This window comes from Trichechus manatus, unplaced genomic scaffold (assembly GCF_000243295.1).
Source record: "Trichechus manatus latirostris isolate Lorelei unplaced genomic scaffold, TriManLat1.0 scaffold00015, whole genome shotgun sequence".
Lineage (NCBI taxonomy): Eukaryota > Metazoa > Chordata > Mammalia > Sirenia > Trichechidae > Trichechus > Trichechus manatus.
In genome coordinates, this window is record NW_004443951.1 from 13,093,685 (window position 1) to 13,161,147 (window position 67,463).

Consider the following 67,463-nt stretch of genomic DNA (forward strand, 5'->3'; position numbering starts at 1 on the left):
GAAGGAGATTAGACAGAATGCTGGGAGATCAATGAGGCGGCCATTGCAGTGGTCTAGGAGAAGAAGGATGAGGCTGAGGGGAGGGGACAGATGTGAATGATATTCTGAGGTAAAACTAATAGCTCTTGGTGACTAGGTGATTAAGATGAAAGATTGTAGCAGGCTTTTCAAATTTCTGAGTAGGTTCTGCCATTCGCAAGCAATATAAGAGGAGGAGGAGGAACATATTTCAGGGAGGCAAGGAGAAGTGGTAAATTCATTTTGGGATATCTTGAGGTGGTGGTGTGCCCCAGTAGGGATAGGGTTGGAGATATCTCACAGATCATTGGAAATGTGGGTCTGGAGCTCATGCGGGAAAGCTGAGTTAGAAGTTTGGGAAACATCTGATGTAGAGTTGGTGAAGCCATTGGAGTGGTTACCCAGTTGGACTATACAGAATAAGAACACATCTGGAAGACTGGAATAGGTAAAACGCTACCTGAGAATGGGCATCCACAGCACTCAGACAGGCCCCAGAGCAGACGTTCCAGGTGCGAATGTGTCGATCACTGGTGCCCCCTCCTGTTGCCAGGACATTGGATTGCCAGGGACACCAAGCTACAGCCTAGGTGAGATAATGATGGGATCAGCAGGTACTAGAGCTAGACAGCAAGTTATAGGGGTCACAGATTAACCCAGCCCAATCCCACTACCCCATGTCCCCTTGACACAGTCCCCAGGTTCTGGGTAAGCTTCTACAGAGACCCTAGCCCTGCCCCACTCTCACCTTGACAGCCCCTTGATGCTGGGTGAATGTCTGCAGGGGAACCCAGCCACCCTCTCCAGGAGCACTAGGCCACACATTGACCAAGTTATCGTTGCCACCACTGGCCAAATGTCGTCCATCTGGGGCCCAGCGCAGTCCACACACTTCCTGGCTGTGGCCACTCAGTGTGGCTACATGGTGTTCTGCTACCCGAACATCATGGTGGTGGATATGGCCAGAGCGTGAGCCACTGGGGAAGCGAAAAAGGAAATCACAGAGGTTCTTTGGCAGAGCCAAACACGAGCAAGCCTGAGCTGCTTCAGTCCAGGGATGCACAGTTGGAGAGGGTGGGCAAGAATCATAGCGGTCTGGGTCCACCACTGACCTGGACAGGATGTAGCTGTTCCAACAGAGGGATCCTACTCTGGCAGAGTGACTGGTCATGTTCCGAAGCCGTTTCTGCTGTTGTACATCCCATAGCTAGAGGTAGAGAAGATCACTAGGATCAGACATCAGGACTTGGCATTAACATCTCCAGCTGGGCAAGCCCCCTGGGTCTGGGTGGCAATAGAGCTGCAGTGTAGGGACAAGTCTCACCTGCACCTCAGCACTGCTGGTGCCCACAGCCAGGTAGTTGCCCTCTTTAATCCAGGCCACAGAGGATACATATTCCCCAGGCTGCTCCATTTGCAGCAGCTGCAAGATGTCACCGGAGCTAGCGCTCCACAAGTATACACTATTGTCCAGTGCCACAGCCAGTACATTCCCAGAGCTCCAGTCCACGAGGTTCAGGTCTGCCAGAGGAGGAAAGGGATGAGCATGAACTTCCTTGTTTGCCTGGTCCCCAGGCCCTCTTTCTCCATCCATAACGCAAGGCTAAGGCTGCACTTACAGTAGTCATTCCGGATTTCAGGGGCATCCAGAATACGGTCTGGCAGGGAAGGAATGTAACGGCAGGTCTTATGGCTAGAACCAGGCGTGGCCTTTTGGCTATAAAGTACCTTCAGTCGATTCTGGTAACCTGTGGCAACAGAAATGGGTCTAGAACACTGGGAGAATTGACACCTCTCCTCCTAACCTAGAAGGCCAAAGCAAACTGCTATCCACCTCAGCCCTGGCAATGGACTGACACTTCCCTCCAAGGGCCACTCTTTTAGGTCTTACCTTCTGGAGCATTCTGGGGTTTTCCACTGAGCCGAAGGATCTTGGCTTCCTCCACATCAAAACCGTTCAGGTTCAAGGCCCAGGCTTTCTGATGTTCCTGGCATATAAGGTTGGTGGTAAGGCAGATGATATTATCAAAGGACAGAGACGGGTCACCTGCCTGGAACCCCTCTGGGCACATACCTTCTTGGTGGGCGTCTGGCTGTTTTCAGGCTGGTTCTCCTTGCTCAGGAGGAAGCTGGCCACCTCCATCTGGGAAGCACTGCGATGGGGGATATAACGATCACCGCCAGCTTTGCTGGGAGTGGTCTGAGCTTTGGAGCTGGATTTGCCTGGAGCAGGGGGGAAAGAGGGCGGACCTTCTGACCAGGCTCCCGGGGTTGGAAGAATGAAGGCTGCTCTCAGCCTTTCCCTCTCCCTCCGTGTCCCGCCATACCCCACTCACCAGGAGTTCGGCCTGGGGTCCTGCCAGCGCTGTGGGATCGGTTCGCCGCCCGCATGGGTGAGGGGGCCGGCCCCGCCGCTTCCTTAGCTTTGCGCTGCCAGCGTGCGGGGGGTGCATTGGGGATGGGTGCGTCCAGCTGGAGCAGCGAGTGCAGGTCACTCTCGAACACGAAATGCGCCATGGGAGTGTCTGGAAGAGGGGTCCTTGGAATTGGTACCCGCCAAGTCCTGGAGTAAGAGAGCCGACCGTGCTCAGGGAATGGCGAGGAGCTCCTTCATTCCCAGGCAGCCATACCCGGCTGCAGCCCCTCCCGGCCTAGCACCCCCTGGCCGCAGTCCGCCTCGGCTCTGCCCAGCTGCCTCTCACCGTCGGCTCCCGATCAGCTTCCAGTCCGGGACAGGCCTTGGCAATTCTAGCCTCTTAAACTCTCCGCTCCGGGTAGTCATTGGCTCCTTCAAAACCCAACCGTCGCAACCGTCGCCATCGCCCATTGGCTTTTATGGCACAGGGGGCGGGTCTTCCGGCTTAAGTCAGAGATCTCACGATAGTCCAAACGTGGAATGTGATTTGAAGGGTGAGAGACGCTTAAAGCCCATCCTTTTTTTTTTTTTTTTAAAAAAAACATCCCAGCGAAACAGTGCTTAAAAGCTTGGAGGAGTGGGGCGGGGCGGGGCGGGGTGCATCTGGGGGCGGAGCCTGCCCTTACCATTAGTTACGGAGTCTCTTCCATTCATTCTTCAGCTTCCTCTCACCCACTGGGAGCCGAGAGTGTCAGGCTTGGGGTGCCTGAGGGTCGGTGAGCCTAAGAAACTTCACATGTGAATCACATGTGTGATACATAAGTGCAGAACTCGGTGGAGTGACCTGAAGCACTTGAGCCATGAAGAGAAGAAAAAGGAAAGCCGGCTAGCGGCAGGCGGGGAGGGGTGGGGTAAGGGGAAGAGGTTGGGAAGCGTTTCCTTAGGCCGCAAATGAGAAGGTAGGAAGTGAAGTAGGAAGGTCAGAGCTAGTTAGAGAGCTTGTTTACAAACGAAAAATGAGAGGAAAGAGAGAAAATGAATTTCTTAAGATCAAGAAAAAGGTTCAGCCTCACACCATACACAAAAACATTAAAAACAGATTAAAGACTTACATCTAAATGTGAAAGCTAAAACCATAAAATTCTTAGAAGAAAATGCAGGGGCAAGCTGTTGAGCCTAGCTTTTTACAATGGATTATCTAATAACAAAAACACAAAATATAAATGGAACTGCATAAAAATTAAAAAACTTTTGTTCGTCAAAAGACTTCACCAAAAAAGTGAAAAGACAAGCTACTGACTGAAAGAATATCTTCAGAAACCATATATCCGATAAGAAACTAATAACCAAAATATATATATAATTTCGACAACTTAACAACAAAAAAACAAATAACCCAATCATAAAATGGAGAAAAGACTTGAATAGACATTTCACTAAAGAGGACATTCAAATAGCCACCAAACACATGAAAAGATGCTCAGCAAATCAAAACCACTATGAGATACCATTTCATTCCCTCTAGGAATGCTAGACTAGAAAAACAGAAAATAACAAATGCTGGCGAGGTTGTGGGGAAATTGGAACCTTTATCCATTGCTGGTGGGGTTGCAAAATGGTGTAGCTGTTATGGAAAATAGTGTGGGGTTCCTCAAAAAACTAAAAATAGAACTACCATAAATCCAAACCAAAACGCCCAAACCCATTGCAGATGAATTGATTCCGACTCATAGCAACCCTACGGGATAGAATAGAACTGCCCCAAGGGTTTCCAAGGAACAGCTGGTGGATTTGAACTGCCAACCTTCTGGTTAGCAGCTGAGCTCTTAACCACTGCGTCACCAGGGCTCCAGAACTATGCTATGACCCAGCAATTCCAGTCCGAGGCATATACCCAAAAACCTTGAAAGCAGAGACTCAAAAAGAGACTTGTACACCAATGTTCACTGAAGCACTATTCACAATGGCCAAAAGGTGGAAACAACCTAAATGCCCATCAGTAGATGAACGGATAAACAAAAAGTCGTACATACAATGGAATACTACTCAGGCAGTAGGAGAAATGAAATCTTGATACACGCTACAGTATAGATGGCGCTTGAAGACATTATGCTAAGCAAAATAAGCCAATCACAGAAGGACAAATATTGTATGACCTCACTTATATAAAAAGACAAGAAAAGGCAAATACATAGAGACTAAAGTTTATTAGTGGTTACCAGGGATGGAACGGAGAGGGAAAGGGAACATCAATGGTGATGGAAAAATTGCATTGATTAAGGGTAGGGTTGCACGCCGATTATTGTAATTGCTGTCAATAAATTGTACACCTGTGAAAAGTTGAATAGGCAAAAAAAAAAAAAAAAACAGTAACTGCTGCGGCTGCTTACGTACAACCAAATACCTCATGGGATTTTGTTCCTTGATTTGGAGGTTTAGGGTCATAGTTTCTTGGGACCTCTCAGTTAATTGGCCTAATAAAGCGTTTAGTGCATTTGTTCTAATTCCTAGTCCCCTTGCTTAGTGCCCGGGGTCTTAAAAGCTTGCAAGCAGCCCTCCAAGGTACAACAATTGGTCTCTATTTGCCTAGATCAACAGAGGAAGAAGGAGAGTCAGGAATAGGAGGAGGAAATGGAGTGTGTGGCTGATTGCCTCCATGAACAACTGCCTCCTTTTGCCATGAGACCAGAAGAACTGGATGGTGCCTGGCTACCATTACTGAATATTTTGATCAAAGATTCTATAAAAGAATCCTGATTAAAAGGGGGAAAATGCAAAAGAGAATTTCAAATTCTCATGGACTCCAGACTTTCTGGAGCCATGGAAACTGGATGAATCCCTGAAACTATTGCCCTGAGATAATCTTTAAACCTTAGACCAAAAATATCCCCTGAAGTCTTCTTAAAATCAAACAGTAGTTTAGCTTAACCAGTAAAGAATGTCTGCCTTGAGCATTATGCTCTTTTAAGATCTATCTATGTGGGATCAAACTGACAAAAGCAACTCAAAAGATTAGATAGTAAACTTAGGGGACAGTGAGTTTATGTTAATGGGGGAAGAACAACTCAGAAAAGGAGGGTGAGAATGGTTGCACAACTCAAAGAGTGTAATCAATGTCACTGAACTGTACATGTAAAAATTGTTGAACTGGTGTATGTTCTACTGTGTATATTCTTAGCAAAAACAACAAAAATAAATTATAAAAAAAGAAAAAGGTTCAGGATTCAAACCAGCTTAGTTGGAAAATAAGGTGGGCTGTCCTGTGGGAGACACTATGGCTTACTCCCCTGGGGCTTCAGAGGTGTCAGGTAGTCTAACCTGTGCCTGGTGCACCTCCCCATCCTGGCAACAGAGATACACTTTACAAATGAAGAAACCTAAACCTAGAGAAGGGATTTGCCTGAGGTCATATAAAGAAGTTGGTAGTGAATACAGGTCAGGAGTCTCATTCAATCCAGTGCTCTAATAATGATTTGAATGAATTGTGTGAATATGCTCAGAGGTGAGGCAGCAATAATAAAAATAATAACGGGTACCATTTATTGGCCATCTGCTAACTACTGTGTTAAAACAATTTATGTGTATTATTGAATTCCAACCTATCCTCATTTTACAGAAAAAGGAACTGGGTCACAAAGAGGTTAAGAAATTTTCCCAAAGACACACAACTAATAATAAGTAGTGGGGCCAGGATGCAAGCTGTCTGAAACACTTGCACTCCTAACCAATATGCTAGCCTATCCCAGAAAAAGGCTGGAAAAATCAGGTTTTTAATCATTAGTCTGAGATCAATCCTGGTGATGAGACAGAAAAGCTGGGGTTCTGTGGGGCAAAGAACTCAATTTGGCCTTTTGTCTCTGGTTCCTGAAAATAACCCTTGCGGTTTACCAGCAACTGAGGTGCCTCTGTTTTCCAAAATAGCCAGGCAACATGTGCAAATCAGTTGTGAGTCTACCTGGCAACTGACCTCAGGAAGGGAGGGAGGCATGATGTAATCAGTCTTGCATATTCATTGATTCCATCGATCATGACTATGCACTGAAGTCCCAGTCATGCATATGCATTGTTATCAGAGGTCCTGAACAGGGAAGCTGTTGGCTTCCTGGGTTGGGGAGAACATCCATGCTTGGGAGAGAGCGGTACATCCCTGGGAACAATGGAAGTCTTGTGCCGAGACCTCTCCCAGACCTTGCCTGATGTGTCTCTTCGTTTGTATCCTTTCTGCTTATAATAAATATGTCTCTTTATTTGTATCCTTTCTGGTTGTAATAAATGGGTAACTGTAAGTATAGGTAGTCTCCGTGAATTTTGTGAGACATTCTAGAGAATTAATGAACCCACAAGAGGCAATGAGACTTTGACTTAGCTCAGGATGGCTAATTCAGAGGAGGGCTGCACAAGCAGTAGTAAGGACAGAGTTCTAACTTGTGAAGACTCAGCTGTGGGTAGCTGAGTGACAGAGAAAGGCTGCATAGGCAGTCGATTTGTAAGACTCAGCTCTGGGTAGCTGGGTGACAGAGGAAGGCTGCACAGGCAGTCAATGATGAAGGACAGAGTCCTTCTAACTTGTGTGTTTTGTCCTGGCTCAGGGTGGCCAGGGATGAGTTGACCTGGCTCTGAATCGCCAGGGAAGAGGAAGTGCCATGTGGGTGGCTGGTGATGAGGAATGGAGGCAGTGGGGACGTGAAGTCTGGATCCACTTCCAGGTGGGAACTGGATTCATACTGATCCGTACCATGCAGTTAGCAATAAAGATGGGATTAGCCCACCCTGCCCCTTGCTTATTAACACAGGTTCTTAGCCCAAACTTAATATTTTTATTATCTTTGACTCTGAAACATTCATGTTCTCTATTTCCAATTACCTTGGAAAACAAGGAATTGAATATTCTGGGATTGGAAGTGAGGAATCCCTGAAACCCAGAGAACATAGAAAAGGCTGGTTAGGGCCTTAAATATTATGCTAAGGAGTTTGGACTTTATCTGCTAGACTTTGTGGAACCAGTGAGGATTTCTGTGTAGAGAAGGGCAAAACAAAATATATATGAGTGCTGGACATAGTCAGCAATCTGGAACTTCTAGACTAAGGGTAACTGTAGAGAAAAAGAAGGATAGTGTCTTAGTCATCTAGTACTGCTATAGCAGAGATACCACAAGTGGATGGGTTTTAACAAAGAGAAATTTATTCTCTCAGAGTCTAGTAGGCTACAAGTCCAAATTCAAGGCATCAGCTCCAGAGGAAGGCTTTCTCTCTCTGTTGGCTCTGGAGAAACGTCCTTGGGATGCATCCATCTTGCCTTGGTCTGGGGGCATCTCAGCACAGGAACCTCAGCTCCAAAGGACATGCTTTGCTCCCGGCACTGCTTTCTTGGTGGTATGAGGTCCCCCTGTCTCTCTGCTCACTTCTCTCTTTTATATCTCAAAAGAGATTGGCTTAAGACACTACCTAATCTTGTAGACCTCATCAACATAACTGCTTATAATCCGTCTTATTACATCATAGTGATAGAGTTTACAACACATAGGGAAATCACATCAGATGATAAAATGGTAGAAAATCATACAATACCGGGAATCATGACCCAGCCAAGCTGACAGATATTTTGGGGGGACACAATTTAATCCATGACAGATAAGGGTAAGTAAAGGGTACAGCCTGAGGGAATGTGTACATTTAAAGATAAAGCGAATGAAAGAAGCCAATGGAGATTATACTGACATGAACTTTGAGGTGAGAAGAATTCTAATATGATGCAAAGTGGTCAAGTAGAATGATGACAGAAATGGTCAGGTTTGACCTTTAGGAAGCAAATCATTGGTGACCTCGGAGACAGCAGGATCAGGAAAGTGGATGCTCCAATTCCATTTGGAAGGGTTGCAGAAAGAGTAGGGGGTGGGGAGAATGTGGAGGCAGCAAGTTCAGGCCACTAGTGTGGGAATTTGGAAGTGAAAAAAGAAACATGGGATCTTAAATGAACAATTTCTTTTATAAGGATTAGCACAAAGCTAGTTCCTATGAAGCGGAGGTTAAAGATGTCCTAACTGTGCAACTTTTCCAAACTTCTGTACCACTCCATCATCTCTAACATCAACTACTCCCCCTCCTCTCAGTACTCTCCCTCTCGTCTGTGGGTTCAGTAATTGTTAATCCGATGTAATGTTTCAAAGAACTCATGAACCATACTTACAGTTAAGTGGTTTATAAGGAAGTAACAGGGTACAACTCAGGATTGGGATCAACTTGGAAGTAACAGGAACAACAACTCAAGACGAAGTTCCTCGATTAGGACAATTTCTTGCCCTCTGCTGCTGGGCCCTGCTGGGGGCCTTCTTGGGCAAGTGTTACATTTCTTATCTCCGTGGGTCAGCACTGTCTCATGTCGGTCTCCTGATTCCTGCTACCTCTCGCCACCATCTCTTGTTGTCTTCCTTGTTACAGTGATTCCCTTTAAGCCTAGCAGGATGGCAAAACTGACCAATCCCCTCGTTACAGTTCCATACACCTTATTTGCATGGTCCCACCCCCACAAGGGTGCCATGCACCTTATTTACATTATTAGCAAGCTATCCAATCCCCTTGGTGGGCCACAAGCACCTCCTTTGCATAGTCCCACCAGTCATTTGGTGGTAGTTACAAAACCATGATGAGAAAGGCCATATAATAGCTATCCACTGCACTGCACCTATCCATGATGAAACTTCTTTTTAAATGCAACAATAATATTAGCGATTGAAAGCAAAAATGGCATATGCCATTTTAGCAGAATGAGATGAACTGGATTATAAAATTTTTAGTGTATGCGGGGTACTAAGATTTTTACTATGTATCATATTTTCTACAAAAAGAATATTCCACATATTCTACAACAAAGAAAATGAGTCATTGAACTTATTGTTTCAACAATCAATGTAAAATTCTGTTGATCTCCCACAACAAAAAATTGACTTTCACCAATTTTGCTTTAAATGGCTCATACTTCAATTTTGATGCTTGTTTCATAATAAATGCTATAATTATAAGTAAATGAAAAGATGTCATAAAAGAAAATTTAATGATCAAAAACAAATACTACAACAAATTACTATATTTTATTTTCAGCTAGATTTTTTTCATCTCTAACATGTTATAATTAAAAACATTTCTTTCCATTCTTTGCTCTTACAAATTCTTCAATGATTTTGTCACAATTAAGCTGCCGAACAATATCTACTTCCATACATAATAAGGATAATGAATCGAGTCTTTCTTGAATCATTGTTGTATGCTGAGGTTTTTGAGTCTCTTTAGGAATAAAAATGAGTGTTGCGTTGTTTAGTTTGTGATCATTAAAGTTAAGAATATGTGTAAAGCAATTTCAACATTGGGAAATATGCATTGTACTTTATCTTCTATTATGGAATCATATATAATTAAACCATCCAAAACCCGTTGCCACAGGATTGATTTCGACTCATAGCTACCATATAGGACAGAGTAGAACTGCCCCATAACATTTCCGAGGAGAGGCCAGTGGATTCAAACTGCCGACCTTTTGGTTAGCAGCCAAGCTGTTTAACCATTGCAACACCAGGGCTCTGATATATAAGCCTACATGAGTAAAATTTGTCTTTCCTGAATCTGTAAACTTAATTTTCATGTAAGAATGAAATTGCCGCACTTCTCCGTAAAGGTTTGTATTTAAGTTATCTGGATAAGCCTGCATTAATTTCTTGGATGCCTTCATGCATTCTGCATCAGGTATAGCCACATTATTTAAGAAGGAAAATCCATCTGAAAGAACTTCATACACTTTTGCCCTTCTTTTCATGCAAGATTCAAGTACATCAATGACAGTGTAGTATGTGGTTACACGAGATTGATCTCTGGCACTCAATACTTCTGGAGAACTTCCATCATTTACCTGTTTCTTTCTAATGCTTCTGCAATGGTGAACTGCTTGATAATCAGTATTTGGCAGTATTTGTTGTTTTCAAAATCCTCTTTTAAATTATTTAAATCCCCTGTTAATGACTCGTAGAGATCTGTGCCTGTCTTTAAATTTACTTCTGAATCTTGGATAGCTTGACTCATCCGATGAAAATACTGCAATATATTATTCCACATAACCAACATAAATACTCTAGTGTTTGCATTTTGTTGGCAATGTTCTCAGCTCCTCTTTTGGTATCTCCTTTTTGTGTCTGGTCTTCAGCAATATTTTCGAAGTGTACAATTCCAGGATTGCACTCATTGCTACAGCATATGCTTCGCAATGTGTATTAGAAAGACATTTTAATACTGGATTATTGTCTAAATGTGTTTTAAGAACTGCCCATCAGTTAGTAGAGGCAGCAAAAAATGCGTAGAGTCACTGAACAGTAGGAAAAAATCAACTGCTTCTGGACAACAATCGCTACATCCTACAAGGTTAAGTGAATGCGCAGCACATTGTATGAAAACGGCATATTTAGCACATTCTAAAATTTTCTGTTGCATGCCTTTATAACACCCTGACATATGGGCAGCATTGTCATAGGACTGGCCTCTGCACTTAAAAAAATCAATTTTGAAAATTTCACTTAAATAGTGAGATACTTGATTTGCAGTTTCTTCACTGGTATGACTTTTTAAGCTAGTAAATGTGATATATCACTCTACAGGTTTTCCATCGTTGGAGATATATATCTTAAAACAATACTTGGTTGATCTGTATGAGAAAGATCAGGAGTGGAATCTACAGACAAACTGAAATATCGAGCTATACTTATTTCACTGAAAATAGTTGATTGAACTTTATCACTTATTAAGTTTATTAATTCTTCACATGTTGTTTTAGACATATACAATGGGTTGCCCTTTTCTGTGTTACTATATTTTGGGATGTGACCTGCTAAAAATGGATCAAACTGAGCAACAAGTTCAAGCAAACACAAAAAATTTCCATTTTGTGGGGACCTAAACACTTCATTTCTTTCTCAAAAAGATAGTCCTCGTTCAGTGATTGCCATGACAGGAACAACGCGTAGTGAAACAGCTTTTCGATACTGATGTTCTTCATTAATTTGTATTTCCAGTTCATTAGTTAAGCCAAAACCATGTCTCTGGTTTAAATATGACAACATACAAAATCTTTGAATTGAACTGTTTTCATGTTTATCAGTAATATTTGAGTTGCGCCAATCGCTAAATCCATCTGTAGCAAATGGAGAATTAAATGATTTAGCACTGAATAGTTTGCAAATGAAACAATATACAGAGCCAACTGAGGGAGAATACAGTAACCACTCCTTAAAATTGTCACTGTTGGCTTTGCAGCCTAGAAATATATTTTGGCTATAGAACCTTGTTTGTTTACCATCCAGAAATTTTTGACATGAATTTACATACGGTCCACGTGATGTTGACAATCACTTGGCCTTCCTTCAATCCAACAATTTACATCATTAAAAGAAAAATTATTCAACAAAGCAGGATCTGTATTTCTGTTACTTATAGGGTCTGCAGATGCAACAATTTCAGATTCTAAAATAGTTTCACTGTCTACACTGTCAAGAATTTTTTTACTACTGTAGGGAATGGATGCAGAATTTGGAACAAATTCTGTTATATTCGTATTGCTATTAGTAATTTTAGCACTAGTGGTTTAATTTGCACCCATTAAACAGAAGAAGTATCTTCTGATTCATTACATTTTAAAAAGGAAGTTAATTTTGTAAGCGTCTTTAGGGATTCACAAATCCTTTACTTTTTATCTTCTGCAAGTTTTTGTTTTTGCGCTCCACTTGGTTGTTTCTGTTTCATTTTACCTGGATATAAAATTATGTCATTTTAAAAATGGTTCTACTGTAGCAAATGAACCTGAAAAATTGAAAATAAATAAAATTTATAAAATAAAATTTACATTCGAATTTGGATGTTAACACAAAAAAATTTGTATTTGAAAATAAATGTTAAAAAAATGAAAAATGTAATTTTGTTCTTCAGTTCTGAGATAGTCAAAAGAAAGAGGACTTATAAGGCAGCTGGAAATAATTTCATTCGTTTGTCTTATAATTTTGGCGGGCCCATGGCAGATCTCCATGAGTGTTTTTCATCTTGAAATAACATTTAAAAACTTGCGCACTCATTTCTGTCCTTTGATGCTGGGTTGTCACAGTTCATTTGACTACTGCTGATACCCATCGGGGGCGAGAGCGATCGCAAAGAGCAGAATACAAATATACGGCTATGCTCAATCTGAAGACATGTTTTGGTTCACTTTGTGCAGGACCAGATACGTCATGAGTCACGTGATTATAGTGCCGCTGGTGTGTTCTTATGTGGTCGACCAGAGAGAACTGAATGTGAAGTTATACACAATCGGTCCGAAATGAAAAGGAAAATATAATTGTTATCGTACACAAAATTTATAAAATCTTATCAATGTCATTTAGTGCCCTGTCAGTTTCCTTCCACTGCGGGGCTAACTTTTCCCTTTGTCCTGTCTGCTTAGCATCTATGGATCTTTGCTTTGGACAACTGGTCCCCCTGTTTTGTTGATGCCCTATGCATGTGCTTACCTTACTTATTGGCTAATCTGTCCCTACTTCTGCCCTTCGAGGCTGACCCATATGGCCTGCATCAATGAATTCTCTTGGTCTCCGGTTTCTGTTTGGGTCCCACCAGTGGGAGATCACAGGGTAGGAGGAGAGTGAGTTTGAGCTGTTTATTCCCCTCGCTCTCTCCTCACTAGGTCCCCAAAGGGTGACTGCTTCCCTCTACCTAAGACCGCAACTCCTGCCAGGCAGCCCTCTCTTACAGCTGCTCTCTCCAGAATCTGGTTACCACTTCCTCCTCTTGCCCCTTCATGTCTAGGGGTGGTACCATCTCCTTGCTGTTGTTAGCTCTGGGTACTGCACTGTTTCCTGATGGTTTTCCTAAATCTTGCCTTCATCTTTTAAATGCACCATTCATTAAAGTCTCCTTAAATTACCCAGTTTGAGTGTGCCATCTATTTCTGCCAAGACTCTACTCTGACTGATATAGTATGTTTGAAGCCAGTAAAAAAAAAAAAAAAAAAAAAATTTATTTGAGAATTTGAATGAGTTAGCGGAATCCATAACCAGAATGGCCTAAGCACATTTGCTGATGCATATGAAAGGATTAGAGAGGATGAGGGAAGTTGGCATGGGGGTAAGGTGGCATTGTCCAGAAAGATTTCAATCATTTAGAAACATTTAGTGAAGGGCTACTACCAAGTACCTCTCTAAGTGCTGGGGGAAAAAAAACAAATCATGGCCCTTGTCCTCAAGGAGCTCACAATCTAGTAGCAGGAGAAAGACATGTAAACAATTAGTTGCATAAAGTATCTAGGTGCTGTAGTAGAAGTCTGGGCTGGAAATAAGAACTTTGGAATGGTCAGCATATATTAAAGGCCCAGGAATAGATGGGATTGGAGAATATGTTAGGATAGAATCTTGAGGGACTATAATAATTAAAGAGTGGGAAGAGATGCCAGGATAAGAGATTAGGAAGAAACAATCACAATAGTAGTTTAGATATTGTTATGGATTGAATTTTGTCCCCCTGAAATATGTGTTATAAATCCTAACCTATGCCTGTGGTTACAATCCCATTTGGGAATGGCCTGTCTTTGTTATGTTAATAAGGCATAACTAGCGTAAGGTGTACCTTGAGTCAATCTCTTTTGAAATATAAAAAAGATTGAACAAGCAAGATAAGAAGCAGAGACGGGGTAAGATAAACGCCAAGACACATGGAGATCTCCAAGGAACCAGGAAGCAGAAGGTGAAGAGACAAGGAACTTCTTCCAGAGCCAACAGAAAGAGAAAACCTTCCCCTAGAGCCAGTGCTCTGAATTCGGACATCTAGTCTCCTAAACTGTGAGAGAATAAATTTGTTTGTTAAAGCCATCTACTTGTGGTATTTCTGTTATATCAGCACTAGATAACTAAGACAGATATATTAAGCATTATGGGTCCTCAGCACTGCGCTAAGTGCTTTACTTAGATTATCTCATTTAATCCTTATGACTACTCTGGGAGTACTATTATTATTCCTTTTTTATAGATGAGAAAACTAAGGCTCAAAGACATTATTTGCCCACCTTCACACAGCTAGCAAGCGGCAAAGACAGGAATTAAACCCAGCTCTGACTCCAGAGCTTATCCTTCTAACCACTAGTGCACTCAGAGAGGCAGGAGGGGAGCCAGGAGAGCCAGTGTTATGGAAGCCAAGGTAGAAGAGAATTTAAAGGAGAAATGAGTAGTCAACCATGACAAATGACACAGAGAGATCAAGTACACTGACGATTAACAAGATCCTATTGGATCTTGAAATTGGTTTGAGGTGAAACTGCCTGAGCAGTTTCATTAGCAAAGTGGTGGTAGGGGAACTAATTGAAGAATAAGTGGAAGTGGGAAGAAAAGATGCTCCTTCTTTTCAAGGAGCTTGGCATTAAAAAGGAGAGAGAAAGAAGGTAAAAGTTAGAAGGGCTTAGTTAAATGAACTTTGCCTGTGGAGAAAGGGTTCTGGATTTATGTCAGCAGCAGTACAGTAAGATCAGTATTATGAAGCCCAACTATGAGTGTAGAGAGAGAGAGATGGAGGTGAGGTCAGAGGCGTTTGTGATTGGGGATGGAGTGGGGAGGTTCTCAGAGGGCACTGAAGGGTTTGGGTCTTTCCAGGGTACCGGGGGTGAGGTTGCCCTCAGGGCTGCTGCCAACAGCTTAGTGGTAAGTAGGAATGATTGGCAATGTGTGTGGTACAGCAAGACCCCGACTCAGCCATGGGTGGGGACACAAACAGGGGAATGGTGCCCAGACAAGAAGGCTGCAGCCCTCGGTAGTCCATCTGGGCCTGGGAGGAACACAGTGGCAAGGGAGTCCTCTCCGAAGGCTTAGGTAGAATTTCAAGGAGGCTGGGTTCCACTTCTTCATAGGCATCTGAGACTTCAGCCTTGGGCTGGGAAAGATGGGAAGAAAGGGGACTGTGTTAGAGTGGGTCCTGTGGGAGAGGGGGCTGGATTGTGTAGGAAGGAGGGTTTGGCTAGGGATAGGTCCTGGGGATGGTACCTTGTGGTCAAGAGCCTTGGAAAAGTTGTCATGGGGGCAAGGTAGGGCTGGTCGTGAGGGTGGGGAGGACAGTGCACTCACTGGACTCAGGGCTGCAGTCTCCCTAAGGTACTGGCCTAGGACTCGGTGCAGGTCTGGAAGTGAGGGCCACAGGGCATGCCTCAGGCTCCTTGGGGAGACGGAAGAGAAGAAGACTGAGTCACAGGAGTGAGTTGGGAGGGATGAGGAGGGGACCGAGGAGGTGAAGGCAGTTAGGTAGGGGGGTAAGTCTTGGAGAGGTAAAAGTATAATCAAAGTACTAATGTAGAGAAGTACTAAGTGAAAAGAAAACCTCTGGGGGGGATGGGAGACAGTGCTAGGGAGGGTCATAAAAGGGTGGTGTGGGGTTTCCTCAAACATTCCTACTTCAGGGCTTTTGCACTTTGTTCCCCCTGCCTGAACAATCAATTTGTTCCCTCACTTCATTTAGGCCTCTGCTCAAGTGTCATCCTGACCGAGAGGCCTTCCCTGACTCCTCTGTCTAAAACAGTACCACCTCCCATTCCCATAACTCTCTTTTTGCCCTGCTTTAGTTTTCTTTATAGTATTTGACTTTTTGTATGTTTATTGTTATATACATTTGTTTTGTCTGTTTTACCCCACTAGAATCTAAGCGCTACAGAGCAAAGATTTGGTCTATTTGTTCACTGCTGCGTCTCTAGGGTGTAGAACAGTGTCTGGCCCATAACAGGTGCTCAAGTAATAAGTTCAATGAATGAATTGAGGGAACCAGTGGGGCTAATTAATAAATTACTGGCGAGGGTGGTCTATCTGGGAAGAGTATGGGTTAAAGTGTATTGCGGGAACCTTCAATTCTTTAGTCTTATATTTCTACATGGAGGGACTTTAGGTGAACAACATTTCAGGCCTCTTTTGTGACCTTACTCATACCTTTCCAAAGTTAGGAGGAGAGACTTATCTGATTGGTAAACTAGGGAGAAGGAACTTCCTGTCCCATTTTCTCCCCCAACTTTTTTTTTGTTCGATCTACAATTGAAGGACTGAGGTGGGATGGCTCTATCCTTCATGTTTATAACCTCCAGTAACATTTCTCCTCAGCCGTAATCTTCCCACATAAAAGAATCATTCATTAATAACATTTATTTAAAGGACTGTTATTTGGCAAGCACGATGCTAAAGATTTAAAGATGACCAAGTAAGGTATAACAGGGTAAATGTACAGAAATAAGTGCAGGAAAATGCTACTGGTACTATGATAGAAGTCTGTATTGGGCCTCAAAGGGAGTGGTCAATGGGGAGGGTCAGGAAAGTTTTCTTAAGAGTTGGTGAAGAGTCATTTAAAATGAACAGGTATTAGTTAGCCAAGAAGGGTATTCCAGGCACAGGGGATATTATGTGCAAAGACACTGAGAAGTAAAACCACCTTACTTGTGGAGGAAATCACCAACAGTTTGGCAAGGCTGATGCACAGGGTGGGAGAGAGTGGAGATGCTGGCAGGGGCCAGATTTTGCAAAGCTTTGCTTGTCATTTTACAGAGTCTGGACTCTGCCCTGGGGAGCTATTCAAGAGATTTAAGCATGGGAGTGATAGGTCCATGTGTGTTTTTTTTAAAAAAATTATGCCAGTGGCTGTGTGAGGCTGGGTTGGAGGGAGGAGAGGATTGAGACATATGCTAAACTGGAACACTGCTGTTTCATTGAGTCAGGTGAGAAATGAAGAGGATCTGCAGGGCTTGAGAAAGGGGGCCATTGTTCGAGCGAGGTTTAGAAGTGAAATGACCAGACCCGATGGCTAACTGGATGAGGGGGATGGAGGCGCCTTCATGTTCTGGCCTGGACGGTGGACAGTGGCCCTGTTACTGAGATGAGGAGCCAGGAGGAGGTCCGTTTGAGGTATCTAGTATAGTGCGTATGTTGGAATGTAAGGAGCCAGGGCGACATGCAGGAAGCGGCTGAGGCCATAGGTGTGGGCGTGCGGTTATCCGGAGAGAAGGCATCATAGATTGACCCTGGGATACTTGTTTAAAGGTCTCCCGCCTGGCAGGGGCAGTACCTGTAATGCGCAGGAAACTGCCACCTCAGCAGAAGCAGGCCTAGGAGAGCGCTGAGGCCGAGCACCAGGAGCAGAGCTGTCACCAAGGAGATCCAGGCTAAAGGGCAAAAACAGTCAGACCTTGGCCGACCCTGGCCTGAGCCCCACCCCTAGGACCTTCACACTCTAGCCCGGCCTCGCCCCTCGTCGCCACCGGGCACCACGGACATCAGCGCAGCCGCAGATCGGTCCGGTCAGAGCCCCACCCCCTCTGCGTTGAGGTGGGGGGGGGGTGGCCCCTCCACCCGCGCAGCCGCAGACCGGGTCTGCTGGCCGCCCTCACCGGTCTCGGAGGCAGTCTCCACTGTCACAGGCTCGGTCCAGGAGCTCCAGGGGCCTTGGTAGGTGGGGCCGTTGAGCCTGGCGCGCAGCTGTAACCGGTAGCGAGATCGCGGGCGTAGCTCCAAGGTTTCTCCCCGGGCCCCGAGAGGGGATTCCAGTACCTGCGCAGAGGAGAAGCGTGCTGAGTGGTCGGATGCCGGTGGGCGGGCGTCGGGGCCTCTGAGAGCCTGATATTGTTTGACCAAAATCCTACCCCTTTTGAACTCCAGAGATATTGGGGATCCCTACAAAGAAAAGTTGTCACGGATTTCATTTTACTTGGATCCACAGTCAATGCCCATGGAAGCAGCAGTAAAGAAATCAAATGACGTATTGCATTGGGCAGATCTACTGCAAAAAACCTCTTTAAAGTGTTAAAAAGCAAAGATGTCACTTTGAGGACTAAGGTGGGCCTTACCCAAGCCATGGTATTTTCAATCGCCTAGTATGCATGTGAAAGCTGGTTAATGAATAAGGAAGCACGAAGAAGAATTGATGCCTTTGAATTACGGTGTTGGCGAAGAATATTGAATATACCATGGACTGCCAGAAGAACGAACAAATCTGTCTTGGAAGAAGTACAGCCAGAATGCTCCTTAGAAGCAAGGTTGGGGAGACTTCGCCTCACATACTTTGGACATGTTATCAGAGGGACCAGTCCCTGGAGAAGGACATCATGGTTGGTAAAGTAGAGGGCCAGCCAAAAAGAGGAAGACCCTCAGCGAGATGGATTGATGCCAGTGGTTGCAACAGTGGGCTCAAATATAGCAACGATTGGGAGAATGGTGCAGGACTGGGCAGTGTTTTGTTCTGTTGTACATAGGAACACTAGGAGTGGGGACCGACTCGACGACGACACCGAACAACAACACAAAGAGCCTCACTGACAGAAAATGCACATATGGCAGAAACGGGCCTCGCCTTTCCCAGAGCACTCCCTACCTGCGAGAAACACGCTTAGCCTGACTGAAACACCGCAGGATACACACCCTGACACACAGACCTCATCTTCACAGAGAACTACTTACTCATCCTGGCACACATTCATATAGTACACCCTCAACAGAGATCCTAGTACAGATATACTCTGACCGAGAGACGCAAAAGTCCTGGCAGAGATACTCTCACCAGAACTCCAGGTACTCAGAGCCATGTAGACCATGCCACCAGTAATTCTCATTCAACTGAGAATACTAGAAATGTACTAGGTGCGGGAGGCACAAAGACACATTCCAAGCAGAGGGAGCAATCATCATATGTATAAACAGGGAGACTTGATTTCTTAACTTAATCATGGCAGACATGAACTGCATACGTATGCCAAACATTGAAGTAGGCACTGGGAAAAAAGATGATCTTTCAGTGTCTAATGAGGGAGACAGCCAACCAAGTAAATAACGGAAACAGCTAATTAGTGATATAACGTTATAAGCCAGACACCATGGGAGCACAAAGAAGAGAGCATTTAATGCTGCTTGAGTTGCTTGGTTGGGGGTTCCAGTTAGTAGTTCTGTGCTAAGAGCATAGAATGAGCAGGCTGGATGGTGAATTATGAGGCTAAAGCAGTGGTAGTAGGGATTTGAGGACTGTTAGTACAATATACTCAACTTACTTTTTGATAAGTAGGAGGAAAGGATAAAGAAAATGGAAGAGGAGTCAAGTATAATTCCAGACTTGGGTAACTGGATAAGTGGCCGTACCATTGTCAGCAACAGGGAACAGAAGTAAGTTTGGGGAAGAAACAGTGTATGGTTCTATTTATATGCAGTTCAACTATAGTCAAAACTAATCGATGATAATAGATGTCAGACTAGTGGTTACCTTTAGAGAGTGATGATTGTTGGGAACATAAGGGAGCCTCTGAGGTGCTGGAAATCTATATCTTGATCTGCATAGTGGTTACATGAATGTATACACATGTACAAATTAACTGTGCATTTATATCTCAATAAAAAAGTAAAATAAGTTGGAGGGGAGGAAGATGAGTTCAGTTTTAGATACGCTGGGTCTGAAATGCCTAGGGGACTTTTAGGTAGAGCTGTCTGATAAGAAGTTGGATATATATGTGGCAAATGAGAATAGAAGAAGAGAAAAATATTTAGTTTGTGTTGAGCACCTTCTATATGTCAGCCAGTATGCTAGGTATTTATGAATTTAATTTTTACTATAATTCTGTAAAGTAGATAGCTTTATGCTCGTTTCACCAATGCGGAAACAGACTTCAAAAGTTTAGGTAATTTGCCTATAGTATGTAAGTTACTTTCCATAAGGGGATTGGAATGGTAAATTTAAGATCATTCATGTATAGTCATTAAAACCATGAAACCTGAAGCACTTACCCAGGAAGAACATGTAAATTTATCTAGAGGATAAGAGAGCCCAGGATGGGACTCTAGGAAGCATAACATATTAAAGAAGGATGGAAAAGGAGGAGCCAGGAACGGAGAATGAGAAAGCAGCCAAAGAGGCAGAAAGAGAATCAGGAGAGACTGATGTCCCAAAGGCAAAAAAGGGAAGAGAAAATATTAAATGAGAGTAGCCAGCAGTGTCAGATGCCAAAGAGAGATCAAGATATTGGTTGAATTAGATAAACATATATATATATAAGCCTAGACATAGATACATAGGCACCTTCACTCCTGATAACAGACATGGTGAAACTCAGGAATACCCTGTGTAGTAAGGCCTGTGGGCATGTGACCCTTGACCATACCTTCCAGTCCTGATGGCTTTCTCCAGTGTATCGGAGCTGATAGCAGGTCTCTTGGGCTGCCCAGGATGAAGGGTGCTGCCACTCCAGTTCCAGATGCCCACTGGAGACCTCCCTCCAGTGCAAGTTTGGGGTGGGGATGAGCACTACAGGGACATCAGCAGGGACTGCCTTAAGCCCTTCTGTGCATGAGGCATCATGCCACCAGGGCCATGGGTCAGAAGTGTCAGAGTTGGGGATCCTGGGCATGGGGACAGATTTGGTGGGGATGAGAACTGTGTGAGAGGATGGGAAAGAAAGTTCTTACCAGCCTGGTGGATCCGGAAAGGGGAGCCCAGGTAGCTATGAACAGCACCCTGGGCTGTGGTCACCTCCACAAGGATGTGAATAACACTGCCATTTTGTGACTTGAAGTGGCAGCTGGAGAACTGGGGAGGCTGCGATCCTGGATTTGTTTTCTCCTCTTCACACTTCTCCCAGATGGGGTCCCTAAGAACAATTCCCATAGTCATTGAATCAGGCATGCCCCAGAACCTAATCCCAATAATCCCCTATCGCATGGGCACTATGGCCTTCATAGATTATAATCCACCTCCTCCTTTGGATGAGAATCAACCCCGTGAATTGGATGATGGGAAGTCTTTCCCTCTGTCTTCATGCCATGCTGTTTTGTCTTCTGAAGCCTGTTTTGGTGTCCAGCCTCTTCCTCTTGAGGAAGGAGCTAGCATGATACATGAAAATAGCATGGGCTATAGAGTTCAGATCTTGGCTCACTGGTGTATAACTTTGGGCAAATTACTTTATCTCTACCCTAGTTTCCTCATTTGTAAAATGGGTTAATAATACCTACCTCACAGGACTGTTTCAAGGATTAAAAATCCTTCATCTTTCTGAACAAAATCATCCCTATGTTTTTAATTTGTTCTCATACAGTAGCCCTCTCACTCACTCTTATATGCTACTTCTCTATCAGGTTATTATGACAGTCTCCTGACTTGCTTTTCTGCTTCCATTTTTGTCACTTCCTTCAATTTGTTCTCCACGCTGCTACCAGAATTTGCTTCCAAATGTGTTGATCAGATAATGTCCAGAATATATCATGAATCTGTGCATTTTTTTTGATCTTTATCACTGCCACATTAGATAAAACCACCATTATCTCTTGCCTGGATTAAGGCAAATTCCTAACAGTACAATTTTTTTGTACTCTTACTTCTTTATAATTTTTCAGAGAAACATAACTTTAAAAAATGTAAATCATGCCACTTTTCTGCTTAAAATCCTTCAGTGGCTAAACTCTCATCCCAGTTGGAATAAAAATCCAAACTCCTTCTCAAAGCCTGTAGAGCTCTATAATGTTTGGCTCCTCCCTACCTTGCTGTTCTCATCTCCTACAATTCTCATGCCAATTTACCACCCTTCATCCACATGGGCCTTCTTTCTGTGCCACAAATACGCCAAATGCACTTTGTCTTTGCTTTGGACTGTTTTGACCCTAGATCTTCGCATGTTGGTTCCTTCTTGCCATTTAGGTGTCAGCTCACTGTCATGTCTCTGGTGAGGCTTTCCTGACAACTTGCTCTAAATTAGCCCGCCCCCCCCCCGCCACTAGGAGCCCTGGTGGCACAGTGGTTAAGCCCTTGGCTGCTAACTGAAAGGTCAGCAGTTCAAACCCACCAGCTGCTCTGCAGGAGAAAGATGTGGCAATCTGCTTTTGTAAAGATGACAGCCTTGGAAACCTTATGGGGCAGTTCTACTCTGTCCTATAGGGTCATTATGAGTCGGAATCAACTCGACAGCAATGAGTGTTTTTGGGTTTGGTCACCCTCCCGCTAGTCTCTATCATATAACGTCATTCCTTTATTTCCTTACTTGTTTCTCTCTCCCATCCCCACTAAAACATAAGCCCAACAGTGCTGGAATCTTTTCTGTTTTATTTGTCAATCTAGCCCCAGAGCACAGAGTCATCCTCAATAATTGTTAATTGAATAAATGAATCATGACTCCCTCCTGATTATAGTCCCTAAGTGGTTCCTCATCACTAAAATGATCGATCACTTCATGTATTCGTGTGTTTACTCATGTATTCAACCAATAATTGCTACTATGTGCCAGGCACTGTGCTAGGCCCTATGAGTACATAGACGAATAATCTTCAAGGAGCTGTCACTTCGGTAGAAGAGACAGAAAAGGATGATGACATTCTACCGTGATGTGTACAGGCTGGTTTGGGAGCATCAAGGAGGAGTAACCCAGACCAGGAGGGTCAGTGCGTGCTTCCTGGACAAGACAGTGCCTAGACTGAGTCTTGGATTAGCAATAGGATAGGCAAAAGGAAGTAACAGGCATCCCAGGCACATACTTGTGCACAGATAAGAGAGAATGGTGCTTTGGGGAAAGTCTAAGTGGTGCGGAATAGTGGCTAATGATAAATGTAAGACTACTATTTCATGGATGCCTTGTGGCTTTTCCAAGGAGCCTAACTTAATTTTGCAGTAATTATGGATACATTTAAGGATTTTAAGTAGGGAAGTGTCATAATTCACTTTGCACTTTAGGAAGATCACTCTAGTTGCACTTTATAGAAAGAATTTGTGAGGAGAGACTACAGGCAGAGAAATCCATTAAGACACTGTTGTGGTTTTCCATGTGTAAAGTGAGGAGGGTCTGAAAATAAGGTAGTGGCAGTGGGAATAGAGGGAAATGGATGGATTCAAAAGATATTGAAGCGGAAGGAAATGACGAGTGTTTCTGACTGGGCCTGGAGGGTTTAAGAATGGGAGAAGTTTAGGGTGATTTCCATGTTTCAGGAAAATGGACTTGATGGTAGGATGGAGGACAGTAAGAGCAGGGGCAGGTTTCGGTAGGGGAAAGGATGACTTTAGTTTTGCCACCCTTTAATCTATTCATGGCACCTCTATACTATGGGAATCTATGCAGTTATTAAAAAGAATGAATTACGTCTTTTTGTAATGATCTTCAAAACATTTTAAAGTAAAAAAAAGTATGTTAACAAACCCATACATATAACATGAGTCAATTGTTATTAAAAAACTAAATATTGTATATGTTGTTAGGTACCGTCGAGTTGATTTCAACTCATAGTGACCCCGTGTGACAGAGTAGAACTGCCCCATAGAGTTTTCTTGGCTGTAAACTTTACGGAAGCAGATTGCCACATCTTTCTCCTTCAGAGCCACTGGATGGGTTCAAACCTCCAACCTTTTGGTTAGCAGCCAAGCGCTTAACTGTTGCGCCACCAGGGCTCCTTAAATATTGTGTATAAAAAGCAAAACAAAGCCCCTTGTCGTTGAGTTGATTCCGACTCATAACAATCCTATAGGACAGAGTAGAACTGCCCCATAGGGTTTCCAAGGAGTGGGTGGTGGATTCAAACTGCTGATCTTTGGGTTAGCAGCTGAATGCTTAACCACTATGCCACCAGGTCTCCAGGGCTCCAATAGATGTATATAAATGCACAGAAAAAATGGAAGAATACATTAAAACTGCTAATAGTGTTTGTTTCGTTATTTGTTAATTCGACAATTTTTTACTGAGCACCTACTATGTTCCAGGCACTGTGGTAAGTAGGAATACATTGGTGAATAAAAACTGACACTGACTTTGCCCTAATGAAGGATCCCTGGTGGCATGGTGGTTAAGTGCGGTTAGAACTCACCAGCTGCTCCGCGGGAGAAAGATGTGGCAGTCTGCTTCTGTAAAGAATATACCCTTGGAAACCCTTTGGGAAAGTTCTAGTCTGCCATATAAGGTCGGGATGAGTCGGAATCAACTCGATGGTGACGGGTTTGGGGTTTTTTTTTTTTTTTTTGCCTTAATGGATCAGATAGTCTAGATCAGTCTTTCTCAACCAGAGTTCTGATAGGGAATTTTATTATCAATCAAATAATCACATAAATGTAAAATTGTAGCTGTAAGTACTTACAAGGGAGAGGTACATGGTGCAATAAGAATGTATAAAAGTGCTATTTGACCTAATAAGGGAGGTCAGAGGAAGTTTCCCTGAGGAAGTAACACTTGAGCTGAGATATGAAGGATGAGTAGAAGTTGAGGGGAGGTCTGGGTAAACAGCACATGCAAAGGCCCAGAGGCTGAAGGGAATACGACAGAAATGAGGGAACCAAAGAACGCTATGGCTGGACCGTAGAGAGTAAAGGACAACATCCTATAAAATTAAACTGAAGACATAGGTAGGAGCTGAGTCTTTTAGGGCTTTTTCTTTATCCTAAGATCAATGGAAAGCTACTGAAGGTTTTTAAACAGAGGGGTATTATGTTTATTTTTACAATTTTAAAACATCACTCCAGCTCCTATGTGGGGAAGAGAATGATTTGGAGGATTCAAGAATTAATGAGTCTTTGCAGTAATCCAAGTGAGAGATGACAATGGCCTGTACTAGGGTGATGTCAGTGAGAGACAGAAGTAGATAGATTCTAGAGCTATTTAATAGTTAAAATCAATAGGACTTGGTATGGATTGGATATGGAGAGGGTGAAGGATCAATGAGGTGTTTGATGGAAATTCTTGAAGGTCAAGCTAAATTTTGATTGGATTTGATAGATAATAGGAAGTTGCAGTATATATTTGATTAGGGAGGGCCATGCAAAGTTAGAGTTTTACAAAGATCATGCAAAGTTTGAGTTTAATAAAGATCACTCTGTCAGCAGCATCAGGATAAATTGGAGATGAATGAGACTATAGGCTGTTGCAATGATCCAGGTGACATAATTAAGGCTGAACTAAACCAAGGCATTCCTGGGGGAATAGAGAAAGGTTGAGAAGATAAAATACCTATTGGAGGATGAGAAGATAGACCACGGAGGCTGATGGTTTGGGGACAGAGGACCAAAGCTGTTTGGTTTGGGGTGAAGAGAACCAAGACCAGTCTCTTCCTTCTTTCCGCAAGACTGTGACTCTCTCCCGTGACATCCGAGTCAATCAGCAGCTCAACTCTCACCTGTCGCTGGGGCAGCATCGAGCCCTGCTGTGGTGGAAGAAGCCTTGGGAGCTAGCATAGTCCTGTTGCTGCCACTGACAAGTAACATTCTTCAGGTCCAATGTGAAGCATCGGAGTCCAATTTCCACTGAGGTTAAAGAAGAAAGTCCCATCAGGGAACATGTGCCCCTCCTCTATAGAGTATCTAGATAATTTTTCCACACATAACCTAGAACATTCACTCCTATTCTCTGTGCTCTCCCTGAACATAATTCATCCTGCCCATGGCAAGTTTGAGGTCATCAGGAAGGACCATGGTTTCCATAGATTCCATATCCAGCCCAGGCCTCCCTAGAGGTCTTTTCTTTCTCCTTCCCATCTCCCCATTCCTTTGTTGACTCACCTGCATCCTTAGGCAGGTCCACAGTCACAGGAAAGGACCAGGATCCCCAAGAGCCACGGAGGGAGACCCCATCAGGCTGGCTGCGCAGCTGGAGCCAGTAGGAGTTACCAGGCTGGAGCCCTGAGATGAGGCAGCTTCCACCCTTCATTGTCAGAGATGGAGCCTTGGAAGAAGAATCCCAGCCTCAGAACCTGGGCCTGCCTCTCAGTCAACATAGCCTTCATCTCTTATATCTGAAGCCCACAGCATCCCTGTGGAGAGAATCTCAGCTCCTCACTAGATAGGTATGTACGCAGACTAGGGGCTAAGTTAGTGTGTTTGTGGTGCAAAATGCCTAGTGTCCAGGGCATTTTAGGGAAGTTTCTATTCATTTGGAGGCCTGAAGGCCCTCAAGTTTGTTCAGTGTGAATGGTCCAGTGTGAGAGACCCCTAAATAGAGATAGCTCCTGAAGGCTAATCAGAGCCTGTACTAATTTCCCAAGGGCCAACTGAGTCTGGAATGCCCAAAGTATAGCCTGTTCTTTCCTGGGCAAAATTGGGAGCAGGGGATAGGAGATGGAGCAGAAGAAGGCTGGAATACTTCTCTAGTTGGGGAGGTCTGCTCTGATCCATCCTGTTGGGGCATTGTGGGCCAAGCACATGGAGGCTGTTCCAGAGCTGGTGCTGGGTTTGGTCTCTGCAGAGCTGGGCAACAGGTTTCTGTGGAGAGCAGCTGTATGACTCTGGAACCAGTGGAGTTCCTGGGATCCTTGGGGCCATAGCGGAGCTCATATCTCAGGAAATCATTGATTTCAGGAGCTGGGGCCTCCCAGCTGATCTGAAGTTCCCCTGGCTGGCTCCCGCCCATGGCCTTGATGACACTGGGGGGAGCTGGCAGGCCTGAAGGCAAGACAGGGCACGTCATGACTCTCTAAGCTGTACACTCTATGATTCAACCTATGGACTGTGGGGGTGTGCTAGAGGCTGGATTGGGGGCAGCCTCTGGGTTCAAAAACATCACGGGTCATGACTCTCCTGGAGGCCAGGTCAGAGAGGCTCTTTATCCTGTTCTTTACTCACGAGAACAGTGATCTCATTGCGGCACAATGGTTTGTTAGACTTGGTGCTCCTTGAGAGCAAGGATTTCTTTGCATCTCTTTATCCTTGGCACCTAGCAAGTGCCTGGCACATAGTAGGTATTCTATACCTGTTGACTGGGTGAGTGAATGAATATGTTAATGATGGGAGGACCTGGGGTGTCTGTGGTACAAAATGATTCGTGGGATAAGTCTAGCTGTGGATGCCAAGGCAGGGAGGAATGATAGGGGGTGTTGAGGTTTCTCTGGGGGTCTGGTAATGAGGGACATCCATGTTATCCTTAAAAAGCATAGGCCAGTCAGACTCTAGGAACTGGATTTGGGGGGAGGGGACAGAGGGAGGCAGCAAACGGAGGGGCCAGGGTGACAGGCCCTTACCCACATTTTCCACAGAGAGCACCCGCTGGGTCAGATTCTGGTTCAGTAACACATTCTTCACCCAGAGGTGCAGCAGAGAAAAGAGGCGTACTTCATCCTGGGCTGGAAACTGGCACACATACCGGGTTCCAAAGGGGGGCACACTCTGGGAACTCAGGGGGCAGGCTCGGGGCTTCTCCCTGTTGGCATAGGAGAGGTCCTACCTACACAGCCATCATGCTCAGCCCTAAGGACCCAGTTCTAGACCCATGCCCAACTTCTGTTTCAATTACTGCCATTTTTCTTCTCAGTGCCTGGGATAGATGTGATTAGGGGTTATGTAGGAGCTTGAGCTGGGGTCCACACACAACCAAAGCACATCTGTTCATAAAGTGGCTACTTAGTGCATGTACTTGATAGGGCCACAGAGAGGGAGGATATTGGAGTGGGACTCAGCTGAGGTGAGTACAGGAACAGATATATGGAGAGTGGGGCACGCCCAGCACATACCCTGGGTAGGCGTACAGCAGTTGGTATGTCCCACTGGGTGCTGCCTCTTCCTCATCCCAGTAGCAGGTGAGGTCCTCAAATGTTTGGGAGAAACAGTTCAGAAGCTCTGTGTCTGAGGCCAGCAAAGCGACATCTGAGGAACAGCGTGAGTTGGGCTCTAGGTCCTCCCATGCATGCTCATGAGTAGGAGTAGGGGACCAGTGGGAATCTCCTACTCTGCATCCCCTCCCAGAGATCCCTCTTCCTGGCCATAGGTGATCTCCACCCTCCACACACCTCACCTTGACTGGTGACTTGGGCCAGGTTTTGGGGGGCCAGGAGGAGACAGGAGGTGACCATGAAGAGGGCCCAGGAGGGCATCTTCTCCGGCACTGTGTGCCTGCCTTAGCCCATCCTCCCCTCAGGAAGCCGGGCCCCAATCCCCTCCCGGGCCAGCCCCTCAGGTTCCTGTCAGATACAGCCCCACGTCCTGTCCCTGTCCCTGCCCCTGTGGGGCCCATCCAGACCACACTGGGGCCAGGGGCTAGGGGAGGGGGAGTGAACAAGAGGGTAGGAGGAATTTGAAAGGGAGGACATGGACCTTTTGGTGGGAGGGAGATGGAGGTTATGTTTTTGACCATTCACCAAAAGGAAGAGAATAAGCCTCTGTGTGTGTCTACATTAACTATAGTAGAAGGGTATAATATTAACAAGAATAGCAACATTTACTGAGCACTTAATGTGCTGTCTGTGTTAATTACTTTATATCTATTGACTTAGTTAATCCTCACAAAAGTCTTATTAGTCCCATTAGAGATGAGGAAACTGAGGTGCAGAGAAGTTACAAGATTTGACCAAGATCATGTACCTACTGAAAGGTGAAGTATAGGAGGTCAAACTTCAGAACCCAAGGGCTTAACAACTATGCTATGCTGCTGGAAGATGTAATTTGCCAAGAAATGACTGCCCGCATCACAACCATGGCAAAATGATAGGCATTTCCACTTTTATAAGTTCTGTGACTTTGTGCATAAATAAACACATCCTCCCTAGAATTGGATATGCCCCCTCCGTTGTGGGTGGCCTTCACAGCTACCTCTAGTCCCTTGCTACTCGAAGTGTGGTCCATAGACCAGCAGTAACAGAATTATCTGGGAGCTTGTTAGAAATGCAGAACCTTAGGCCCCGCCCCAGGCCTACTAAATCAGAATCTGCATTTTAACAAAACCCCCGGATGATCCGAATGCACATTAAAATTTGAGAAGCACTGGTCTTCAGTTCTTTTATCTGGTTTGCTCAGAATCAAGGAAAGATTGATCTAAGCTCTCCAGCTTGTGCTCATCTTCTTCACATTAGTAGCAGAATAGTGGGTATGATCTCTTCTCTGAACCCCTGGCTTTCTGTAACTGTGGGTCGCTATTTATGCCGACTCGCAGTAGTTTTGACTCTTGGAGGGGGTGCATGGCCATATTCACCCCCACATTTAGTCTCTCAGTCTTCAGCTGGGAATCTCATTGCTGGCTTTACATTTTAAGTGTCCTCAATGCCACCCTTCTCTCTTCTTCCTTCTGAATTAATTTTACTAACAAAGAGAATGGGAAAAACCTTTTTGGGGGAGGGGTGCGGATGGAAATCCTTCAGTTCTCCTGTGAAGTCTTCACTTCACTGGCACGATTTTTCTGCAAGCAGTCCCTAGGCCAGGATTGTCTTTAGACCTGTCTAGCTTGCAGGTTACCAGGACCAGCTTCCTCTGCCCAATGGTAGTGACTTTAACCCTCCCTCCCTTTACCTTTCCCCATCAAGGACCACCCAACCTTCTCTCAGATCAAGTGAGAAGGGAAAAACAACTTTAATATTCATACAATCTCATGGCTTTGGGTGCTATGTATATGCTGATAACTTCAAAATTAGTATCTCCAGCTGTGACTTCTCCCCTGGCCCCCAGATGCAGATTGCTGTCTTAGGCTAGGTTCTCTAGAGGAGCAAAACCAGTGAAGCATATGTATATAAATATACATATATAGAGAGATTTATTTCAAGGAAATGGCTCATACAGTTGGAGGCTGGCAAGTCCCAAATCCGTGGGTCACGCGTCAGGTTGGAGACTTCTCTTGACTCACGTGGTTGCAGGAGCTGACAAACACAAAATCAGCAGGTCAGATGGCAGGCTGCTTGCTCACATGGTTGCAGGAGCTGGCGAATCCCAAAATCTACAGGTCAGGCAGCAGGCTACTGGCTCATGTCCCAAGAACCAGAGGTCAGATGATGATGAGTCAGATGCAGGATAGAGAGAGAGAGAGCTTTGCCAGAACATCCATATATATTGGATGCAGGCCACACCCCCAAGGAAGCTCCCCTTACATCAGATCACAAAATGGAGGATAATTACATAATACTGAGAATCATGGCCTAGCCAAGTTGATACAACATTAACCATCACAATAGCTAACTGCCTACTTGGCATGTCCACTTGCATGTCTAATGGGCATTTTATACTTAAGATGGCCAAAATAAAACTCTTGATTTTAGTCCCCCAAACCTGTTTTTTTTCTCTAGTCTTGCCTGCCTCTGTAATTGGAACCACCATCTGCTCAGTGGATCAAACCAAAAACTTCAATACTCCTTGTTTCCTCTCTTTCTCTTACCCTACATTAAATTCATTAGCAAAGTCCTATCAGATTTTCTTTAAAAATGTACCCTGGATCTGAACACTTTTTACCACCTTCACTGCTACCATCCTAGTCCAAGTTTGGGCTACTGCAATAACTTCCTAACTGGTGTCCCTATCTCTACTCTTACCCTCTTTAGTCCATCCTCCACACAATAGAGTGATGTTTTAAAAATGCAGATCAGATTTTTTTTCACTCACCTGCTTAAAACCCTCTGAAGGTTTCCCATTGCACTTAGAATAAAACCCAAATGCCTCCTAACATCCTGCAAGGTCCTGCCGATGTAGCATCTGCCTACTTCAATCTTATCTCCTACCACTTTCTTCTTCACTCTCAACCAGCCACAATATGTTCGTTTCTCTCATCTCAATCCTCATCTTACTCAACCTTTTTGCAACATTTGACCTTCTTCTCCTTCCTTGTGTTCTACAATGTAATATTCCCTTGGTTTCCTCTTGTTGTTGTTAGGTGCCAACAAGTCTATTTTGACTCATAGCAACTGTCTTAGTTATCTAGTGCTGCTGTAACAGAAATACCACAAGTGGATGGCTTCAACAAACAGAAGTTTATTTTCTCACAGTCTAGTAGGCTAGAAGGCTGAATTCAGGGCGTCAGCTCCAGGGGAAGTCTTTCTGTCTCTGTCAGCTCTGGAGGAAGGTCCTTGTCATCAGTCTTCCCCTGGCCTAGGAGCTTCTCAGCACAGAGACCCTGGGTCCAAAGGACATGCGCTTCTAGCTTTTCTTGCTTGTTGGTAATGAGGTCCCCCTGTCTCTCTGTTCACTTCTCTTTTTTATATCTCAAAAGAGATTGACTCAAGACACAACCTAATCTTGTAGATTGAGTCCTACCTCACTAACATAACTGTCTCTAATCCTGCCTCATTAACATCATAGAGTAGGATTTACAACACATAGGAAAGTCACATCAGATGGCAAAATGGAGGACAATCACACAATACTGGGAATCATGGCCTAGCCAAGTTGACACACGTTTTTGGGGGAAACAATTCAATCCGTAATAGCAACCCTATGTGACAGAGTAGAACTACCCCATAGGGTTTTCTAGGCCGTAATCTTTACGGGAGCAGATAGATAGGTCTTTCTCCCGAGGAACTGCTGGGTGGGTTAGAACAGCCAACCTTTTGGTTAGCAGCTGAGCACTTAACTGTTTTGCCACCAGGGCTCCTTGGTTTCCATCTACCTCCTATAATATTCCCTCTCAGTTGCCTTCTGTGGTTCCTCATTAAGTGTTGCTCTTCCCTCGGTATCCCTAGGCATAGAGGATCATCAAAAAAGAGGAAGACCGTTTACAAGATGGATTGACACAGTGGCTTCCACAGTGGGCTCAAACATAGCAACGATTGTGAGGATGGTGCAGGACCAGGCAGCGTTTTGTTCTGCTGTACATAGGGTCACTATGAGTTGGAACCAACTTGACAGCACCTAACAACAACAACAGGTGTCTTTGCTTAGCCCTTTATAATGCCGAGAAATCTCATAGCTTTAGTTCCTCTATATGTCAGTAACTCCCAAGATCTGACCACTCTCTTGAACTCCAAACCCTCAGTTACTTATTGGACGTCTCTGTTGTTTCACCTTGTTGCGTGCCACTGAGGCAATTCTGACTCACAGTGACCCTATAGGACAGAGTAGAACTGCCCCATAGGGTTTCCTACACTGTAATCTTTATGGGAGCAGATCACTACGTCTTTTCTCCTGCAGAGCAGCTAGCTGGTGGGTTTGAACCACAGACCTTTTGGGTAGCAGCCGAGTGCTTAACCATTATCCCACCAAGGCTCCTTGTTGTTCCACAGGCATTTCAAACTCACCAAATCCCAAACAGAACTATCACTAACTCCCATACACCCTTTTTGATTTTCTCTTCCTATGTTCTGCATCTCACCGTAGGCTACCTGGACATCTAAGCCTGAAACCTGAGAGTTAATCTTTATTCTCTCTCCAGACCTGCATCTAGGTCTTTACCAAGTCCTGTGACTTCTACAAGGAGGCAGTATAACAGTGGTTATGAGTGCACAACCCACAGAGGGCTTGTCTCTGATGGTCAGAGAGATGGGGACTTTCTGCTTCTGTGTGGGAGGAGATCCAGCTCCCTGTCCTTGTCAGTTTCTCATTTTTCTCCATTTCCACCCAGCTGAAAAGGGTACCTTCCTCAGTCCTTTACTTCTTTAGAAAACCAGGCAGGAACTGGGACAGACCTAGGGGAAAGGGTGCCACTTAGATAAGTCCCTGCCTACTTTGGCCAAAGAATTCTGAAGGTTCATTAAGGTCCAGCCCAGCTAAGGAGGCCTAGGCTTTCCTGTTGGGATGGATATAAAGCCAAAACCCTGGCTTGTGTTTGTTCTCTGTGCAGCCATTGCTCAGAGAACTGAAGGGCTTGCTGGTTGAGGACTGGCTCAGGCAGTGATGTGCTGTTAAACTTTCTGTGGGGGGAGCCTTGTTTTGTAGCATCTGCTTCTTTCTGTGGTGTAAATACTCCACATGGCCAGTCTCAAGCTATCAACATGATGTCACTGAATACTGAGTTGGGAAGAGATGTGCAGAATTGGCTCTTGTGAGCTGGTGCTTTCACCCTTTATGTCCTCATCTTTCCAGATTTTCCAACACCTGCCATGTTTAGCCAGTTAGGCCAGATAGCTCTAGACACTAACATTTTCTAGCTCCCCAACTCCTTCTTTCCCAACATTGCCAAACCTCTTGTCAAAATGACTCCATGGCCTCTGAAACTATGGCTACCGGATGCACTGTTAACCCAGAACTGAAGCCATTCCCGAAGCCCACTCTTCAGACAAAGATCAGACAGGGCTATAAAATAAAAAATAATACACCTGAGGAATGTGCTTCTTAGTTCAATCAGATACATGAGACCAAAAGGGCGGCTCCTGTCCAAAAGCAGGAAGAGAAGGCAGGAAGGGACAAGAACCGGTCGAATGGACACGGGGAAGACAGGGTGAAAAGGGGGAGTGTGCTGTCACATTGTGGGGGTTGCAACTAATGTCACAAAACAATATGTGTATAAATTTTTTAATGAGAAATTAACTTGAGCTGTAAACTTTCACCTAAAGCACAATTTAAAAAAAAGTAGCTATAAAATTTTCAAGTAAAAAATATCACCAAAAATAAAAAGACTCCATGGCACCTCTAGCAGTATTTTAGAGCACTGTAGTCTCCCCACACCTTTGTCAGTGTTGTTTTAAGTTTGCCAGTCTGATAGTTGACAAGTGATATCTTCTTTTTAAATATATATATATAATTTATGTTAGTTTTGTTGTTGTTGAGAATATACACAGCAGAACATACACAGATTTAACAATTTCTACATGTACAATTCAGTGAAATTGATTACATTATTCAGGTTGTGCAACCGTTCTCACCCTCCCATTCTGAGTTGTTCCTCCCCTATTAACATAAACTCACTGCCCCCTAAGTTTACTGTCTCATCTTTTGTTTGAGTTGCTGTTGTCCATTTGATCCCATATAGATAGATCTTAAAAGAACACAGTGCTCAAGGCAGACGTTCTTTACTAGTTAAGCTAAACTATTGATCAGTTTTGAGAAGACTTCAGAGGAATTTTTGGTTTAAGGTTTAAAGATTATCTCAGGGCAATAGTTTTAGGGGTTCATCCAGTCTCCATGGCTCCAGAAAATCTAGATTCCATGGGAATTGACAAATGGTATCTTCTTAATCAGTGCTTTTTCTGAAGCTCAAGTTTGCTTTTTATTCTTCCCCTGCTTAAAATCCTTTTATGGCTCCTCCTTATCCTTTGTACCAAGACTCATCTCTCCCTGCTGGAACATAAAGCCCTTACCACCTTTACATCTTCCCATTCCTGGAACACCCCCAACCCCCGTCACAACACATCAGTCACTATCCCCAGACTCAATCCCCTTTCCTCCCACATGGCTTTGTGTCCATTGCTTCCACACCCACAAAACCTTCCCAACTTAGCCTGTTGGAACTCTCTTTGTGATTCAAGACCTGTCTCCAAGTCACTATTTCCTGGGTGAGGGGGTGTCTTTTCTTATCCCCTAACTGTATGTAAGAGGAGCTCTGGTGGTGCACTGGTTTAGTGCTCGGCCACTAACCAAAAGATCAGTGCTTGGAACCCACCATCTCACTCCACGGGAGAAAGCTGTGGCAGTCTGCTTCTGTGAAGATTTACTGCTTTGGAAACCCTATGGGGCAGTTCTACTCTGTCCTACAGGGTCATTATGAGTTGGAATTGACTTGATGGCTGTAGGTTTTAATCCTGAGAGGGAGAGCTGCAGGGGACCAATTTGGTCAGCCCTCTGTCTTCTGCCCTCTGCAAGACATCCTGGCTCCTGAGCTACCCTTACTTAGGCTGCCAGGCTCTCTCCAACGCCTGAATCCAAGGCCAGATGAGAAAACTCGAGGACCAGCCCCACTATAGCCAGACTCCTCTGGTTGGTCCACCCTGGGAAGAAGGCCTGGGCTGAGATAAGAGGATGCACAGCCCGTGGGAGGAGCCTGAGCTGCCCAGAGGACCATGCAGGAAATCACCCCTTCCTTGAGGGCTGAGAGGGGAATGACTCAGGGCTGAATAGTGAGAGTTCCGTTTTTGCAGCCAAGGCGGGCTGCACTAAGCCCTCTCGGATAAAGTATGCAGGTTCCCCTTCCCTAGTTGCCTGCCTAATGAGGCTCTGAGATGTGTGCCTCAGCCTTTTTTCTTTCCATCATTTCTCTTGAAACAAGCTTGTGTTGCTGGGCTGGTCTCTTGTTCCAACCACTGCCCTTCCCAGCCCAGGTCATCTGTGAGAATAAGGCTGTAGGGTGGAGCAGTGAACTGAAGCTAGTCCTGGTGTGGGACAGGCGAGGCTGAGAATCTATGATGGCTTTGCACCAGCAGTTTGCTGCCTTGCCTTTAGTGGGGCACTGGCTCCTTTGGTATCACAGCCAGAATGTTGGGGGGAGGTGCCCTCAGCCCAGGATCTAGCACTGAGCATGTGTGAGGAGTGTATTTGTGTTGAATCCGGAAGTTTATTATACTCAAATCTGGCCCTCTCCCACTGTCCCAGAGAAGCATTGTGGCTAAGAGATGGAGTCTGGAGCCAGAATATCTAGGTTCGAATCCCAGCTCTTTGACCAAGTTAGTTAACCTCTCTGAGCCTGTTTTTTCCATCTGTAAAATGGGGATAATAATAATAGTACCTACCTATTAGGGTTGTTATAGGAACCCTGGTGGCACAGTGGTTAAAGTGCTCAGCTGCTAACTGAAAGTTTGGCAGTTCGAACCCACCAGCTGGTCTGTGGGAGAAAGATGTGACAGTTTGCTCCCGTGAAGATTTACAGCCTTGGAAACCCTATAGGGCAGTTCTACTCTGTCCTATAGGGTTGCTATGAGTCGGAATCGACTTGACGGCAATGGATTATTAGGGTTGTTGAAGACTGTATGAATCAATATGTGCAAAGTGCTTGGAACAGTGCCTGGCAATTAAGTACCATATAAGTACTGGCAATTTTTATTCTTTTAATGACTGGCATCTCCATCAAGCCAGTCGTCTAAACAGAAGCTTGGTAGTACTTCTAGATTCTTCTCTTTCTACTCCCATATCCAACCCCCATCCACTCTTTTTCCTAGTATTTCTTCCAGTTCACCACCACCATGCCATCATTTTTCACCTGCACTCTTGTAATAGCCTCTCACTGACCTCTTTTTTTTTAACAGCTTTGTTTAGATATAATTCACATACCTTGCAATTCACCCATTTAAGGTGCACAACCCAATGTTAAGCCAATCGTGCATTCCTGGGATAAATCCTGCTTGGTCATGGTGTATAATTCCTTTTATATATTGCTGGATTTGGGATGCTAATTTTTTTTTGAGGATTTTTATGCCCATATTTATAAGCGATATTGGTCTGTAGTTTTCTTGTCTTGGTTTTGGTAGCAGGGTAATACTGGCCTCACAGGATGAATTGATAAGTATTCCCTCCTCTTCTGTTTTTCGGAAGAGTTAGTGAAGAATTGGTATTAATTCTTTAAATGTTTGGTAGAATTTACTGGTGAGCTATCTGAGCCTGAACTTTTCTTTGTGGATTGATTTTTTATTGCTAATTCAATCTCTTTACTTGTTATAAAAAAAACAAAATCAAAACCACTGCCATCGAGTCGATTCTGACTCATGGCGACCCCATAGGGTTTCCAAGGCTGTAAATCTCTACAGAAGCAGACTGCCTGCAACATCTTTCTCCTGCAAAGTCACTGGTGGTTTCAAACTACCAACCTTTTGGTTTATAGTTGATCACTTTAACCACTGCACCACCAGGGTTCCTTAGTTGTTATACCAAAAAGAAAAAAAAAAAAGTCAAACCTGTTGCGTCAATTCTGACTCATAGTGACCCTACAGGACAGAGTAGAACTGCCCTATAGAATTTCCAAGGAGCGCCTGGTAGATTTGAACTGCCAACCTGTTGGTTAGCAGTCATAGCTCTTGACCACTATGCCACCAGGATTTCCTTACGTGTTATAGGTCTGCTTAAATTGTCTAGTTCTTCCTGAATCAGTTTCAGTAGTTTGTGTCTTCCTAGGAATTTGTCTATTTCATCCAAATTATCGAATATATTAGTGTACTCTTTGCCTTCACTCTTGTTCCTTTATAATCCCCTCTACACACAGTAGCCAGAGTGATCTTTTAAAAAATACACATCTGACACACCCCTGCTTGGAGCTCTTCTGTGGCTGCCCTCTGCTCTTAGGAAAAAGATCCATATCTTTAATGCTGGCTATAAGGCTCAGCATGGTCTAGACCCTGCCATGTCTCTGGGCTCCTTGCCCCTGCAGATCTATATTCTCCCTTTGTTCCAGCCACACAGAACTATTTGCAGCTCCTGAATGCACCAAGTGTCATAGGTGCTGTTTACTCTGCAAGGATCTCTTCCTCTGGTGAACTCCCACTTCCTCTTCATGGCCCAGATTTAAATGTCACTTTCTCTGGAAAAACTTTCCTAACTCGGTCTCCTTTCTGTGTGCTCCCCAGGCCCCTCCCTCTCTTACAGCATACACCATTGTATTTTATTGTTTGCTTACACATCTGCCACCTCACAGGGACATCTTTGTTTACATATTGGTCCCTAGCAGGAACATCTTGATAAAAATCCCCACATTTCTGGACCTGGCAATATCCCTGCTGTGAATGTGGGTCTGAAATGAAGTTTCACTCTAGCAAAGCCTATCTTCTCTATCCTACATAGCCTCCCATTGATTCCACTTCATTTTCTCTTCTTAAATTCAGCCCCACACTCTAACCATTTAAGTCTTCGTGGAACACAGATTCTGACAGTCACACACCACTCCCACCCAACCTCCTGCATTTGTGTATAATAATATCAGCTGACACTCATCAAGCACTTACAGGCAAAGTGCTACAAAAGATGTGCCTGTGGGATGTCATTTAATACTAATAACAATCCTATGAGGTACTTAGTACTAACCCTGTTTTTCAGAGGAGAAAACTGAAGCTCAGAGAAGTTAAGTGACTTGACCAAGGCAACAGAGATAGTGATATAGCAAGGACTTGAACATGGGTCTGTGTGATTCCAGAATCTGTGCTCTTAACCACAGTGCTGTACCATGTTATGCCTTCTCTGATTTCTGAGTCACTGAAAAAATGCTGTATAAAGGAAGACCAGTCTGGTTTCCTAAGGACCAGTGGGAGAGAAAGCGGAGGCCAGCCATGAGCAATCCAAAGGGTAGGCAAGCCAGGAGGCCACACAGCATGGGGTAGTGACATGGGACTAACTTTCAGGACAAAGATGCCCAGGAGAGGAGCAACTCCCAGAACATTATGAGACCCCAAGGAAGGCAGAGGAAGCCTATCGTGCCTGGCTGAAGTTGGGAGAGGCCTCTGCCTCCTCCTTTAGGGCCCACAAGCTGGGCAGTAAGGTAACTATCAAGCCAAGGGAGGCTGCCAAGAACCATAAGGAAAAGTGGGAGCTCAAGACAGGCTGAGGCTGGCATGGACTGTGTTTGGACAGAGCAAAGAATATTGGGCTGGTAGCTACCTAGAGATAGAGAGACATGTGTTGGTGATGGAGGCTGGAGAGCAGGAAGAGATAAAGGGGAAACTGGATTTCTGATTATGAAGAGGTACATGTAGGGGATGAGCTTATATATGCAAAATGGGTCTTCCAGAATATCTCCCATCAGGAGAGGCAAACCCAGTGGAGGGCCTGGGCCTGAGGTAGTGTAGCTGGGGACAGGGGTTCTGTTTCTAGAAAGTCCAGTTTCTCCCTGTTTGGTTTAACTTTTCCCCTGGCTTGACCAGCAGTAAAACATAGACATTGGTGGAGCTTCTCAAAGTATTTATTTTTTCTGAAGACAAGGCAGGGAGTGGGGAGTAGCTGGACAGGGCATGTTAGTGCGGTGCTGGTTTGAGTAGAGAAGCTGAAGTAGGGGTTTGAGTGTGGGAAGCAGCAGAATGAGGAGCACATGTGTGGAGTAGCTGAACTAGAAAAAAGGTTGTGAAAAGCAGCTGTAAGGGTAGCTGCAGGAGGCAGTGGGAGTAACTGCAAAGGATGGGGACCCAATTTGCTCCCACCCCTGGATTCTCTCTTTTCTTCCTTAAGTTAAAAAAAAAATGTCTTGAGGCAGCTCAGGTTAGAGTCTACAAGGGTCAGAAGTCACAGGTTGGTCAGCAGAGGTTGCTCCGGCCAGCAGAGCCAGGCTCTGGTTGGATGGCAGCTCAGGCCTCCTCAGCTGTGGCATCGATGCCTGCGTAAGTGAAGTTCTCAAACAGCGACATGTTTACATAGGCCTGGAGATCAGAGCAAGCTTTAGTAGGGGCATCTGGCCTAGAGGTCCTTGACTTCCATGTGGTTGGGAATTTGAACAGACACTTGTTTCGTTCTGGAGACTCAAGATGGCCCCATGTCCAAGGGTGGCCCTTTCCAGCCCAGAGCAGGGAGGGCATCGGACTGCAGCTGGGGGGCTCAAGTGAGAGGACCTTGACATAATAGTTAGATCAGGGTTTTTTCATGCATTCATCCAGTGAATTGTTTGCTCATCATTCACTCATTCATATGGTTATTTGATCATCCTTTCATTCTGAAGATTGTTTATTAATTCATATAGCTATTTAATCATTAATTTAAATGAAGAACTCTTTTCTCATTTACTCATTTTGATATAGTTCTTCATTTATATTTGATAATTTATTCGCATGGTTATTAGATTCAGTTACTTAATTATTTATTTGTACGATCATTATATCATCCATTTGCTAATTCCTTTCATTCAGTCATTCATATGACTACTGTATCATTCACTCTTCCATCCATCCATTTGGTTAGCTGACCGTTAATGCATTCAGCTTTTGCTGTGTGTCAGGTGAGGGGAGGGGTCCCAGGTGAGAATGGGCTAATGGCCCGAGCAGTGGGGGACAGGCAAGCAGACTGGGACCTGGGGGAGGTATTTGCTACTAGGGCTATGCAGGGCTTTGGAAGAGTTTAAAAGGGTGTAGTGTTTAATTCAGCTAGAATTGGGATTGCTGTTGGGGTGCATCCTAGCTGTGGCAATAGCCCTCGCTGAGGAAGTTTGTGTGGGCAGTGTGGTGGGGACAGGGGGCATGGTGGCTGCTGCTGTTTGGTCCTTGTAGAGCATACTCCTGTGAGCTTGGTGAGCTCCAGCACCCATCACCCTGGTCTCCTCACCTTCCTAGCTTCCAGCATGCGGCCCAGCTGCAGTGCTATCTGGGCAAAAGGAGGTCGCTCATACGGACGGTCCCGCCAGCACTGGCGCATCAGCTCGTACCTGTGGATGGGGGTATTCCTGAGATTAGGAGAAAGGGCTAACTGGGGTGAGAGGGTCACAGGGATCAATGTTGAAGTCACTCATCACAGAGACGGGGTCACAGTGCTAAAGGCTGAGGTAACTCACACTTCGTCATCACAGTTACGAGGCTGCTCCATGCGGTAGCCCTGGGGCAGCTTCTCATAGAGCTCAGCACAGGTCATGCCACAGTAGGGTGTGCCCCCTGCAGGAGGGGACAAAACTCTCTCAGCCTAGGCCACAGGTGGGATGAGATGGGGGCACTCTGGGGAATGGAGGTTGGGGACTTACCAAGGCTCACAATCTCCCAGAGGAGGACACCAAATGACCAGCTGAAACAAGGAGGACGCACTTAGTTACCTTCTACGCCTGGGGCCCAGCAGTTGAGTCCCCATCTATCCCAGATGTGCAGCCCCGCCTAGACCCTGCATGTCCACTCTGCAAGTATCTGGCTTTGGCTAGCTGTCATCTCTACTCCATTGAAGCTCCTGCATAGCCCCTGCCAGGCTCAACATAATTATAGCTAACAGTTTTATTGAGCACTGACTATGGGCCAAGCACGGAGCATTTATATATGTTAACTCATTTAACTCTCACACCAACCGTATGACATAGGTACAATTATTATCCCCATTTTGTAGATGGAGACACTGAGGCACTGAGAAGTTAACTAGCTTATACAGGGATTCAAACCTAGGTAGTCTGGCTCCAAAGCCCTTACTCTTAACTGCCTCTCACAATATAACAATCTTCATGTAGGTGCAGGTCAGACCCAGGTAGGGAGTTTTAGTGGGGGGAAGGAATCTAGGAAGTCTTGGGGCAGAAGCAGGAAATAGTCTTGTGGTATTCAAAGGGGTGGTTAGTGTGGTGGACAGTGAGCAGAACAGGTCAGGCTAAAGGGCTTGGGGCAAAGAACAGAGCAGCTCAGCAGTCAGGGCTGAAGGGTTGGCAGCTCAGGTTCAGTCCAAGATGGCCATCTGTGGGTGGAGGGCACAGAGAAGGAGTCTTGGTGGTCATGCTTTGGTTAGATCCTCAGGTGGGGATGACCCTTCCCTTCAGAGAGAAGGGTGACAGCATTCCTCAAGTGGTCTCTCCATCCATCTCAGGAATCACCCACCAGCATTCCCAAACCTCTCCTAGGCATCCCTTAGGCTCTTACACAAATATAGCCCTAAACTACCTCTACCCCAATCCTACCGTGAAACATTCTCATTACCATCCAAGACAAAACTTACTTCCAGCTAGCCCCCTACCTTCCCACTAAGATGCCAGGTACCCCCAAAGTCTACTCAGGAGACACCCAGGTCTTACCTGTGTCACACCTGGAACATACCCTAGGGATGCCTAAGTCATGCCTTAGATTACTGAGACATATCTGGAAAAGCCCCTCCCCATCTCTTCCCACCCCAAAACTCACACATCACTCTTGGTAGTATAGACGCTGTAGTTCAGAGACTCAATGGCCATCCAGCGCACGGGGAGACGCCCCTGGGAGAGAGTGGGTTTGAGGGGTTGAGTGGAGAGAAGGGGCCTGTTTGGGGGATCATGGGGGTGGGGGACACAACCAGGCATAGACCCTGAGGGGAGGTTTGGATCGCCTTACCATCGTCTTCTTTACATAAACCTCTTCCCCTCGAGACAGGCCAAAGTCTGCAATCTTGGAGGCCAGGTTCTCTCCAACCAACACATTTCGGGCAGCCAGGTCCCTGTGGATGAACTGCAGGCAAGGTCAGAAGTCAGGGAAGACTGGGGAATGTGGGAGCCCAAGACCCCTAGGCCAGTAAGGGGTCTGGCCTCACAGTCAATCTACATGGGTACCTTTGATGCCTTTAGCAGTCCCTGACTCTTCTTCCCACCCACCCAGGCCTCAATCCTGGATCAGCTGACTCCTGCCTGAGAAAAATCACAGTGGTGGCTGTCATTCCTTCCTTTCCATGACCTGGGCCACGGCCAAATTCAGGCTGTATCCTTCTTTCTGGGTCAAATGGTGGGCTCTCCTGGGTAACCATATTGCACCTTCCTCTCTTTCCATGTTCCCTAGCCCCCTTTTTCCCACCCTCTTCTTCCCTCCTCCATCCTCAGAGGCCTCTCTCCATCAACCCTTCCTTCTGCACAGGCCCCTTCCCCTCTGCCTTCAAAGATACTCAAACATTACTATCTTATAATGCCTTCCCTCAGTCTCATGTTCCCCTCCTGCTATTGCCTCTTCCCTCCTTTTGGTTAAGCAGGGTATCCTCAGACTGGGCTCAGACCTCCACCCTCTGCTCTTTTTACTCTCCTGGGTGGTCTCACTCACTCCCTCACTAGTAGAGTCACCATCTGTGCGCTGACAACTCCCAGATTTTGTGTCTCCAGCTCAGACGTCTCTTCTGAATTCTAAGCTAGCATCGACAACTGCTCACTTAACACTTCCACCAGGATGTTCCTCAGATACTTCAGACTCAGTCCTCCATAACCTGCTTCTCATCCTGTTCTCTCCTCATTGAACTTGCACTCACCCAGGCCAGAAATCCAGAGTCATGTCCTTCACTCTATTCCTCAATCCTCACATCCAATTAGAGCCTGCTGATTGTATCTCCTGAAGTCTACCCAGCAACCTTCGCCTTGTCCCTCTACCACCCACTTCCCCACCCCCAAACACATTCACTCATACACACCTGCTTCTCACTCAAATACTGCATGCCATTGGCAGCATCACTGGCAAAACGCAGCAGCTGCCGGGAACTGAGAGTGGAGGCTGTTCCATGCTCTCGGGCAAAAGCTGGGTCAGTTTCCAGGACCCGGCTCTTCCGGAGAAAATCTAGCAGGTTCCCATAAGGGGCATATTCAATGGCGATATACAAGTAACCTGGGGAGTGAGGAGGTACCTTGTGGTGATTTATATACAGGTAACCTAGATTGGGAATAGGTACTAAGGGTAATACACAGGGAATCTGAAGCATGAAGGGAAATCAATAAAGATGTACAGGTAACCTGAAGCTCCTAGGAAGGTACTGATGTGGCAGAGGTGATGGCTGATAATGGGGATTTGGGAGAAGGGGTAGGTGATGAATTGGGGGGCTCACCTCGGTTCTCACAGGCTCCCAAGAGATTGATGATGTTGGGGTGATGACCCAATTTGCACAGAACTTCCAGTTCCCCCGCAAAGTCACGATGGTCATTTTCAGAGGCATATTCTGTGTAAAGAACCCAGTATTACTTTTTCCAGAAATAACTCTGGGGGTGGGGCATCGACTGGAGGGCTGGGGTCACAGGTCAACTGCTGGAGGGAGCTAGGTGGGGCCTTTGATCTATGGCACAAAGGAGAGGGTCAGGGCTGAGGTGAGGGGTCACTTGCAGGGGACCTTTCAGCATCTTGATGGCTGCGTTCATTTTGAGTCCGTCCTTCTTGATCATGGCCCGGATGACCTGGCCAAAGTTCCCTTCCCCGATGAGGTCCTCAAAAGTGATGTCCTCCCATTCCAGCACTGGGTAACTCAGGGGCTCAGGCTGTGGTTTTGGCCGGCGGGTCAGCGTCAGGGTCCCTGAGCTGAACTGAAGGATGGTCTCCTCGCCCTTCACAAGATGGGACAGTTAGGTAGACAGTCCAGACAAGAGACATGGGGGCAGAAAGAGGCACAGACAGGCATTCAGAGAGAGGTTCCAGGGGTTAGATATGGACAGAGACTGAAACAGAGGGCATCCTGGTGGTCAGCCAGGGACAGACATACAGAAAGAAGACACACAATGAGACAGAATCATAGGAGATGGAGCCACAGGTAATGGTTGTGTGGAGAGATATCCAAGGAGAGAAATGCAGAGGCAGCAGCCTGGGGATCAGGTGTGTTGGGCTCTGGCAGGCAGAACAAGGGCTTGTTGCTAGAAGCCAGGATATTGGTCAATAGAAGGAAGATATTTCTGACAAAACAGAAAGGAACTGGAATGGACTGTGATAGGGAACAGTGAGCTCCCCATTATTGTGCTTATCCCACAACTAGGCTTTTTGTCACTAGGGATGCTGTGGAGAGAATTCCAACCTTGGGGAGTACATTTATTGAGCACCTACTATATGTTAAGCCTGAGCTGCTAGGAGCCAGTGGAGGGGTTTTCTTCCCTGTCTACTCACTTAGCATGTATCCATATCTCTGAGACCACCGTGGGACCTGAATGTAGAAAGACAAGATGGTAGTCCATAACAAAGAGGAACGTCCACTTCCCTCAACTGAGCAGGAGGTGGGCCACCTGGGCAGGGTTGGTGGCAGGAAAAGGAAACAACAGCACAGGACCAAGGGAGCAGCCAGTATGAGAACTGGAAGAAGGACAGACCTTGTAGTGGGGCTTGCTAAGTGAACTGAAGCCCAGCTTGATCGGCAAGTGTTGAGGACATGGGTCACATGGATTCACATGAAACACGGACAGCTGAGGCACACAGCAGACTGTACATGCATGTTCTTGTATTGACACTGTATGTAGATACACCCATGCATAGGTCCACATGAGAGTATGGAGGTACACAAGCATAAGGACACACATGCATCAGGGACATGTGCATATACACATGGGGTATCCACAGGAGACACACAGGCACATTCATACACGGCACACACATTCACATGCACACACACATTCATGTGCAGGCACATGTAGCAGGGGTATATTGTCATGTTAAGAGCTGCTTTCCACCTCCTTCCCTCAACAGTCATACCCCTTCCCCTTCCCCCACCATAGCAGTGACGACCCTCTGTGTGTACTGACCTCAGAGGGAGGGCGAACACAGCCTGGAACAAAGGAGCCAGTTTAATCTTTGGATGAATTTTTTTTAAAGGCATAGCAGAGATAATAGGCTTGGACACTAGGCTTTGTATTACAAGAGTCAGCCCTTGAGAGAGAAGAGGTTTTTGTTTTTGTTTTTTTAAAATGCCAAAGCTTAGCTCTAAATATCAAGAGCCCAGGCCTGAAGGACCAAGAGCAGAGTTCAGGCCATACGTGACAGTAGTGGGGAAGATCTCAGGAGACTAGACCAGTGGGTGGGAATGAGAGATGGGAGGATGTGACAAGATGAGACAATGCCAGGTCCCTGAGAAGCCAGAGCCTCCCCCCCCCCCCCAAGTGCTGGCCTGAGGGCTGCAGGGGCATGGACAAAGGGACTGAAAACTCAGAAGGGTTTACAGGGAGACTTGTGCTTGTTTACTCAAGGAATGATGGCTGGGGCCGCAGGCTCCAGAGTGGTAGAAACAGCTGTATGAAGGGTTGCGGCAGTGGGTCTGTGGGCCATACAGTATGTTATCCTCCAAGGTTACAGGGAAACACCTAGAGTTCCTCAGTCTCCCAAAGGAGGCCCTTGGGTTTGCAAGGGTGGAGGATAGGATGAGGAACTCACAGCATGAATGGCCTGTTAACAAAAGGCCACAGCAGGGCTGAAGATGTCAGCCACAGAGGTGTGTAGAGGGAGGTTGGTTCTGAAGGCCAGGAGAGCCTGCAAGCACAGAGGCCAGCATGAACCCCAGGTGCCCTCCATAATATCAGCATGCAACCTAGGCTTTGATAATTCCCAGAAGAAGGAGGCAGGGGAGAATCCTGAACTGGCTGAGTTCAAACCTAGAATTGGCCATGGTGAAATACGAACATAACTGAGTTATTTTGCCCTAGAATATTAAATATTTCACCATTAGTATAAATGGGCTAACGAGATAAGTTCACTTCTAGAGAAATAAAGAAAATCTATTTTGCCCCCTTGAGTGCTGTTGAGCATAGTCTTACACCTGCCACACCAACATGCACACACACATATACACACAGGGTGTCCAAGTACTTGTGCATACCTAGGTAGAAACATGTATACAAACAAGGTCTGCAGAGCAGAATTCAGACCCTAAGTGACAACAGTGGGAAAGATCTCAGAGAAGATAGGACCAGTGGTTGGGAAAAGAGAGATAGGAGGATGTGACAAGATGAGACAATGCCAGGTCCTGAGAAGGGAGCACCTGTACCCTGGGGGTAGGTGCAGTAACTGACCGATCCTGATTGGTAGGTGAAGGTGCGTCTCCGATGCAGGCAGCTTCTGCGGATGCACACCAGGGCTAAGAGGGCAGCCAGGATGGTGAGGCAGGTGGCAGACACAGAGCCCATTATGGCCAGTATTAGCTGTTGATCCAGGCTCTCTTCAGCTGCCCGGCTCTCTTGGACTGGGCCCTCACTCTGTAGCCCTGGACACAACAGCAGGGGTCAGATCACAGGGATGCCTGGGTCAGGGAACCCAGAGGCCACCAGGGGTTCACAGAGGGAGAGGTCAGATATCCCTGTTCAGGATATGGGGAGATCATCTGGGCCACATGGAAGGATAGACCAGGGATGCCAAGCCTCAGATCAGTGGGTCACTGGGTGATGTGATTTTCCCAGTACTAGCACAGTGGATTGTAAGAAGGGAAGAGTCAAAGTCCCCAGTAGTGGGACTTGAGTCATTTGAAAGGAGGGGCCTGGGATGCCCCCAGCTCCAAGGCAGGGGATCCCATGGAGGGAGAGTGCACTGAGGCCAACCCCAGAGCGCAGGATGTCTGTGGGCCATACCCTCTCACCATTGCCAAGAGTGGACTCCTCTACCACGTTACTCCAGTCACCGGGACCCTGGACACTGGCCCGCACACGGAAGAGGTAGCACGTGCTGGCATTGAGGCCATGGATGATGGTGCTCGTCTCCTCGGGCCTGTCCACATCTATCCACATTGGGTCTCCTGAGCCCCCAGCCACTTGCACCTCCACAATGTACTTGGATATAGGCCCAGATGAACCCTCTGGACGCTGCCACATCAGCTGGATCTCAGAGTCTGAGAGAGCCTGGGCACGGAGGTGTCGGGGGGCTGGGGGACCTAGGGAGATGGGGGTGGGAAGGCAGGGCCCAGGCAGGACAAGCCTATGTAGCTATAGGGTCAGACAGATCCACTCTAGCTGTGTCCCCTGCTCTGTATGACCCAGAATGGGAGTCCTTCCTAGGCTGAATTCCTCTCATTCCCATGGTCACCTTTCCCCGAGCTTCTGCTTCCCGTGTTCTTGTATCCCAAGTCCTCTTGGTGTCCTAGATCCTCCCAGCATCCTAGGTTCTCCCCTTGTTGCCCCTATGCCCTGTGGTGACCTATGTCCTTCTGGTATCTTATATCCTTCCAGTGTCCTGTGTCCTATATCCTTCCTATGTCCCATGTCCTCCCATGTTCTGTGTGTCCTGTATTCTCCCTATGTCCATCCAGTCTTCCATAACCTCCCCACATCCTCTTGAGTCTCGTGTTCCCTGTGTCCCATGTCCTCCCCTTTTCCTGAGCCCGCTACCCCCTTTCCCCGGGCATACCACTGGGGGGCAAAAGCACACGTGCAGGTGGTGAGGCAGGGCCCAGGAGGGTGCAATGGTAGAGCCGCACATCCAGCTGGTAGTGGGTACCAGGCGTGAGTCCAGCCAGGAGGGCAGTGCGTGCCTGGGGGGATGAGACATTCTCCCGCCGCTCCTGCCCCCGTGCCCCATCCCACAGGCGCAGCAGGAAACCATCGCCCACCAGCGGCCCGGGCACCGAGGGTAAGGACCAACTCACTCGTAGACGGTCTGGGCCCTCCACATGCCAGCCTTCCAGCCATGGCTGTACAGAGGGCTCTGGGGCCAGAGGTCAGGGGTCAGAGCTGTCCAGTCAGTCCTTGGGGCTGGGAAGGACAGTGACCCCCAGTGGACAGGGTGGGACAACCTCTTAGGGGAAAGGCAGGGGCGCCTTGAGTGGACAAGACATGGTAACCGCTCAGTGGATAGGACAGTAACCCCGGGGGGGACAGGAAGGGATGACTCTTGGCCTCTCACCAGGACAGTCTGTGGTCATGAGGGTGGGAGGCCCCCAGGCCCCCTCCCCCTTTTCCCCTGGCCGGCTCAGTTGCACACGGACACTGTATCCTGTCTTCGGCCTCAGGTTCATTAACGTCACATTCTCACTGGGATCCACTGGGGGTGGAGTGCGCAGCTCACATCATTCAGCCCCAGCCTCCTCCAGAAACCTCCATTCTCCCTTCAGCCCCTTCTCTTTTCCTCACACTTGACTATCCTCCCTCTTTCCATTCTCACCTCATCTTATTACCCAACACTCCCGCCCTGACTCAGCCCTGCTCAGTTCCCAACTTTCTCCCCACTCACCCACAATGGTGGACCAGGCCATGGTGCTGTGCTGGGGCCGGTAGTGTAGGCGGACAGAGGAGATGGGCCCATCCCCAGAGAATAATACCAGAGGGGAGACCACAAGCTGGCGACTCTGCTTGGCCAGGAGCCGAGGCGCAGTCAGGGGCACTGGGGGCACTGCCAGGAGATGTCGAATAAGGCATGGCCTCCACACCCTACTCAGTCCCCAGAAAAATGAGAGGACTTTGCACTTTGGGAATCAGAGGACCCAGCCCTCTGGCTCTGTGTTTGGATCTGGGCCCTCTGGGCTGGGAAAGACCAAGATCAACAGATGACCAGAGTGGCCAGAGCCCAGGGAGGACAGAGTTCTGCCCCCTGAGCAGCCTGGGGCACAGAGATTCAGCACTGAGAACATGAGGGTATCCCAAAAGATGTTAAGTGAGGGACTGTAATGGCCAGATAGAGGTTTTGGGGACGGCACTCTGTCCATGCAGTGTGGGGGCTAGACAGAGGGGGCTGGAACCCAAGGCAGGAAGAGAACCTGAGTGACATCCTGCTGTCTGCCCTTCCCCCATCATTCACCACTCTCTTAATTAAAAAAGCCAATGATGAAGTGATGAAGCACGTGCTCTATCTCTGATGCTTTATATGCATGATCTCTAATTCTCACAACCACCTTTCAGACAAGCTCATTACTCCTGTGTTATGAATGAATACACTGGGACTCCGAGATGTTGAATAACTTGCCTAAGGACACATAGCCAGGGAAAGATCAGCCAGAGTATGAACTAGGTCTATCTGACCAGGCCACCTAAACAGCTTTTGTGTTCTTGCCCTGCTTCCCCACTCCATGGTCACTGTCCCTATTCTAGTCTCAGTTTTTTTCTCCAGATGATTGCATTAGTGCTTTAACTGGTTCCCTTGCCTCTTCCAAACTTCTAGCAGACTGACTTTCTAAGAAGAATGGACAGACGGAAGGGAGGGAGAGAGGGAGTGAGGGAGGGAGCATGAGCCAAGGACGATACAGGGTTGTGAGTTGAGGGGCTGGTGTCAGGCAGAAACAAGTATGTTATGAGGAGGTGCTGATTTGGAGGGCAATGATGGTCCAGTTTGGATCCTGTGGAGCCCCCAGTGCCTATGGCTCCCACGGGGTTAAATGTCCAGGAGGGGGCTGATATATAGTGGGCCCCTGCATCATACACCAGTTAACTTCCACAGTGACTTCAGAACTAGATCTCCACAGAAGATGTCCCCACTTCATAGATGTCCCCCAACATGGGCCTGGAGCTCAGGAGAGGGTCCAGGCTATAGATCAGATCTGGGAGTTGCCAGAGAATGGGTGAAATCTTGGGACTGGAGGGCATTTTAAATAACAATAATTGTCAATATTTATTGAGGAGTCAGGCACTGTGCTAAATGCTTAAACAAATTATCTAATTTAATCTTCATCTCAACCCTATCAAGAGAATGCTAGTATTATCCCCATTTTACAGTGGGAGAAACAAGCTAAGAGGGGTTGAGTAATTTGCTTAAGGTGATGGAACTAGGAATTTGTAGAGTGAGGATCTGGACCTAGGTTGTCTGAGTCCAAAGCCTGGGGAGAATGAGAAGAGAATGGCTGAAGATGGAGCCCTGAGGCCACGAAATATTTCCTGGTGGTGGTAAGGGAGATGGTGGTGGTAGCAAGTGGAAAAGCTGAGTCTAAGAGTGAGAAAGGAGAAGGTAAGAGAGGGCCTGGGCTTATATGGAAGAGTGGGGGTCAGGAGTTGAGGGAAAGTGGAGCCAAGGCATGTGAATGGCCATGGCTTATTGTGCTGGAGAAGTGACAGGATACCTTGACCAGGGGGGAGGGGGCAGCTGACTGCTCTGCTCTGAGCAATCCTGACACTGGGCAGTTCCTTCCTTAGTCACATAGTAGATTCCTACACCTTCTTTATGCTCCTGCCTAAGCTCCACCTCCTCTGGGAAGTCTTCCCTGACCTCTCCAGGCCAAGCAGCTCACTTTGTGAGCTCCACAGCCCCATGTGCCCCTAGTCTAGCAATGCCTGACCACATGGTGTGACTGGGGGGAAACAGCATCCTAGAGGCAGAGCTAAAGCACACTGTTGGGGAAGGGTGTGGAGACAGGAGGTTGGCAACGTAGGAGGGAGGGCGAGGCTGGAGGGTACCCCCAGTGTCTGGGGCATAGGATGTCCTTTCCAGATGGGAATGAGCTGTGCTCCAGCCTGACACTGCTCAGCCCGGACTTGAGTGATCACAAGCCCTCTTTTTTGCCTGGTGCTGGGCTGTGACCTCAGATGGCCTTGCCATTCCTGCCAATCCCCAGTCTGAGCAGCATCAGATAGCGCCCACTCTGCCCACTGTCTGTCCCCCTTAGCCCCAGGACATCACTGACCTTTGACGTTGACCCTGAAGCGCCTGCTGTCTTGGCCACCAGATGTGGATACTCGGCACTCCCAGAGCCCACTGTCCTCAAGAGTCAAGCGGGGCACCTCAAACTCAGCTGTGGTTCTATCTGGCTCCACAATGGCCTTGGTGGACTAAGGGAGACATGGGGAAGGAGACATACCACAAAGAATATGCACTCATGTGACAGATACACGTGTGTCTGTCTGAAGTGCCGATGGGACAGAGGCCTGGTAGCAGCTCCTCAACAACCAGCCTGACCCCATTTGAGCCAGGGTCAGGCCAGTGGGTAGAAAGCTCTGAGGGGTTTGGGGTCTGAGGGATTCGCTGTGAAGCTAGTGGGTCGGGGGCCCAAGGGTTAGGGATCATTGTGGCTGACCAGGAGCACTGTGCCATCTGGCTTGCGTAGCTCCATGCTGCCCCGCACTGGGAAGGGGTTCCCTGCAGCTGCACAGTTGATCCGGGGCATTGCCTCTAAGTTGAACTCCAGTTCCGAGGTCACATCAAGGATCTGGGGGATCCGGTCTGGGGAGAGAAAGGACACTCATCCTGGAGATCCCTCAGGGGCAGAGCTGTGACCACCGAAGTGCCACTTGTCCTAGTTCTGCATCTTAGTGGAAGCACCATCATCTATAGAGTCACTTAAGTCCTCATGCCCTACTTCTGATCAACTGCAGAGTCTACCTCTTCAATCTCCCTACTTTCCATTATTCTCTAATAACCTGCAATCAGGCCCCTTACCATCTTCATAGCCGAAACACTAGTTAAGACCTCATTTGCTTCTGGTCACCCACTACAGACTCCTTAAGGGTCCCGCTTCCACACTCCAGCCAGCAACTAGGGGATCTTGCTAAAATCTAAGTCTGATCACCTTATGCCCCTTCAACAATTCCCTCTTGATGTCATAATATTAAGTACAAAGCCTTGGTCTGGCATTCAAAGCCTCCATAATTTGACCTCTTCTGACCACTCCCCCAGCCTCTCCTTACTCCATTGTCCTGGTACCTAAGCTTCAGTTCCTCCCACCTGGGCCTTTGCCCATGTTCTTTTCCCAGCCATTTGCCCTTGTCCTTCATCTCCCATCTCAGACCTCACCTCCTCCCAGAAGCCTGCACTGACCCTCTGAGACTGATTTGGGGCCTCCTCTGGGCTCCCCCACACTCTGGGCTGCTGCCCATCACTGTACTGATGGCTGAGTGGTGAGAACTCCTACCAGACCATGAGCTCCCTGAGGGCAGGGCTCTGACCCATTAAAGGAGGACAAGTCTCTTCTAAGCCAGGGAGATATGTTTGGTGAAGGCTGACATATCCTGAGGGATCTCAAAGACCCTGTGCGCATACCTGACTTCTCACAGTGCACTCCATGCCACCCAGAGGGGCAGACACAGCCACTGAACCGGTCACAAGTGCCGCCGTTCTGGCACTGGCACTGGAGGCGGCAGTCAGCCCCAAAGTGACCAGGGGCACAGGCTGGGAACAGAGGAAGTAAGGTTAGAGCGGCTCAGGTCAGGGGGCAACGAGGGCACAGGCCGGAAACATATGGGGCATGATTAACGATAGGCTGGGTGTAGAGGAGGCACTGGTGAGGTGAGCGGGAGGATGGCGGGGGGCTTGGCATGTCAGTCAGGATCCGGGTGAAGGGTCCGAGTCGAACTTGCAGCTGGCTGTCTTGGCCGGGGCCATGGTGGAGTGAGTTAGTCCATACCATCCTGGCACTGGATTCCTCTCCAGCCAGATCCACAAGAACAGCCGTAGGGGTCCGGGAGGCAGAAGGTGAGTCCCCGGCAGCCAGATGTGCCCGGGCACTGCTCCTGGCAGCTTTGCCCAAAACGGCCCTCTCTGCAGGCTGGAAAAAGGGCATGTGGGTGTATGGGCCTCTGCTGGACCCCAGGGCCCAGAACTTACCTGGCATCCTCACCCTCCAAGCTCCATCCTCACAGTTCTAGGGTCTTCCCCCAGTTAGGAAACCTCTCCTCACCCTACCTAGGCCCTAGCTCCCCCTCCTCACAGGTGCCAGAAATACTCCTTACCCTGCTCACAGCGGGTGCCAGTGAATCCAGGGGGGCACACGCACTCGCCATCCTGGTCATGGCAGACACCTCCATGCAGGCAGCCTGGGCACTCCTTGGCACAGTCTGGCCCCCAGTGCCCAGCCCCACAGCCTGGAGGAAAGTGTCTTCAGCAGCTGACCCTCACTCACCTCATTGCTGCTGCTGAGGACTGGGGTAGCCCTAGGGAACCAGGGGACCTACAGGAAGTACCCAGGGCCCCAGCCTCCCATACCACCCACAACCTCTGCCTTCTGCCCCTGACCCCGCACGATGAGCCGAAAGAAGGCACTGCCCAGGGGGCTGGTTTCCAGGTAGGTGGCACTGTAGATGCCGCTCGATGATGGTTGCACGTTTGGGAGCTGCAGCAGGAACTGCCCATCCTGGGCCTCATGCCAGTCCAAGGTATAGAAGTAGGATCCTGGGGGGCATGAACGGATCAGGGGCCTCAGTATTACATGAGAACTGGCGTCACCTCCCTCTGCCCAGATCACATCAATGTGGCCCCACACCTAGTGTCCAGACCTTGGGGAAGACACCACCAAGTGCCTAGGACCCAAGCCATAAAGCTGGGAAGCATCTTCTTCACTCTCCACCAACCACTCTGAACTACGTCCTGTCTATTCTACTTCTTCGTCATCTCCTAAACCAGTCCACTTCTCTCCATGCCCACTGCCACCATCCTGATTCAGTCCTCCAACAGCCTCCTAAGCAGTCTCCCTGCCTCCAGTCTTCCCCTTTGTCATCATCCTCCATTCAACAGCCAGTGTGATTTTTTCTACAACAGATTGGTGTGTAACTTCTGCTTAAACTCTTCAAAAGTTCTCTACTGCCCTCAGGACAAAGTACAAATTCCTTAGCATCAGTTTCACCAATGTGTCCACTGCTTAGCCCTCCCGCCCCATACCTCTCCACACCCTGCGTGGCTCCCAACATTCCAATAATCCTGAATTGCTTGTTTCTCTCCTAGGAACACCATGCCTTTGCTCTTGTTGATCTCTCCTCCTGGAATGCCCTCCCCTCCTTTGCCTGGCCAATTCCCACTCCTCCTTCTGGGCATAGTTCAGGAGTCATCTACTCTGGAAAGTCCTCCCTAAGCCTCGCCCTCCAGGACCTGCAGACTCCAATATTAGAAGAATATTCAATCCTTGCCCCACCCCCTTCTTGCCTCTTTGCTCAGGAGTGAACAGAGACTCTAGGGAGCTCAAGTCTACCTGATGCTTTCCTCATCTCTGGTCCATTCAGGGCGCTTAGGGCTCAGGAGGCAAACCCCTTAGGCCCAAGGGAAGGGTCCTCCTTCCTCAAGAGGTCAGGGATGCAAGAGTCACCCAAGGGACTGTGGATCTGAGGACTGAGGCAGGAATCTCTGGGGCCATGGGGTGGTCAGAGGGCCTGACATGACCAGGGTGGAGGGCAGGCCTAGGGTTGAGATCTCACAGGTCTTCAGAGGCCCCAGCATGCACCTGTCTCTGGCATTAGAGATCTGGGTTGGACAGATTTCCGAGAGATCTAGAATTTCCCCTGCCTGTGTTGAGTACTTTGTTACCAGGTTTCTTCTTCATGGGGACCTCTGTTCCCTGCCAGGTGGGCTATGTGACCAAAACCAAAAAACCAAACCCCTTGCCGTCAAGTTGACTCTGACTCATGGCAACTTTATGTGTTACAGAGTAGAACTGCCCCATAGGGTTTTCTTGGCTGTAATCTTTATGCAAAGGAGCTCTGGCTGCTAACTGAAAGGGTGGCGATTCAAATCTACCCAGTATCTCTGCAGGAGAAAGACCTAGTGATCTACTTCTGTAAAGATTACAGCCAGGAAAACCCTATGGAACAGTTCTACTTTGTCACATGGGGTTGCTATGAGCCAGAATCGACTTGATGGCACCCCAAAACAATAGTCTTTATGGAAGCAGACTGCCAGCCCTTTCTTCTGCAGTGCCACAGGGTGGATTTGAACCAACAACCTTTAGGTTAGTCAAGTGCAAACTGGCTGTGCCACCTAAGAACCTAGGGCTATGTGACAACTCCTGCTAACTCCCAGGGGAGAGTCAAAGATGAGGGTTTAACATGGTGCCTATTCAGGGGACAAAAGGGATGGAGGTAGCTGAAGACTAGGCCCCTGGTCCTGTGGGTACAATAGGAGGGCAGCTCAGCGGGAGAGATGAGATGGATACAGGTATGTCCCATGGGACCTGGCCCAGCACAGAGGAGGGGCTCTGGAGGTTAGACAGAAGGGTGACAGGTGTATTGGGGTGAAAGATATGTAAGGGACCAAAGCTGGGGATCCTGAGGATGATGGATGTGCCAGGGTGTCAGGCCTAATGGGTTTACCTGACCAACCAGTTCAGATGCCCCCTCACCATTGCTTTTCCAGATCACATCTGTCTGCTTCTCCTTGCGCACGTGAGCGGAAAGAACAGCTGTGTCACCTTTGTTCACCGTGTGTGTGACCTTCTCTGGGAGAAGGTGGGCTGTAGGGTGGAGGGTGGAGCCAGAGGTGAGTGGCAATCTCCTGTCACTGCTCCTTTCTTACCTTCACAGGACAGACTCACCTCTGGGGTTGTTGTGCACGTAGACAACGCGTGTGCGTCGCGTCCGGGCACCGCCCACGCAGGAGAATACGCCTACGAGGTCCGAGGGCTGGGAGAAGCCACGCAGGGTGACCTGGTGCGAGCCGTTGTGGATATCCTGCAGGGGCTTCCGGGGCGGGAAGGTGCGCACGATGCGGTCCTCTTTCTCCAGCAGCAGGGGCGGATCCCAGGCGTCTGAGCCCCTACCCGCTCCGGCCTCCCCAGACACGCAGGTCAGGAAGAAACGCTGGGGGTCCGTGAGACGCAGGTCAGCCAGCAGCGTGAGGTCCACCGCCGCGCCTGGGGCCAGGACACCAGTGACTCTATCATAGTTCCAATGAGTCCACCCGCTGGCCCAGGAGCCCCCAACCCCAGTCCTCTGATGTTATTGCTCCAGGGTCCTCTCTAACAGGGTCCCCAACCTTTAAAGCTCTTTCTTCCTCTCCTCTTTCCCTCAGATCCCCACAGGCACTTCACTTCATCTTCACCCTCTTGGTCTTTATCCCCTCCCCTCCTATCCCTTTCCCCTTTCTTGTGCACTGGCCTCTTCCCCTCAAGTCTCTTCATCCTTGAACAAAAATTAAAAACCATTCTCTGACCTCCTCATCGCTTCCTTTCTCTGGCTAGATGGCTTCACTTTTAAGCCAAGCTTTCGGAAAGAATGATCTATGCTCCCTGTCTCCTCCATTTCCTCACTTTTTATTCCGTATCGGGCCCCTTTCCTGACTTGTCTTTAAAAAACTGCTCTGCAAATGTTGCCAATGAGTCTCTCCTTCCTGCTACCCCTACCCCGTGAGGGTGCAGGCTAGGAGAGCTATTGCAGAACAGAAGTGTCTTGTAGGGATCCCTCTCTGTAACTACAAGAATCAAAAAATGCTTGGTGTGATCGAATTTAGGGTGAAAAAGACTGGTTCTGCAGCCCAGTGATTGGGAAGCAGAAACAAAGCTAGCTCTGGGCCAAGACCTGTGCTGAGCAATGCCGGGGACACAGCCAGGAGGTGGTCTTGGTCTTTGCCTTCCAAAGAGCTCACTGCCTAGTTGGGGAGACGGACATGGACATGTGGGAGCACAGAGAAGGGGTGCCTAACCCAGCATGGGAGGTAGGGGGATTGAGAGATGCTTCCTGGGAGATAAAGCTCGAGGGTGTTGAAGCTTGAGCAGGTCACATTGAGGAGAATGGTGGGGCAGTGGCAGGGGTGCAGGGGAGGCCGGGGTAGGGAAAGGGCATTCCAGGCAGAGGGAAGAGCCTGGGTAAAGACATGGAATGAGACATATTATGGGATGTGGAGGGGGAAGTCCAAGTTTGGTGTGGCTGGAGCATAAAATGTAAGGCAGAGGGTGGGAAGAGACCAAGGGGAGCTGGAGCCCAGGCCAGGCCAGACCACAGAGAGCCCCGTGAGCTTGCCTTAGCTCCGTGATGCCACACTCTCCTGAGCTGCTCCTTCTCCATCCCTGCCCTTTAACTTTCGAGTAATTAATTAATTTAAATGCCACTTAGTTTATCAATTACTATCCTTTAAAAGCCTACTGTGAGTAAACGAAGCTAGCATTTACTGACTGCCTACCATGTGCCAAGCGTCTGTTTTCAGTCTGATTCTCACAACCTCCTAGGGCTTCAAACCGGTTCTTTCCGGTTTGAATTCCTGCTGAGAATTTGCATTTCTACCCCAGATATACTGAATCAGAATCTACATTTTAATAAGATCCCCAGGTGATTCTTACATATAATAAATTTTGAGAACCACTGCTGTACTAGTGGTTCTCCGAACTGGTCCCTAACCAGCAGCATTAGCATCACTTGGGAACTTGTTAAAAATGCAAATTATCAGCAGGGGTTCGAACCGGAACAAACTGGTTTGAAGCCCTAGGAGGTTGCGAGGATCAAATTGAAAACACTGATTTGGAGCCCTGCAACCTCCCTGTGAAGGTGATAGTCTTTCCCCATTTAGAGAGGAAGGTAATAATATGGGTTGTTTGTTCTACAGGCTTCCCTGGGCAAGCTCATCCACTCCCTTAGCTTTAACTATCACCTCTGAGTCAATACCGTGGGATGACCTCTCAGTTCAGGCCTTCATCTCCATCAACTCCCCCCAAAACCTATTCTTCTCCTGTGCTCACTGACTCAGCAATGGCACCTCATCCCCCAGCCACCTGAGACACAAACTAAGAGTCATCCCATATTCCCCTCCCACTGTCATAATAATTAATTTTTATTGGATGCCAATTATGTACTAGGCACTTTACTTATGTTCGTTCATTTTATCATCCCAACTCTTCTGGGAGGTGTGTGTTATTATCTCTTTTATAGCCAGTGAACTGAGGCTCAGAGAAGTTAAGCAACTTGCTCAAGGTCATACAATTAGTAACGGGCAGAACCAGATTGTCTTGACTCTAAAGTCTACACTCTGAGCATTATGCTAGGTTGCCCCTAATCAGTCACAAAATTCTGCAAGTTCTGTTTCCTAAAAGTCTCTTGACTTCATCTGCATCTTCCAAGCCCACCTTTGCTCAGCCCTCATCCTTACTCACCGAGACCATCCCAATAGCCACACCCTTCTTTCCCCAACTCATCCTCTGTACAAGGAGCCAAAATGATCCACGGAAGACCCAAATCTGATCTTGCGACTCTCTTGCCTACAACATCCCATGGCTCCTCATTGCCCTCAGGATGATGAATGCGCTCCTGAGCCCCTTGCTGCTCACACTTTGCCCCTCTTGCTGCTTTCCCTGCAGGAACCTTCTCTCCTGTGCGCTTTCATGCTTCTGAGTCTTGCACTTATTGTTCCATCTGCCTGGAATGAAGACCATCCCTCTTGATGGAGTCTTTCTGACCCCCTTTTCATCCACCCCAGGAAAAGTAAGCTGACTCCTCCTCCATGCTCCTCTAGAGCTCCTTGTGTCCATTTCCCTTTAACTCTCATTCCATCAACTGGGGTCTGTGTCCCCTGCTAGACTGTGAACCACTCAAAGGCAGCCTCCGTGTTTTATTTCTCTTTGGCCAGCAGGCTAATGGAAGCAGCTGCCACTTATTCAGAAACCCTTACCAAACTCCAGGCACAGTGCTACAGGCTATGCTTACTTTGTCTCATTTAAACCCGGTAACAGCCATAGGCGGTCTGCGTCATTTAATCTCAGTGTACGGATTTGGAGGCCGCCTTCCTTTCCTCTAATGGCCCAGCAGTTAGCACAGCTCCTGGTACATTGTTGGTGCTTGATAAATGTTTGTTGAATGAGTAATTGAATGACTCCAACACACTAACCCTATGAGTACCCACTGAAAACTTCATGGGGCCTACAGGCCCCCCCGCTCCTCAACGATCCTGAGATCCACAGTCAGTGGCTGCTCCCCTCCCCCACTCAGCTACAGTGATTTTTAGCACCTGCCTGGCCTTTCGTAACTCTGATCTCACTTTCTAGTTGATCAAGTTGTGGTTGAAAGTGATGGCAATGATGATGGGGTTTCCTGGGGAGAATCAGGGCCTTGGAGGCTGGGCCCGGGAGGGTCAGCAGCGACTTACCAACATGAGAAGCCAGGAAGAGGATGGGGAGCAGCAGAGGTGGCCCCTGCCAGACCATACTCCGGAGGCTGACCCAGGCCAGCCAGGACCGGCTGGGCCAACAGTTACTATGGGTCTGGCTGTTCCGCCTGTGCTGACCAGTGTGTGTTGCTGCTGGGAAGGAAGAGGAAATGAGATGGAGTAGGTGGGAGGGGTGGCAGCAGAGCAGGGTGGGGAGGACTTATCCTGCTTCTGAGCCTCTGGGCCTCACCCACTCCCCACCAATTCCGGCCCCCATAAGGTTAGGAGTAGGTGTGGCCTGGAAGGCCCTGGAATGGGGGCACTTGAAATACGTGTGTGGGGGTGGGGGTGGGTTGTGATAAGAATGGGCCTGAGGACTACTGGACTGATTTTCCCTGACTCCCTCTCCTCCCCTCAATCCTCAGTCTCGCCACCACACAGGAGCAGGAGGCAGGAAAAGGAGGAAGCCACTGGCTTCCTCCTATTGAGGAGGGCAGTGGGGGGAGTACATTGTTCTGGGGTCTCTCCCCCCACCCCAGCACATACGTACAATACGGCCACATGACTCCTCATGTATGTGTGCCTGGACACAGGCATTTACACAGTTGTCCTAGAGGGTACTTCATATATGTAATACAAGGATCTTTGTGAGCCTGGGAATGTACAAACTCAAGGGAACACAGGGCCTTCAAGTCTCTCTTGTATAACTTCCTCATTTTACAGATGGGAAAACTGAGGCCTGCAGTGCTTGAGGCTGGGCTAGAACTTGGACTTCTGACTCAGTCTTTGTTTTCTCTGTGCTAGGGTCCCTCCTCCAGGGTACATGTTAAGCAGACCCAGGGGAACAGGTAGGAAGTGAGTCTCTTGCACTTTCGGTCCACATCTTAAGCCGCATTCAAGGGCTTCAGCTGTTAGCCTGATGGCATTCGCTTTGCAGCAACCCATGCCTATTCCTGGGCACTGGGGCAGTACTTCTTTCTGATGGCTGACAAAAACCGACAAAAGCCTGGGAGCAGTCCCAGCCCCTCGGCACAGCCTTGAAAGCCCCCTGGATCTTGCCTCTGCTGTGCTCCCCAGAACTCACGTATCACTGTCCTGGCACCCACTGCTCCACCTCTTGTTACCACTGGCAGTTCCCAGAACAGAGCATGACCTGTAGGTATGGAATGCCTGCCAGGGGTTCTGTCCCTCCAGGGAAAAGAGGGAGGAGTCTAGGAGCCGTCAGATGACCAGGGCTGGCCAGTAAATCCTGTGGCTCCTCTGGCCTGGAAGGTAGTGGTTGCGGTGGGGAGACCTGATGCCAGCTTTTGTGACCTAGGCCTAGAAGTCCATATCCTCCCTCTGGGGCTTGGACGCCTTCCCAGAGTCTAAAAACCAAAAAAACCAAACCCGTTGCTGTCGAGTCTATTCCAACTCCTGGCAACCCTATATGACAGAGTAGAACTGCCCCATAGGGTTTCCAAGGAGCACCTGGTGGATTCAGACTGCTGACCTTTAACCAATATGCCACCAGGGTTTCCTCCCAGAGTCTACTCCTGGACAAAGGCTGGACTCTTCTCTGGATCCACTAGGTTCAAATTCACTTTCCTGGGAAATCTGTATCTCTGCAGCTTGGCTGAGCTGGTTTAGGCCTGGGGCTCTCCTGAAGGTCCCTGAGAAGTTCCAGGAGAGGCCTTGATCCCTGGAGCAGCATGAAAAAGGGTCAAGGAAGACCTTCCCTTCTCCATGAGGCCCACAGTTCCCCCCATTTCTAGGCCTGGGGCTGGGAAGGGCTTTCTGGACAAGGCTAAGAGGGGGGATGGGAACAAGGGGAGTAACTGATGCTTTAACTTTCAGCTCATCTTGGTGCCAAGATCTTTGAATCTGGGGTAAGAAAGGGGTTGGAAAATGCTGGGGCAGTTTGTCTGGCAGGATTGTGGGCAGGATACACTTTTGTGGAACTTTACGCTTGGTTATGGGAAAACCTGGTGAAGCCTGATGTCATTTTACAAAAATATGGAGAGCACTTGGGTAGTATCTGTTCTTTTTGAAAATGACACAGATATTGGCACAGATGTTTGCTCTGAATGGAGAACTTTGAGACCCTGTGACATTAAGGCAAAGACTCTGGGCTCATCTGCCCACCCCACTATCAACTAGGAAACAAAATTCAGTAATAACCATCTGTAAATAAATAAAATGCAAATGTTACAGAGTTTGTATACAAGAATTTGTATTTGTGGGGCAATGAGTTTCTTTTATGCAGCTGTCATGGATTGAATTGTGTTCCCCCAAAATATCTGTCAACTTGGCTGGGTCTTGATTCCCAGTATTGCATAATTGTGTACCATTTTGTAATCTGACGTGATTTCCTTATGTGTTGTAGATTCAATCCCTATGATCTAATAAGATGGATTAGCAGTAGTTATACTGATGAGGTATACAAGATTGAATAGTGTCTTAAGCCAATCTTTTCTGAGATATAAAAGAGAAAAGCGATCCAGAGACACATGGGAACCTCATACCACCAAGAAAGCAGTGCTGGGAGCAGAGCTCGTCCTTTGGACCTGAGGTTCCTGCACTAAGGTGCTCCCAGACCAAGGGAAGATTGATGCATCACAAGAAACTTTCTCCAGAGCTGACAGAGAGAGAAAGCCTTCCCCTGGAGCTGATGCCTTGAATTTGGACTTGTAGCCTACTAGATTGTGAGAGAATAAATTTCTCTTTGTTAAAAGCCATCCACTTGTGGTATTTCTATTATAGCAGCACTAGATAACTAAGACAGCAGCCTTTTTGGCCCTGGGTTTACAATTCTCCCAAAGTAACTGGTTGAGCCGCAGTCTGCCAGGGGTTGGCTTGTTTGCTGTCTGCCTAAGCAGCTTGCCAAGGATTGGTCAGTTTGCTATCTGCATAAGCAGCTTGCAATCCACTCAATATGATTGGTTTCCTGTCCTGCTAGGAAAGCCATGATTTGAAATCGACAAGGAGTTTTCCTATATAGGTGACCAATCTCACAGAGGTTTTTTAGGGACCTTCTGATCTACAAGATCCTGGAGAGGAGCATGTCCTTTGGACCTGGGATCCCTGCTCTGAGAACCTCCTAGACCCAAATAAAAGAGCTGTAATGTGGGTCAAGGGCCGTAACACTGAGCTGATAACACTGAAAACCTAGAGAACCAGCAGCAAGAGGCCTAGAGAAGAGAAACAGCAGCAGAGCCAGCAGCGAGAGGCCCAGAATAGGCCCGGTGGCAGAGAGAGCAGTCAGGGAGGTGACACTGGGCAGAGTCAGCCCATGGAGAAGATGGTGGCAGTGGGCAAAGTTGGCCCATGGAGCAGACCAGTTCACCTCAAATCTGTTCCTGTTGTTTACTGTTTACCTTCTATAAATAATAATAATGGCTTTCAATTGCCAACACTTTGTAAAGTGTCTTTGTGTGTGCTACCCAGTTGCATCAGATAGTAGAGTCCTTATCCCAGCAGTCTCGTGATTGCTTGGAGTTTAGAGTACAACCTGTGTGTATATCCACACATATGTGCATATACACACAGTTCAGTATTATAAAACAATGTCCTGTAAGTGTAAAAATATTTTTCACATTTGTTGAGATTATGTTGCAAGTAATTTAAATAGCACCAGTTTACAAACAGCATGTCTCAAACCATCACTGCACAAACCAATTTTGAGTGGGTTGCATGTACATCTGCTTTTGCAACAGGAATGTTGTTTTTGATGTTAGTTGCCATCAAGTCGACTGACTCTGACTCATGGAAACCTTATGTATAAGAGAATGAAATGTTGCCGGTCCTGTGCCATCTTCATAATAATTGGTATGTTGAGTCTATTGTTGGGGCTATTGTGTCAGTCCACCTCATTGAGGGTTTCCCTCGTTTTCATTGGCCCTTTACTTTACCATAGTAAAGTAAACCATAGTGCATATCTTAAAGTTTCAGTCACTGGAAAATTATAGGCCAAAAATAATGTTAGTGCAAATAAGCAGTTCTACACATTGTAATGTTAACCCCCAAACCCTAAACAAGCTGAACGGATGATGATAAAGCTAAAGTAAGAGTAATTTATGATTAAAAAGGAAAAATAGCAGCATGACCACTCTACATAAATGCTGATAATTCACTACGAACAAAGCCGCCTTCCTGCAAATAGTGGGAATTCCAGCTGTCTGCAAGTGGGCACATGCAGGAGTTTTGCTGGGTTGCCAAGGGTTTTAGGGCAGCCAGGCTTCCTAGTGGAATGGTGAAGTAGAGTTTTTAGTAAATTAATTTCCAAATGCCAAATTTTAATAATTTAGAAGTTTACTAGTAAGTAGCCCTTGTTGTTGTTGTTAGGTGCTGTAGAGTTGATTCCAACTCATAGCTACCCTATAGGACAGAGTAGAACTGCCCCATATGGTTTCCTAGGCTGAAATCTTTATGGGAGCATATTGCCAGGTCTTTTCTCTTGCAGAGTGGGTGGTGGGTTCAAACCACCGACCTTTCAGTTAGCAGCCGAGTGCTTAACCATTATGCTACCAGGGCTCTGTAAGTAGCCCTTAGTTGGATGTAAAAATGAAAGTGGAATTAATTATCATTGGCCCATTACACCTGAAAAAAGGGCTTGTGGTTTTGGAACTGTCCAAGACTCATTAGGGACATCTTTATGCTCCTGAGTGGGGTCTGGAGCTAAAGAGATCTGTGTTTGCTCAACAGATCTGTGTTTTCAAGTGATACAAAAATTCTTGTATATTTTTCATAGCCAACCTGTAGACTTTAGGTTGCTTCTTTTGGAGAAGTAGTCCTTCTCTAGAACCAGGCTAATGAAAGCAAGTGGGGACAGACCTACAGGTTCACATGGATCCATCCTTACCGGTATTTACCGAGCCCCTCCCATGTGCCAGACCCTGTGCTAAATGCTGAGGATACAACCATGAGAAGGACAGATATCATGCCTTAGAATATATAGTTTAAAATGTAGGAGAGATCAGTTCATGGCAGAAACTTGAAGACTTGACATTTCAAGGCATTTGTCCAAATAATGGGGACCAACCTGCTTGTCATGGATTGAATTGTGTCCCCCCAAAATATGTGTCAACTTGGCTAGGTCATGATCCCAGTATTACGTGGTTGTCCTCCATTTTGTGATCTATTGTAATTTTCATATGTGTTGTGAATCCTAATCTCTGCCTGTGGTTAATGAGGCAAGATTAGGTTATGTTAGAGTGGGATGCACCACCCTTGCTTGAGTCACGCCTTTTATCTTACAAGAGATAAAAGGAGAGAGAATCGAACAGAGAGAGAGGGATCTCCCACAACCAAGAACGAAGCTCCAGGAGCGGAGTGTGTCCTTTGGACCCCAGGTCCCTGAGCTGAATAATTCCTAGACCCAGAGGAAGACTGATGACAATGACTTTCCCCCAGAGCGGACAGAGAGAGAAGGCCTTGCCCTGGAGCTGGTGCCCTGAATTCGGACTTCTAGCATCTAGTCTCTGAGAGAATAAATTTCTGTTTGATAAAGCCATCCACTTATGCTATTTCTGTTACAGCAGCACTGGATAACTAAGACACTGCTTTTTTGGGTAAGCCCCCATGTCTTACTGCAGTTCCTCTTAGAGACTGTGTGTATAATTTAGCAACACACATGGTGACATTTCTGATCCATGTTGGGGCTCCTTTAGATTGGTGTTTCTTTTCAGGGTCTAGGTTCCAGAAAACAACTGCAGAGTCCTAGGGAGTGGCAAGAAGAATCTGATTTGGCCATAACAAGGCACAGCCAGGATTGTGCTCTTTCTTTCCTGCGTGTGCTAGTAATTACCCAGTCTAAAAAAAATGATAAAAATACCAGAAGCTGTCTTTTCCTTTTCCATTTTGAAGGGAGAGACATAACTACAACTTCCCTCTCCCTGCTGACCACCCTACTACACGTACAAACTGCCCAGCCATTGCCCGCCTGTAACATGTATCTGCCTCTTCGGTGAGGGTTGCACTCTTTCATGGCATCCTGTACCACTCTTTGGTGCAAATGGTTAAGGCACTTGGCTGCTAATAGAAAGGTTAGAGGTTTGAGTCCACCCAAAGAGCCTCAAAAGAAAGGCCTGGTGATCTACTTCCAAAAAATCAGCCACTGAAACCCTATGGATCCCTGAGACTATCATGCTGAGATACTCTTTAAACCTTGAACGGAAACTATCCCCTGAGGACACCTTTTAGTGAAATAACAGATTGGCACACAAAATAAAGGATATTACTCGTGAGTACCGTGCTCCATTAAAAAACCATCTATATGAGACCAAACCATGTGTCTGTCAGAAAGAACATTTCAAGATCTATCCTAAAGTACAATGCTGTCAGTGATAGGATAATATCCATATGCCTACAAGGAAGACCAGTTAATATGACTATTGTTCAAATTTATGCACCAACCACTAATGCCAAAGATGAGGAAATTGAAGATTTTTACCAACTTCTGCAGTCTGAAATTGATCAAACATGCAATCAAGTCCCATTGATAATTACTGGTGATTGGGATGTGAAAATTGGAAATAAAGAAGAACCTGTAGTTGGAAAATATGGCCTTGGTGATAGAAACGACACCGGAGATCACATGATAGAATTTTGCAAGACCAACGACTTCTTCATTGCAAATACCTTTTTTCTTTTTTCCCATACAAAAATTTATACATACATTTTTACGTGACCCTAATTGCTCTCCCTATACTGTGACAGCACACTCCTCCTTTCCACCCCGATTCCCCATGTCCTTTCAACCAGCTCCCAACCCTCTCTGCCTTCCCATCTCACCTCCGGACAGAAGCTGCCTGTTTAGTCTCTTGTATCTACTTGAGTAAGAGGCACACTCCTCACGAGTATCTCACGAGTATCACTTTATGTCCCAAAGTCCAGTCTAAGCGGATACCTTTTTTCAACAACGTAACAGCAACTATACATGTGGACCTCACCAGATGGAATGCATTGGAATCAAATTGACTATATCTGTGGAAAGAGACAATGGAGAAGCTCAATACCACCAGTCAGAACAAGGCTGGGGGCCGACTGTGGAATAGACTATCAGCTACTCATATGCAAGTTCAAGTTGAAGCTGAAGAAAATTGGAATAAGTCCACAAGAGCCAAAGTACAATCTTGAATATATCCCACCTGAATTTAGAGACCATCTCAAGAATAGATTTGACACATTGAACACTAGTGACCGAAAACCGGACGAGTTGTAGAATGACATCAAGGACATCATACTTGAAGAAAGCAAGAGGTCATTAAAAAGACAGGAAAGAAAGAAAAGACCAAAATGGATGTCAAAAGAGACTCTGAAACTTGCTCTTGAATGTAGAGTAGCTAAAGTGAATGGAAGAAATAATGAAGTAAAAGAGCTGAACAGAAGCTCGAGAAGACAAAGTAAAGTACTATAATGGAATGTGCAAAGACCCAGAGTTAAAACCAAAAGGGAAGAACATGCTCGGCATTTCTCAAGCTGAAAGAACTGAAGAAAAAATTCAAGCCTCGAGTTGCAATATTGAAGGATTCTATAGGGAAAATATTAAACAACGCAGAAAGCATCAAAAGAAGATGGAAAGAATACACACAGTCACTGTACCAAAAAGAGTTGCTCAACGTTCAACCATTTCAGGAGGTAGCAAATGATCAGGAACCGGTGCTACTGAAGGAAGAAGTCCAAGCTGCACTGAAGGCATTGGCAAAAAACAAGACTCGAGGAACTGACGAAATAACAACTGAGGCGTTTCAACAGATGGGTGGAGTGCAGGAAGTGCTCATTCGTCTACGCCAAGAAATTTGGAAGACAGCTACCTGGCCAACCAACTGGAAGAGACCCATATTTGTGCCCATTTCAAAGAAAGGTGATCCAACAGAATGTGGAAATTATAGACCAATATCATTAATATCACACACAAGTAAAATTTTGCTGCAGATCATTCAAAAGCTGTTGCAGCAGTACTTTGACAGGGAACTGCCAGAAATTCAAGGAGGATTCAGAAGAGGACATGGAACCAGGGATATCATTGCTGATGTCAGATGGATCTTGGCTGAAAGCAGAGAATACCAGAAAGATGTCTACCTGTGTTCAAAGGCATTTGACTGTTTGGATCATAACAAACTATGGATAACATTGCAAAGAATGAGAATTCCAGAACACATAATTGTGCTCATGAGGAACCTGTACATAGACCAAGAGATAGTCGTTCAAACAAAACAAGGGGATACTGCGAGGTTTAAAACCAGGAAAGGTGTGCATCAGGATTGCATCCTTTCGCCATACTTACTGAATCTGTATGCTGAGCAAATAATCTGAGAAACTGGACTATATGAGGAAGAACCCGGCATCAGGATTGAAGAAAGACTCATTATTGCAGAAGACACACTCTTGCTTGCTGAATGTGAAAAGGACTTGAAGCACTTCTGATGGATTACACCTCAACATAAAGAAAACAAAAATCCTCACAACTGGACCAATAAGCAACATCATGATAAACAGAGAAAAGATTGAAGTTGTCA

General features: G+C 46.8%; 3 protein-coding genes across 6 annotated transcripts in view; all 3 read right to left on the reverse strand.

Moving 5' to 3' along the window:
* Nucleotides 1-2,635, reverse strand: part of CDC20 (cell division cycle 20) — a 3,898-nt gene extending 1,263 nt beyond the window's left edge. The window contains exons 1-9 of one of the 2 annotated variants that reach the window (XM_004371857.2): nt 2,355-2,566; nt 2,204-2,241; nt 2,093-2,131; nt 1,910-2,006; nt 1,638-1,766; nt 1,343-1,539; nt 1,131-1,225; nt 767-995; nt 479-604 (exon numbers count right to left, since the gene is read on the reverse strand). In XM_004371857.2, coding sequence (XP_004371914.1) covers nt 479-604; nt 767-995; nt 1,131-1,225; nt 1,343-1,539; nt 1,638-1,766; nt 1,910-2,006; nt 2,093-2,131; nt 2,204-2,241; nt 2,355-2,535 — 1,131 coding nt within the window. In that variant the 5' untranslated portion in view covers nt 2,536-2,566. Of the gene's footprint in view, nt 1-478; nt 605-766; nt 996-1,130; nt 1,226-1,342; nt 1,540-1,637; nt 1,767-1,909; nt 2,007-2,092; nt 2,242-2,354 lie in introns of both variants that reach the window. The other variant, XM_004371856.1, reaches the window with a different exon arrangement.
* A 12,426-nt stretch (nt 2,636-15,061) lies between these two features.
* On the reverse strand, nt 15,062-28,212 carry MPL (MPL proto-oncogene, thrombopoietin receptor). 2 transcript variants are annotated; one of them, XM_004371859.1, is made up of 12 exons: nt 28,134-28,212; nt 27,853-27,964; nt 27,364-27,542; nt 26,490-26,788; nt 25,910-26,072; nt 25,528-25,654; nt 20,857-21,038; nt 20,553-20,695; nt 17,802-17,961; nt 17,480-17,576; nt 15,508-15,595; nt 15,062-15,316 (listed from the first exon to the last, which is right to left on the reverse strand). In XM_004371859.1, the coding sequence occupies exons 1-12, from the start codon at nt 28,210-28,212 to the stop codon at nt 15,062-15,064; spliced, it is 1,884 nt and encodes a 627-aa protein (XP_004371916.1). The 2 variants fall into 2 exon arrangements, with proteins under 2 accessions (XP_004371916.1, XP_004371915.1); XM_004371858.1 differs by having other exon boundaries at nt 27,853-27,985.
* A 10,610-nt stretch (nt 28,213-38,822) lies between these two features.
* Nucleotides 38,823-59,194, reverse strand: TIE1 (tyrosine kinase with immunoglobulin like and EGF like domains 1). 2 transcript variants are annotated; one of them, XM_004371860.1, is made up of 23 exons: nt 58,966-59,194; nt 55,430-55,747; nt 55,238-55,348; nt 53,146-53,301; nt 52,863-52,994; nt 52,538-52,678; nt 52,174-52,302; nt 51,212-51,357; nt 50,822-50,966; nt 48,445-48,603; nt 48,118-48,255; nt 47,623-47,919; nt 46,859-47,149; nt 46,299-46,489; nt 43,649-43,859; nt 43,370-43,480; nt 42,962-43,152; nt 41,908-42,021; nt 41,722-41,792; nt 40,596-40,636; nt 40,413-40,509; nt 40,187-40,286; nt 38,823-39,291 (listed from the first exon to the last, which is right to left on the reverse strand). In XM_004371860.1, exons 1-23 carry the CDS (start codon nt 59,021-59,023, stop codon nt 39,220-39,222), a joined length of 3,420 nt encoding a protein of 1,139 aa, XP_004371917.1. In that variant the 5' UTR covers nt 59,024-59,194; the 3' UTR covers nt 38,823-39,219. The 2 variants fall into 2 exon arrangements, with proteins under 2 accessions (XP_004371917.1, XP_004371918.1); XM_004371861.1 differs by having other exon boundaries at nt 55,430-55,664; nt 58,966-59,188.
* Between the last annotated feature and the right edge of the window lie 8,269 nt (nt 59,195-67,463).

What these genes read in the sequence shown, in the direction of transcription:
- MPL (XM_004371858.1), bottom strand. Translation starts at nt 28,212, where the DNA reads ATGCCCTCCTGGGCCCTCTTCATGGTCACCTCCTGTCTCCTCCTGGCC. An exon ending in GGCCCAAGTCACCAGTCAAG is followed by an intron (nt 27,986 to 28,133) that starts GTGAGGTGTGTG and finishes GCTGTTCCTCAG; the next exon opens with ATGTCGCTTTGCTGGCCTCA. An exon ending in GCTCTCTGTGGAAAATGTGG is followed by an intron (nt 26,789 to 27,363) that starts GTAAGGGCCTGT and finishes TCTTGCCTTCAG; the next exon opens with GCCTGCCAGCTCCCCCCAGT.
- TIE1 (XM_004371860.1), bottom strand. Translation starts at nt 59,023, where the DNA reads ATGGTCTGGCAGGGGCCACCTCTGCTGCTCCCCATCCTCTTCCTGGCT. An exon ending in TGTGCTTTTGCCCCCCAGTG is followed by an intron (nt 47,150 to 47,622) that starts GTATGCCCGGGG and finishes CCATCTCCCTAG; the next exon opens with GTCCCCCAGCCCCCCGACAC. An exon ending in GGAGTCCACTCTTGGCAATG is followed by an intron (nt 46,490 to 46,858) that starts GTGAGAGGGTAT and finishes TGTTGTGTCCAG; the next exon opens with GGCTACAGAGTGAGGGCCCA.